This window comes from Eulemur rufifrons, chromosome 17, assembly GCF_041146395.1.
Source record: "Eulemur rufifrons isolate Redbay chromosome 17, OSU_ERuf_1, whole genome shotgun sequence".
Classification (NCBI taxonomy): domain Eukaryota; kingdom Metazoa; phylum Chordata; class Mammalia; order Primates; family Lemuridae; genus Eulemur; species Eulemur rufifrons.
The window spans coordinates 52,851,054-52,923,142 of record NC_090999.1 but is presented as its reverse complement, the minus strand read 5'-3'; the positions used below and the strand labels follow the sequence as shown (position 1 = coordinate 52,923,142).

The 72,089-nt window shown below is 43.4% G+C and overlaps 1 protein-coding gene across 1 annotated transcript; it reads right to left on the bottom strand.

Moving 5' to 3' along the window:
- Positions 1–20,991: 20,991 nt before the first annotated feature.
- Positions 20,992–68,998, bottom strand: THBS4 (thrombospondin 4). The gene is made up of 22 exons (XM_069491922.1): positions 68,717–68,998; positions 64,400–64,603; positions 44,835–45,082; positions 41,843–41,951; positions 41,430–41,512; positions 41,061–41,112; positions 40,651–40,856; positions 39,091–39,228; positions 36,398–36,466; positions 34,835–34,987; positions 32,773–32,877; positions 32,438–32,545; positions 32,011–32,170; positions 30,875–30,993; positions 29,926–29,978; positions 27,002–27,195; positions 25,883–26,061; positions 25,136–25,184; positions 24,851–25,047; positions 24,089–24,261; positions 21,759–21,898; positions 20,992–21,217 (listed from the first exon to the last, which is right to left on the bottom strand). The coding sequence occupies exons 1-22, from the start codon at positions 68,802–68,804 to the stop codon at positions 21,156–21,158; spliced, it is 2,889 nt and encodes a 962-aa protein (XP_069348023.1). The 5' UTR covers positions 68,805–68,998; the 3' UTR covers positions 20,992–21,155.
- Positions 68,999–72,089: the final 3,091 nt, after the last annotated feature.

Here is a 72,089-nt window from a genome sequence, read left to right as displayed (position 1 = left end):
CTGAATGTTATTCTAACACTTTCCATTGTTTGATTTGTTCCATTAAGTTAATAACTATATTGACTTATAATTTCCAATTGTTTTGGTGGACATTGTCTTTTTTTTTTTTTTTTGACTCTTTGAGCTAAGTTTTCTATAAATATCTTTCTACATATGGCTTTTATTTACATCTCAATCACTTTCTTGGAATAAGTTCTGGGAGTGGAATTATCAGGTCAAAAGCTTGTGGGCATTTTCATCACTCTTTCCTGTGTGTTGGCACATTTCTAAAGGCAGTGGATACAGGAATGATGTCAGTAGCAACAAGAGTACGATCCTCCCAGCACTTGATTTTCAAGGCTTTTCTTTATTGTTGGTGGTTTGTTACAAACGTACAAATAGCAGCTCAATCTCCTGATTGTTTAAATTTGTCTTTGATTATTGGTGAGCTTGTACATTCTTTCACATGGAACAGGGAAAATTAAGCCTGGAGAAATATGTGGATGCATATTAGACATAGAAAAGTTCCTAAAAGGAAGGACTTTCAAATGGATGCAAAAGCAAAATTGTTCTGTGTTAGCCCTGGTTCCTAACCTGAAGTCTAGGGGTTGGGTAGGTTGACTCCCTGAAATTACATGCAAAGTTTTGTGTCCATACACACATTAGCACAGAGAGGGTCCTTGGCTTTCATCAAAATCTGAACCTAAAACGGCTAAGTTATGTGATGGGAGATTTCTGCCCAAGTAGTAAAAAAGCAATAGAGGAAGACTCTGGAGGGAGACTTCCTTGCTTTGAAATTCCATTCTGCCAATTACTAGCTCTGTGATCTTGGGCAAATTATTAACGTCTCTGTGCTGTGGTTTCGTTGCCTGTCAAATGGGGGTGATAATAGTAGCAACTATTTCATATGGTTGTCGTGGTGATTCAATGAGTTGACACAGGTTAAGCACTTTTAGTAGTGGCACATAGCAAATGTTTAATAAATGATGTTTACTATTAAGAATTATTAACAATTAGAGCCCCCCAACAGTAGGATAGGCTACCTCATGCAGTAGGGAGTTCCCTGTCACTTGAGGTGTGCATGAAGTAGATGACAACTGTCAGGGAGGCTCTTAAGGGGCTCCCTTGCTGGGAGGGAGGTTGAATTTGGCATTCAAAGTTTCTGTGAATTAAATTTTCCCTCTGAGCAGGTGGCAAATGGTGAGACTAGCAGTCCTCAGCCAGCCAGCAGGCTCCAGCAGGAGCGACAGCTGTGCCTGCTGAATGGAAATGTACTTCTGAACAAGCAGGCTGTTCCTGGCACGGTCCCCTGAGGGTGCAGAAGAATAGCTTGACAAAACCGAGTGCAGTTTCTTTACCACTATGTGCAGAGAGAATAGGAGTGGGGAATCATTCTTGGTGCCCACCCAGATAACGTAGCAGGAGCTGGAGGCAGGCTGCGGGCTTCTGATTGCTTTGCTGGTGAACAGATATTTACTGAGCGCTTGGCCATGGGCTGGGTGTGATATGGATAGTGGGTGGGATTAAAAAGATGCATTAGATTCAGTACCCACGTTCCCCCATTGTTCTAGTTTTCATTGTTCTCACTGGACTTCTGGGCTATTCTTGGAGGGGCAGAAAAACCCAGCTGAGTGGCTGAGGGATGTGGATGTCTTTGGGATAGTTGGTTCAGAGAAGAGTTGGAATTTCTGTAGGTGTGTCTGTCCACACATATACATTTGCATACATATGAGCACAGGGCATCCATTCAAACCTAATATTCCCTGATTTTGGATTAAGTAAAATCTGAGTGCTGAGGGAGGTTTACTTTTGATTGGCTTCCCCAGAAGCAGACTCTGACATAAGCATCTGAATGAATCTTCTTTTTTTGGGCGGGGAAGGAACCCTATTACCACTGAGGGCAGCCGGGGCTCAATCCCGCTACGCTCAATGTAGAGCACTTTGCACAGAGTCGTCCCCTACAGGGGCAGGTGCTGGGGTCTTTACCACCCCCTCCCTCATGCCCTGTTGGAGACTGTTCCTGCACTCCCTCATGCTGCATGGGCAGACAAAGTGGCTTCTGCACCGGAGAAAGCCCAGAAACCAAGAATTACAGGTGCTGGTGGTTTGACATCAGTGAATGACAAAGTAAGAGAGACGGGCAAGCCACCAAAGCATCTCCCAGTGTTTTCCAGTAGGGACAAAAACTCCCTTGACATAAGTAAGGCCTGGTGCGCACTGGGAAGTGAGAGGGAGCCCAGTGAACCCGTTCTCAAGCCAGAGGTTGACCCAGGTCCTCGGTACAAGGTGGTTGGGTCTGCGTACTTCATAAAGGCACTGGCCAAGCGGCACAGGTGGGGTGAATTCCCACCTGGGTTCCACACAATAAGCACCGTCTGGGTGAAAGGCACTGCAGGTAGACTTGGGTCCAAACTCCAAGGCAAGCCTGACACATGAGGGAGGGTGTAGAGGAGGAAAGCTGGGGCCTTTGAAGTCCCTGGGCATGTCTGCCTTCTATTGCTGAGTGTGCCCGTCAAATCAGGAAGTGGGATTCCCGCCGCCACCCCCCCCCCCCCAGCCCCCTGGAATCTCATCACATACATTCTATCAGCACTTTGTCTTTGAGTCCTCCAGAGACTGACCTTTTGGACTTGACCCCTGACCTGGCCTAGCTGAGGCAGTTCTCACTGTAGGCAAAGGAGAACGTTTGTGGGGGTGTCTGCAGCCCCCAAACCTCCTAACTGGCCATGTGATCCTGACAAATCACAGAGGTGACTGGGCCTCAGTTTCTCCAACTATAAAATGAGTTTTAAAAAATGGTCCCTGGTGACTCTTCAGATCTAAAATCTGGTGAATTATGGTTCTGGATATATGGCTTTATAAATACTTGCCCATCCTGAATCTCTTCTGTATTAAGGAGGATTAAATTCACCCGGGAATAACAGAGAAGTTCCAAGTAAACAGAGGGAAATTTCTTTCTCACGTTCAAAAAGTCCGGTGGTAGAAATTTTAAGGCCAGTGTGTTACTCCATGGAGTCAGTTCTATCTTGTTCTCTGCTATGGCACTTCTATTCCCAAGGTTTTCTCATCAACCCAAGATGGCCTCTGGAGCACCAGCCATTACAACCATAGTCCAGCCTAGGAGAAGGAAGAAGAGGATGAATAAGAAATAGTAACCATCTTTAAAAGAAGATTCCCGGAAGCTACCATGAGCTTTTTGCTTACATGCCATTGACCAGAACTTAGTCAGATGACCACAGCTAAGGAACAAGGAAAGAACAAGGAAATATGGGAAATGTAGTATTTTATTCTGGGCATCTAGGTTCCTGCTAAAATTTTGGGCTCTATGACTGTGAAAGAAAAGTAGAGCAGATATTGGGGGTGACTGCCCCACCTTAAATTTCTCTAGGTTTGGGACTGACCAAATAAGCCACTTCATTTAGACTCTGTCCCTCATCACAGGTGTCCCATCTCAGGGAGCTCCACTTTGAGTTCTGTTCTTCTAGCTCTACAGGTGTTTTGTGGTTAATTGGTCTCAACTTTTACCTTTGGGCTCCTGTTTCCCATTATTTTCTCATTACTGATGCCTTCATTTAGTCTGTGGTTTGCAAGCTCTGAGGCCTCTTTCACCTGCTGGAGAGAGTTGGCTGATAATGCAGGGGACCCCAAGACCATTGCATTTTGATGGTTTGCTTGGAAGACTCACAGGACACAGCATATGGTTCTGCTCATGGCCATGATTTATGACAGTGGAAGGATACAGAACAAAATCAGCAAAGGGTAGTTCCAGCTACTTGGGAGGCTGATCCAAGAGGGTCGCTTGAGCCCAGGAATTTGACACTGTAGTGTGCGATGACTGTGCCTGTGAATAGCCATTGCACTTCAGCCTGGGCAACATAATGAGACCCTATTTCAAAATACATAAATAAGCAAACAAATAAAACCCACAAAACTCTAAAAAACAGATGTTTGGGGCCAAGTCCAGAGGAAACAAGGGGCAAGCTTCTAAGAGTCTTCTCCTGGTAGAGTCACATAAGACGTGTTAATTTTCTCAATGGTGTGTTGCGACAAGGCACATAAAATATTATCTACCAGGAAAGCTCATTAGCGATTCAGCACCCAGGGTTTTTATCGGGGGCTGGTCACATAGGCAGCCTTTCTCTACCATATACCAACATTCCAGCTCCCAGAAAGAAAGCAGATGTTCAGTACAAACTACATTATACAGTTGAGGCATAGCGAGCCACTCATTAGTTCTGAGAATGGTGGGAACCCTCTGGAAATCCAAGTTCTCAGACACCAGCCGAGGGCCAACTTTGCAAGCAGGCCTGTCTAAGGATAGCCAGCCATCTCAGGCCCGCTGTGTTAACTCTTCTCTGCACAACTGATGAATGTGTTCTGTAACTATGAGATAATTTCAGATTTTGGAGCCCGAGCCAGTGATACTGTGTTTGAATCTTGCCTCGGCCATTTATAAAGTGGGTGTTCTCCACCCAAAGCCTCCACTCCTATCAGCTGGTGCTCACTGTACCCTTGTCCTCTCCGGGTGATGATGACATCTCCTTTCCTCCTGCCTGTCAAGGTTGGTTGGGAGGGGTGGGAGAATAGTTCTTTCTATTGCATGGTGTGAAGGGGATTGAAGGGGAACATTGAATGGGGACACTGCAGTTCCCTTTTGGTTTCCTAAAACCTGACCTTCATAAATGGTGCTTTTATTCAACTGTCCTCAATTACCCATTTTGACTGTACTGTCTCTTTTTCGTGGAGCCCAGTGGTACAAGGAACTGGATTGGAGTCCAGGCCCTGCCGTCCACTAGCTGTGGGATTAGAAACAAGTTACCTAACAGGTTGGCAGCCAGAGGGGTGAAGTCTTACCCTTCCCCGTATGCCCTGCAGGCCTCACAGGGTGCCTTGGACATCATAAGTGGAGGGTCTCAGACTCAGTCACCTACAGGGGCCATGCAGGAACTTAAAGGAATGAAAAGCGTTGAATGGAGACTGGGGTGCGTGGAGAACACAGGCTTTCTCCAAGTTTCTGTGCAGGAGTGCTAATGGCATGGCCAGAACTTTTGATTTTTTAAAGAGAAGCTGGAAATGCAGATTTTTTTTGTGAAATCCCCCAAATTTTAACTGTTTGCTCATATTAACAAAACATCATCATCATCAACAACAAAACCTAAAAACAACCATAAAACACTATGTAGGCCAAAGAGTGATTGGCTCAGTCAACTTGTGGGTCAAGCAGCCTGTCTTTGGCCAGGAAGCTGCCTGCCCTCTGTTCCCTGGAAACTTGTTCTTCCTGCAGGGATGTTTAAGACAAGATTCTCTTTGGACTCAGCTAAAACCTCTCAGGATTCAATAAGTGTGGTTCTTCCAATAGACGAATACCTTTGAAACAGAGCCAAGACAGCAAGAGAATCCAGAGCTTGGCTTTGAGGTTCATCCAATTCTAAAATACACTATACTTTTGCAATTGTGATCAGTATCAGAATGACGAAGGCTTTTACTCACACAGAGGCCTGGGCTAAAACCACCGGGATCTGTGCACTTTTCTGTACCCCTCACGGTGCCTGGTACTTGCTCGATGGGTGTTTGAAGAATGAGTGACGAATGGACAGACGAATGGCTCTTTGCTTTGTTCACAGGGAAGACCGTGTTCTGTGAATTTAGGCTGAGGGACAAGGGAGAAGTCTTCTCTAGGCAATTCCTGAAAGAAAATGAGGCTTCAGTGTTCATTCAGAGCCTGATTTGCAATAATTCAAATTTGGGTGGTAGTTTCCTATGTGGTGGTGGCTGCTCTTTGCTGAGATGTTTGTTTTGGTAAATAAGAGTTCTTAAGCACTGAACTCTTAGCACTTAGTCTAGTGCTAGGAGCAGAGTAAGTGTTTAATAAATCGTTGCTGTTCTACTTTTTTTTTTTTAGACAGTCTCACTCTGTTGCCCAGGCTAGAGTGCCATGGTGTCAGCCTAGCTTACAGCAACCTCAGACTCCTGGGCTCAAGCAATCCTTCTGTCTCAGCCTCCCGAGTAGCTGAGACTACAGGCATGTGTCACCATGCCCCGCTAATTTTTTGTATATATATTTTTAGTTGTCCAGATAATTTCTTTCTATTTTTAGTAGAGACAGGGTCTCACTCTTGCTCAGGCTGGTCTCCAACTCCTGACCTTGAGCGATCCACCCGCCTCTGCCTCCCAGAGTGCTGGGATTACAGGCGTGAGCCACCGCGCTGGCCCTGTTCTACTTTTGATGAACTTTACTGGTTATCTTTTACTAAAAAAGGTGGCTGGTTTAGAATGGGGTTATTTTTAGAGGATTGCTGCCCCCTAGTGGATACTATGAAAAGAGGCAAGCAGTTGAGGCCTCTTGCCGCTGACCTTGATACCGTTGGCCTCTCCAGTTCCACACACGCTCTGTTGAGGGGTGGAGAGTAGGGTAGTGAGATGACTATGGCCTGGTCCTCAGCCTCCGGGAGCTCACACACAGGGCCGAGGGGACTTTTGAGATGTTAGTTCTTAAACCCCGGTCCTCAGAGTTCTAGTGGGAGAGGCTGGAGTGGGCTGGAATGGTTGTGAGGATAACTCCTTAAAAATACACTCATGGAGACAATTTTCCATTAAAATCTTCCTTCCATGAATTTTTCTTAGACAGTCGATGTCTGCTTCTGTTTACTCTAGGGGGTGCTAGTGAGCAATTAATGAACAACTATTTAGTAAAACACCCCAAACGTGGCAACAGATGTTCACACTTTGTTGGACATCTCTTCTTTTGTGGATACATATGCTCTCCACAGTGAATTCCTATAGTGTTTTGTAGTGTATAAATTTAATGTGACTTAGCAAGTTAAACTTAATGACGGGGAGACCTGTGTGCTGGATCACAGCTTGGGTAATGGATTGAAACAAATCCTTTCTCTGGAGTATTCCGGTCCCAAGCTGTGGTTTTCCAGGGCTCCTCCTCCAGGGCAAGAAGGATCCTGGACTCAAGCCACCCATCTACCTGGAGCACTCAGCTCACAGGCTATTCGTGGAATTTCTAGGGTGAATGATGTGGCCTGGTCTAAAGATAGGCATCTTTTACTTTTAAGAACAAATCGAAACAAGAGCTGAATAATCTGCGTCCGATTTGTAGTGGCTCAAGAAACTAAACTTAGAATGAGTTGGAGTCCAGCCTTGGTGTGAGTTGGAAGGTAAAACCAAGGGCATTTGTTTTATTTCAATTTTAGTTTTTCCCATTTATATTAATATCATTTAATCACCCATACTTCTCTTAGCCAATGTTCTGCTGAACCAATTTAAACTGCTTATTGATTTCTTTAGCCCTTTTCTGACTTTTAAGCTATTCTCGTTCTTCTTGTAGAAGCAACATGTGCAGAGTTGTATTTTAGGGTGGTGTGTGTGCCTCGCAGGCCCCTCATCTCTGCATATGGGCTGGGCTGCCTGTTCTGCCTCTGGTGATTGTGGGTTCAGTGCACAGTGTCACCAGAAACACGTTTTGGAGTTGGGAGCACAGGGCGCTGGTCCTGGCTGTCCTGTGGCCCACTTCCCTCCCCCGAGCACAGGCCCCTGTGGGGCTGCCCTCAGGTCCTCCCTTCCTCGACTTTTCTTCCATCTGCTCCCCTCTCAGGGCTGAGCGGAGCCCAGCTCCCTGCTCTCATTCTGAAGCCCAGTGCTCGCACCCAGTGACCTCTGATGCCAGCTCTCTTTGGGGCTGTTCCTCAACCCCATCTCCCCATTCCGGAATCCCAGGCTTGTAAGGCTTCAGAAGACGAAGCCTTATCTTTGGTGGCTGCTGCTGCTACTAACCTTTGCTCCTTGGTTACTGGATGTTCCGGGGGAATCTGGTCCTCCACCACATGGGGGCGCTTTTCGAGGATGCCTACAGTGATGCTCCTCACGTGGGCCTGCCTGCCCACCACTGCAGACTCAGCTCTCGGGAGCCCTGTCCTCTGCTCTCAGGATGTGGGCGAAGTGGCCAGACCACAGTCACTCACAGGTGCCCCATCAGAGGCTCCTGCCACGTGGGAGAGGGGCAGACATGGCCCCTCCAGACCCTGCCACCCTCTGCTCCCCTAGCCTTGGGGTATCCCTTTCTCCCCTTCCTCTGGCCACCCACCTCTGCCTCTGGAGCAACTCCAGTTTCATTCCTGGATGAGTCTGATTTTTCCAAACAGTATCCTGGGTGGCTGTTTTATTTTTTTCAGGTAGGTTCCAGAAACCCAAACATGAGCCTACACTTTAGACCATGAACATCTGAGGTCGTTCAGAATATGCTGGGGCAGCACCGTGAGAGAGTGACTCATTTCCCTCTCGTATCTCCCTTTGCCCCAGTCCTCCCATCCAGGCAGAGGGAGCCTGTTATCTCAGCGAGGCTGCGGCAGTGTGAGTCAGAGCCAGCCTGCAGACTGTTCTCACTGTCATGTATCCAAAACTAAGCCCACAGGGGAAGTTTGGGGATTGGGAGGGTGTCTTAGTCCATTTTGTGCTGCTATAGCAGAATACCACAGACTGGGTAATTTATAAAGAAAAGAAATTTATTTTGTGCAGTTCTGGAGGCTGGGAAGTCCAAGATCAGGGTGCTGGCGTCTGGTGAGGGCCTCTGTGCTACGTCATCCCCTGGCGGATGGCAAAAGGGCAAGAGGGCACAAGAGAGCAAGAGATGGAACTCACAGCCTCCAGCCCTTTTATGGTTGACGTTAATCCATTCATGAGGGCTGCAGCCTCATGAATTAAACACCTCCCAGAAGACCTCACTTCTCCACAGTGCTGCACTGGGGGTGAAGTTTCCAACACATGAACTTTGGGGGACACATTCAAATCACAGCAGAAGTAAGTAAAGGAATACTGGGAACAGACAGAATTTCTTGACCAAAAGCAGGAGGGAGAATGAGGCTTCCGTGCTCATACCAGAGAAAGATTCTCCTACCCTGAGAGAGAGGGGAGGGAGGGCTGTAGGGGCTTCTTGCAGCCCCACAGGTGAGGGCCAATAAAGAAATGGCTGCACAGGTGTGAACAGATTTGGGGTCCCCACTTGCCCCAGACCATAGAGGGGTGGGTGCTGACTATGGTCATGTCAGGAGGAATCTGGGGATAGATGTCTCCCTCCCCAACACTTTGGTACTGAGAAGACATCCTAGGGTCTTGATTCTGGAGGAAGGCTGGACACTCCAAGAAAGACTAAGGTTATGTTTCTCTTGAGTCTGGCACATCAAGTTCTCAAAAACAAACTGAAGTTTAGGAAATAATGTTTTTCTTAAAAATCCGAGTTCAAGGCCTGTCGCTTGTCCACTACAGAGCTGAGGAGGTAGACCATGTGAGGAAAATATTTTTTATTCTTTTATGATAAGCCAAGGAAATAAGCTGAAGTTACTTTTCCGTCAAGTTGTCCAGCCAAAATAGGAGAGCTTCCGTTCTGTAGGCTTCATGCACCCCCAGCCCTACAGAGGAGTAGATATGTGTAGGTAGCCTTATAATTTTTAACATAGAGGGGAGAGGAGAGAGAGGTGCTACTTGCCACATTCCCAGACCAGGGACCCAAGTCAGGGCTAGTGTGTTCCTCAGGCCATGTGTCCTGGCAAATGAGGGGTTCGAGAGCTGAGAGCAGGATCGCTTGGGTCACTCGGCGATGCTGTGGCCGGCTGCTTGGTGATGCCCTGGAGCCAGGGCGATGCTGCACCAACGTCCTTTACCCTCTGCACAGTGACAGTCACCAATGTGGAAATGGGCTGTGCTCTGGAATAATTGTCAGCCACTTACTTAGAATTGAGAATGCATTTCCCCAGATCTCCCTCACCCCCAAATAAAAAGATCCTGTCAGTATTGACTCTCACGGTGCTGTTTTTGGTTGGTTTTGATTTTTGCTTATGAGGGCAGCTTTTGTACACAGAAGACACAATTTATGGTGACTTTGGTTTTTAAAATTAATATTTAATTAAAGTTACAAACTGTAAAACCTTAAGTTCAAAAGTTCAACTTAAAAATCTTATTATTTTACTATACTCTATAAATATGCAAATCTACTTATTACTCTAGCAAAATTTATAATCACTTTTAAGCTTTTGATTAATGTTTTGTGCCATTTCCAAACTTAATTAAATTTCCTTACATTAAAAATTCCATTTATAAATATGTCAATTTATAACAGTACATAATATAATGCTACACTAATTGATAACACAAACTTAATATGTTTTAATATATTTAAATTTCATTTATAAGTTTAATGTTTTTATTTCTGTCATTTGACAAAACCTTACCTACATGCTTAATATAACTTATAAATATAAAAAAATTATAAATATGGTAGATCATAAATTATCTCAACTACCTCAATGTTATTTACATATTCAACCAAATTTTCCCTACCCTTCAACTTAAAATCATAAGTCTAAAACCAAATATTCAACTACAGACAATCCCCAACTTACATGGCTCAACTTACAATATTTTTACTTTACGATGGGTTTATCAGAACCTAACCCATCATAAATTGAGGAGCATCTGGATGTAAGATGGTTGACATGATTTTTGACATTATGATGAGTTTATCAGGGTACTAAATGCACTTTCAGCTTAGGATATTTCTGACTTAGGATTGGTCTATCAAGAAATAACCCCATCATAAGTTGAGGAGCATCTGCATACATTTTAAATTGGAATCACAAGGTCAGTTTGTTGGATTCTGTAATATACCAAATTCTCTTAGATATTTCAAGTGGTTTACCACATATCAAAGATAATTTCCAAATACCATACAAAAAAATTAAGATGATAGGTCTACTATATTTAAGCATTTCTATGCTTAATTCTATGTCTTCCCAGGAATAAAAGACCTTTACACACTAAGGAAACTATACTGTCTCAAGAAATTTGGGGTCAACTTCTCAGTTGGCTGAAGTTATTTATTGCCAGTTTGGGTGAGGATGGAAGATCCTGTGGACACTGCAAAGGTTTCTTCTCATGACTTTGAAGAAAAGGTTGAACCTTTTTTACAGTCCCGGTGTTACCAGGGACCCCGAGTATGTGCCCTGAGCAGGGGCACCCCATGTCTCTTTCCCCAGATTCATGTTATAAATTATCTAGTTCTCAAGTTGCCTCATTCTGGATAAGATTCTTTTATGTTCTCAGTTATCTTTCTAGTCTGGGCCATAAAAAAATGCCTACAGATACTTAAATAGTAGGTGACTATCTTCTGTGTCTTCCTCATTCTCTTTGACTCTATAGCCCATCTCCAAAACTATGTGCACTCTTTTAGTTATTTTAAAGTATACCCCGGCCGGGCGCGGTGGCTCACGCCTGTAATCCTAGCACTCTGGGAGGCCAAGGTGGGTGGATCGCTCGAGGTCAGGAGTTCGAGACCAGCCTGAGCAAGAGCGAGACCCCGTCTCTACTAAAAATAGAAAGAAATTATCTGGCCAAGTAAAATATATATAGAAAAAAAAAAAATAGCCGGGCATGGTGGTGCATGCCTGTAGTCCCAGCTACTCGGGAGGCTGAGGCAGTAGGATCGCTTAAGCCGAGGAGTCTGAGGTTGCTGTGAGCTAAGCTGACGCCACGGCACTCACTCTAGCCTGGGCAACAAAGTGAGACTCTGTCTCAACAAAAACAAACAAACAAAAAAAAGTATACCCTAACTTATTGTTCATAATAGTCACTTTTTTGTGCTATCAAATATTGTTCATTCTATCTAACTATATTTTTGTACCCATTAACAGCCCCACTTTATTCTCCTCTCCCTACTACCCTTCCCAATCTCTGTTAACTATCATTGTACTCTCTGTCTCCAGGAGATCAATTGTTTTAATATTAGGTCCCACATATGAGTACGAACACGTATGATTTGTCTTTCTGTGCTTGGCTTATTTCACTTAACATAATGTTCTCTAGTTCTATCCATGTTGTTGCAAATGGCAGGATTTCATTCTTTTCTTATGGCTATATAATATTCCATTGTGTATATGTACCACAATTTCATTATCCATTCATCTGTTGATGGACACTTAGGTTGATTCCAAATCTTGACTATTTTGAATAGTGCTTCAATGAACATGGGAGTGCAGATATCCTTTTGATGTACTAATTTAATTTCTTTTGGATATATAAATAGCAGTGGGGTTGCTGGGTCATATGGTAGTTCTGTTTTTAGGTTTTTGAGGAACCTCCATACTGTCTTCCATAGTGGTTGCACTAATTTACATTCCCACCAACAGTGTGTGAGGATTCCCCTTTCTCCACAGCCTTGCCGCATTTTTATTGATAAAAGCCATTTTAACTGGGATGAGATGATATCTCATTGTACTTTTGATTTGTATTTCTCTGATGATTAGTGATGTTGAACATTTTTCACATTCCTACTGGCCATTTGTATGATCCTTTTGAGAAATGTCTATTCAGATCTATTGCCCTTTTTTTTTTTTTCATTTCAGCTCATTATGGGGGTACAAAAGTTCAGGTTATATATATTGCCCGTGCCCCCCCACCCCCCCGAGTCTGAGCTTCAAGCGTGTCCATTCCCTAGACAGTGCACATCACACTCATCGTGTAGGCATACACCCATCCCCCCCACCATCCCCCCCAGTCAGAACTTCAAGCGTGTCCATTCCCCAGGCAGTGCTCATCGCACTCATCTTTTTTTCCTTTTGAGCTGTTAGAGCTTCTTATATATTCTAGGTATTAATCCCTTGTCAGATGGGTAGTTTACAAATATTTTCTCCCATTTTGTGGGTTGTCTCTTCCCTTTATTGATCGTTTCCTTTGCTGTGATGAAGCTTTTTAGCTTGATGTGATCCCATTTGTCCAATTTTGGTTTGGTTGCCTATGCTTTGGGGGTACTATTCAAAAAGTCCTTGCCCAGACCAATGTCTTGAGCATTTCCCAATGTTTTCTTTTAGCAGTTTCAATAGTTTCAGGTCTTAGATTTAAGTCTTTAATCTATTTTGATTTAATTTTGTATATAGTGAGAGATAAGGGTCTAGTTTCATTCTTCTGCATATGGATATCCAGTTTTCCCAGCACCATTTATTGAAGGGACTGTCCTTTCTCCAGTTTATGTTCTTGGGAACTTTATCAAATACAAGTTCATTAGAGATGTGGTTATTTCTGGGTTCTCTATTCTGTTCCATTAGTCTATGTCTCTGTTTTTATGCCAGTACCATGCTGTTTTGGCTACTAAAGCTCTGTAGTATAATTTGAAGTCAGGTAATGATTCCTCCAGTTTTGTTCTTTTTGCTTAGGATGGCTTTGGCTATTCTGGGTCTTTTGTGGTTTCATATAAATTTTGGGATTATTTTTTCTGTGAAGAATGCCATTGGTATTTTGATGGGAATTGCATTGAATCTATAGATTGCTTTGGGTAGTATGGAAATTTTAACAATATTGATTCTTCCAATACATTAGCATGGAATATCTTTCCATTTTTTTTCCACTTCAATTTCTTTCATTAATGTCTTACAGTTTCCATTGTAGAGATCGTTCACTTTTTTGGTTAAGTTTATTTCTAGGTATTTAATTTTATTTATAGCTATAATAAATGGGATTTCTTTCTTGGTTTCTTTTTCAGATTGTTTGCTGTTGGCATATAGAAATGCTACTGATTTTTGTATGTTGAATTTGTATCATTTGTATCCTGCAACTTTACTGAATCTGTTTATCAATTCTAATTGTATATGTGTGTGTTTTTGGAGTATTTAGGTTTCTCTAGATATAACATCAGATCATCTGCAAACAAGGATAATATGACTTCTTCCTTTCCAATTTGGATGCCCTTTATTTCTTTCTCTTGTTTGCTTTAGCCAGAACTTCCAGTACTATGTTAAGTAACAATGGTGAAAGTGGGCATCCTTGTCTTGTTCCAGATCTTAGAGGAAAGACATTCAATTTTCCCCCATTTAGTATGATACTAGCTGTGGGTCTGTCATATATGGCTTTTGTTGTGTTGAGGCATGTTCCTTCTATATCCAGTTTTTTGAGAGTTTTTATCATGAAGGAATGTTGAATTTTGCCAAATGCTTTTTCAGCATCAATTGAAATGATCATATGCTTTTTGTCCTTCATTCTGTTAATATGATGTGTCACATTGATTGATTTGCATATATTGAACCATTCTTGCATCCCTGGGATGAATCCCACTTTATCATGATGAATAATCTTTTTAATGTGTTGTTGAATTTGGTTTGCTAGTATTTTGTTGAGGATTTTTGCATCTATGTTCATCAGAGATATTGGCCTATAGTGTTCTTTTTTTGTTGTATCTTTATCTGGTTTTGGTGTCAGGGTGATACAGGCCTTATAGAATGAGTTTGGGAATATCACCTCCTTGATTTTTTGGAATAATTTAAGTATGATTGGTATTAGCTCTTTGAGTGCTTGGTAGAATTCACAGTGAAGCCATCTGGTCCTGGCCTTTCTTTCATGGGAGACTTTTTATTACTACTTCTATCTCATTACTTGTTATTGGTTTATTTAGGTTTTGGATTTCTTCCTGGTTCAATAGATTTCTTCTTGGTTTTGCAATTTATTGGCATATAGTTACTCATAGTCGTCTTTAATGATCCTATGAATTTCTGCAGTGTCAGTTGTAATGTCTCCTTTTTCATGCCTGATTTTATTTTTTGGGGTCTTCTATTTTTTTTCTTAGTTCTGGCTAAAAGTTTGTCAATTTTGTTTATCTTTTCAAAACCAAGTTTTCATTTCATTGATATTTCTTTTTGTTTCAATTTCATTTATTTCTGCTCTAATCTATTATTTTTTCTACTATCTTTAAGTTTGGTTTGCTTTTGTTTTTCTAGTTCTTTGAGATGCATCATTAGGTTTTTTATTTGAAGCTTTTCTACTTTTTTGGTGTAGGCACTTATTTGCCATCAACTTCCTCTTAGTACTGCTTTTGCTATATCCTATGGGTTTCATATGTTGTGTTTTCATTTTTATTTGTTTTGAGAAATTTTTAGATTTCCTTCTTAACCTCTTCATTGATCCACTGGTCATTCAGGAACATATTGTTTAATTTCCACATGTTTGTGTAGTTTCCAATGTTCCTCATGTTATTAATTTCTAGTTTTATTCCATTCTGGTCAGAGAAAATACTTGATATGACTTCATTTTTTTTTTTTTTTTGAATTTTTTGAGACTTGTTTTTTGGCCTTACATATGGTCTATCCTTGAGAATGATCCATGAGCTAAGGAAAAGAACATGTATTTTGCAGCTGTTGGATGAAACATTCTGCAAATGTCTATTAGGTCCATTTGGTCTATAGTGCAGGTTAAGTCCAATGTTTCATTGTTGATTTTCTGTCTGGATGATCTGTCCAATGCTGAAAGTGGGGTGTTGAGGTCTCCAACTATTATTGTATTGGGGTTTATCTCTCTCTTTAGCTCTGATAATATTTGCTTTATATATCTGGGTGCTCCAGTGTTGGGTGCATATATATTTAGAATTATTATATCTTCTTGCTGAATTGACTGCTTTATCATTATATAATGAGTTTGTCTCTTTTTAAAGTTTTTGTCTTGAAATATATTTTATGTGATTGAAGTATAGTTACTCCTGCTCTGTTTTTGGTTTCCATTTGCATGGAATATCTTTTCCATCCCTTTATGTTCAGTCTACCTGTGTCTTTATAGGTGAAGTATGTTTCTTGCAGACAACATATAGTTGGCTCTTGCTGTTTAAAAATCCATTCAGCCACTTTCTGTCTTTTGATTAAAGAGTTTAGTCCATACACATTCAATGTTACTATTGATAGGTAAGGACTTACTACTGCTGTGTTATTTGATTTCTGGTTGTTTTACAGTCCTTTCTTCCTTCCTTCCTGCCTTTCTTTGTGAAAAGTGATTTTTTTTTTCTGGTAGTGTGTTTTAATTTCTTACTTTTTATATGTTTTGTGTCTATTGTAGGTTTTTTGATTTGAGGTTACCATGAAGCTTCTAAAAAAATATTTTATAACCAATTATTTTAAACATATGACCACTCTGCTTACAAACAAAGAAATAAGCAAAGAGAAATCTAACAGAAATTCTACCTTTTAACTCCATCTACCCCCACTCCCACTTTTTAGTATTTTGCTGTTTCCAGCCATATCTTTTTATACTATCTCTCAAAAAGTTGTTATTTTTGATGTTTGTCTTTTAGTCTTCCTACTCAACATGTAAGTGGTTTATACACTGCAATTACAGAATTAGAGTATTCTGTATTTGTGTCCTTACTGTTTACCAGTGAGTTGTATACCTTCAGAAGATTTCTCCTTGTTCGTTAACACCCTTTTCTTTCAAATTAAAGAACTCATTTTAGAACTTCTTGTAGGGCAGGTCTGTTGTTGATGAAATCCCTAAGCTTTTGTTTGTCTGAGAAAGTCTTTACTTCTCCTTCATGTTTGAAGGATATTTTTGCAGGATATTATATTCTAGGATTAAAGTTTTTTCCCTGCAGCATTCTGAGTATGTCATGCCACTCTCTCCTGGATGGTAAGGTTTCCACTGAGAAGTCTACTGCCAGATGTATCAGAGCTCCCTTATATGTTATTTTTTTCTTTTTTCTTGCTTCCCTTAGGACCTTTTCTTTATCCATGATCTTTGGGAGATTATTAAATGTCTTGAGGTAGTCTTGTTTGGGTTAAATCTGCTTGATGTTCTATGACCTTTTTGTACCCAAATATTGATATCTTTCTCTAGGTTTGGAAAGTTCTCTGTTATTATTTCTTCAAATAAACTTTCTACGCCAATTTCTCTCTCTACCTCCTCTTTATGGCCAATAACTCTTAGATTTTCTCTTTTAAGGCTATTTTCTAGATCTTATAAATCTTCATTCTTATTATTCTTTCTCCTTTTCCCTCTTCTGATTGTGCATTTTCAAATAGCCTGTCTTCAGTCTTACTAATTCTTTCTTCTTCTTGGTCAGTTCTGGTGTTGAGATACTCTGATGCGTTTCCCATTTTGTTAGTTGAATTCTTAAGCTCTGGAATTTCTGCTTGATTTTTTAAAAAATTTCAATCTCTTTGTTAAATTTCTCTGATAGGCTTCTAAATTCCTTCTCTGTGTTGTCTTGAAGTAAATTGAGCTTCTTCAGGACAGCTGTTTTGAATTCTTTGTCTGAAATGTCACCTATTTCCATCACTCCAGGATTGGTCACTGGTAACTTACTTTGTTTGATGAGGTCATGTCTTCCTGGATATTCTTGATGCTGTGGATGTTCATTGTGGATGTTCATGCCATGTCTGGGCATTAAAGAGTTAGGTATTTATTTTAATCTTCATGGTCTGGGCTGATTTGAACCCATTCTTCTTGAGAAAGCTTTCCAGATATTCAAAGGGAATTGAGTATTGTGGTCTAAGTCTTTGGTCACTGCAGCTGTATGAGCACTGGGGGTGTCCCAAGTACAGTGATGCTGTGACTCTTGAAGACTTCTGGTGGTACCACGTTGGTGGACTTGGGTAAAATATGGGAGAATTTCCTGGATTACCAGGCAAAGTCTCTCATTCTCCTCCCTAACTCTCTGTCCTGGGTTGCTGGAGTTGGGGGAGGAGTGATGTGGGCACTCCCTCGTGACCACCAGCACCAGGTCACTCCTGATGCCAGCCAAATCTTACCCAATGCCCATGGTCACTGCTGCTTGGCTACCTCTGATGTTTACTCAACCCAAGGGCTCTTTAGTCAGCAGGTGGTGCATCCTGCCAGGACTGGGTCCTTCCCTTCAGGGTAGAGTGTTTCCTTCTGGCCTAGGGTGAGTCCAGAAATACCTACCAAGAACTAAGGCCTGGAGTCGGGGGCTTCAGGAGTCTGCTTAGTACTTTATTTTACTGTGGCTGAGCTTGTACCCAAGTTGCAAAACAAAGTCCTCTGAACTCTTCCCTTTCTTTTCCCCAAGTGGAGGAAGACTCTTCCCGAGCCACACTGCCTAAAGTTGGGGGAGGGGTGACACAGGCATTAGCTTGGCTGCTGGTGTCTCACTGGGCACGTGCACCCCAAGGCTATTGGCTCTGAGCCAGTAGAGCTGCGATAATTGCGCAAGGACTGCAGCCCTTGAGGCCTGACTGCCTTATAAATTGAGTCCAGGCCCCACGTTGCTTTTTCTCAGCTGGTGGTGGGGCGAGCTAGAACTCAAGTTCCTACCATGCGGTGGAGGATTTCTCTCCTGGCAGGCTGGTCTAAATGCTCCCTCTGTGGGCACCGGCAGAATTCTGCCCTGTGCTGTGTTCCCCTGTGCCAGAGCAGCCTTGGGTTCCAATGCAAAGTCCCACAGTCACTTCACTCTCCCTCGCTGGGGCACACAGGTTCTCTCTCCACTCAGTACGCTGTCATGGCACTGCTGGGTGATGGTGGAGGTGGCAGAGGCAATGCAAGATTTTTTCTGCCCTCTTTAGTGCTTCATTCCTCGACAGAATGTTAAAACCAGGTACTGTGATTGCTCACTTGATTTTTTGTTCTTCTGAAGGTGCTTCCTTGTGTAGATAGTTTTTGACTTTGGCATTTATGCAGAGGGACTATTGCTGGAGATTTCTATCTCCTCAGCACTTTTTTTAAAAAATAAGAGACAAGGTCTTGCCATGGTGCCCAGACTGGACACAAACTCCCGAGCTCATGTGATCATCCTGCCTCAGGCTCCTGAGTAGCTGGCACTAAGGCACGTGCCGCTGTTCCCGGCTTCTCAGCAAGAAGTAGGGGCGAGTAGGCATTGGAAAGAATTCATACTAGCTGGTGAGTGATTGACGGCTGCTCAGACTCCTAAAGGTGTAAGGTTCAAATGAGGCTCTTACTAACCTAGTGGATCTCTAATAGGAATTTGAATCACTGTGCTAAGGTTGAGTATAAAAAGCATTTTATTACTAGAAGCCCACAGAGCTACCTGGGGGAAAGCATACCACACCTGCTAGCCCGTTCCCTTATCTGCAACTGGCCAGCTTCTCTCGGGTGCTTCCTGATTTTCACTGTTTCCACTTCTTACGCAAGTTGTTTTCTGAATGCCTTAAGATTTCTTATAGAGGAGGGACAACTAGGACTAGGACAAGGCAGTGCAGGACTTGTGTGCTGATACATGTTTAACAGCCAGCTCTCCGGAGCCCTGATTTGCAGTGTTTGACAGTTTCTGTGCAAACACTCCCACCATGGCCAATTTTAAACTATCAACAGTTTAACTGGCTCACAAACCTCCTAAAACTTGAGTCATTGGCTCTTATGAGCTGGTATGAGCTGACTTTAGCGCACGGCTGGATCTACCTGCTTCTTTGTTTCCTGATTGTTCCGCTTAAATAACAAGTCTTGTCTTCCCAACAATGTCATAAGCTCCCTAAGGGCTAGAATTATGTTCTAGATCTCCGGTGGGCCCATGGTTTCTAGCATGGTTATAGACACAAAAGTACTGATTTAATGAAGAGAGCCTGCTTTCTGTGGACAGGCTGCTTTCTTGGAGCAACAGCAACTGTGCAGCCAACAGCAGGAGGCTGTACTGGGGGTGCGAGTGGGCTGCCTCCTCCTTCCACCAGCCCAGGGGGCAGTGCGTGGGAGAATATAGTAGCCACAGAGCATTTTGATAAGAGAACCAGGCTCACTGGAAGTCAGACCAGGACACTGTAAGAATTAAGCTCAGACTGACATCCAGATCTGACCCCACAACACGCTTTGTACAGCCTAGATTAGTGTGCTTTGTACACAGGATCTGGTGCGTACTTCAGTATTAGAATGAAAATTCCTCAAAATGAGGATCTGCAGCCTTCCTCACAGACTGCCTAGTGAAGTGCCAAGGACTCTGGCTGAAGGGAATTAAACAGCTATAAAGGTGCAACCTAACTGTACCACAGAGTGGGTGGAAGACTGAGTGGGCTGGAGAGCTCTTAGGAGGACCTCAGGAATAAGCTTTCAGTGAGATATAAAAGGAGAGGAGACTGAGAGATGACAACCTCCAACCCAATGAATTTATTTCTCTCCCTTGGCTTTTGTGGAATTGGGAGAGGTTTGTAGATGTGGATGTTTCAACCATAGCTGCAAAAAGGCTATGGCAGCAACACGGCCCAGAGACGGTTGGGCGGCAGTTCCTGCAGCAGGTTCCCGTGGAGACAGGAGAGTCAGAAGCGGTGACAGTTGGTGGACAGGCCTGAGTTCTCTCCACCCACTGGCAATCATGATGTAGGAGCGCAGATGTCCCGGATGACAAGGCAACACAGCTGCAGGCTGCACACGTGAGGAGGACGTCCAGAAATCCTCCACATTTCACAGTGGCCACACGTGGGTCATTGTATTTTTTAAGTGTTATAAAGTCATGGTAAAACTGGGGTAAGAGTGTTTATCCTTTACAAATGATTGAAGATATTTTCAGAAATTCCTAGGGAATTTATAAAAATTGCCTGCATCTTTGACTTACAACTGACATGTAAGCAAGGCCAGTGCACAAATTAGGCAAGTTTCTGCCCTGTGCATACAGCTACTGCCGTAGTTACAGCATCTGTTGTGAGCAGGTTTTTGAGTTGTAGGAAGGCTTATATGATTCATAGACATTCTATTGTCCTTATTCTCAAGGGGCACTCCTTCTTCATTTATTCATTCAGCAAACACTTACTAGATACCTGCTACATTCCAGGTACCGTGGGGATACTGACTGCAGTAAGACATGCTCCTTTATTTTCAATAAGCTTACAATCCACTAGGGGGAGCCAAATATATAAATAAGCCTAAGAATTACTGTTCAAGGTGCCAGAATAAGTCTCTGCAAGGTGGGGGTGGGTGTCAGAAAGAATTGGACACATCTGCCCCAGGATTGACCAGAAAAATTCTTGCAGGGAAGTGTCCCCTGAGAGTGTGCTTCTGAGACCACTGAGCCAGAGTAAGGAGGCTGCTAAAAGAGCCCCCAACTGCTAGGCTTGTGTATGAAGCTAATGTGGTGACCCTGGATGGGACGTCTGGCCTGGGCCTTCTGATTCATGCACATGCTCCATGACTAACCCTAGTTTGAGAGAAAAAAAAGAATACACTGCAAGTTCCACGTGGAACCCTCAGAGAACAACATGCACCATCAAAGCCTGAACCACATAAGCAATGTCTGAGTAACACGGATTTTAAAAATGATCTCTTCTCCTTTATTGCCACATTCATATAAAAAGTTCTCATATATCTGGGCTGGTAAAAGAAAGCCACGGTGCATATAAAGAAAATTATAGGAAGTTAAAAAATATATGGTTTTAGTGTTTGGAAAAGCAGTTACGGATTGCTTCCTCGGTTTAATTATCAAAGCGATCGAAATTCTGGGTTTGAAACTCTTGGAAGTCCTCGGGGATGGTGTCTGCAACAAGAACAGGCACAGGAAAGGTTAGTGATGCTCCCCCGCCACCCTGGAATCCGGGTCCACCTCGTGCTGTGCAGGCGTCCTTCCTATAGGGGGCGCTGTCTGCCTGCCCAAGAGGCCCCACTAGGTCCCCGCAGCCATTTTCTACTTCGGGCTGCTTTGCAAATTGTTGGCTTAAAGCCCGGGAGTGCTCATTCACAGGCCTAAAGAAAATTAGCAGGCAGAGTGGGTTTTGAGTCTATGATTAGATTTGCACCATATGAAAATAAAGGCTGCCTGTAAATTAAACCTGACTGAATTCTTCACTGAACCCCAAACCCTAAACCATGCAGTTAAATTCTATGGGTCTCAATTTCCACATATATAAAATAGGGAAAATGAGATCTACTTTTTACCTGTTACACAGGGACTATCAGGTTTTAATGAATATGTGGTGTGAGCTTTGGGCTTCTGGAGGGAAATTATGCTATAAAAGTACGGTGGTATTATTTGATTCACTGCAGTAATAATACTGTATAATAATAGGAGTGCATGTTACCGTTGCAGCGATACTTGAGGTTGGACCAGATGATGTTTTCTTGAGAGAAGCAGAAAACGCCAAGTCGGCCTCCACGCATTGTGGTGTCTATGGTGACCCCAGAGTCAGCCACCAACTCGGAGCCTTCATAAAATCGCACCCTGCAGACAACACAACCCAGAGTGAAGCGCCCACTGTGAGACCCCAGGCTCCCACTTCTTAAGACACTTGCATCTTTATTCTATATGCCACTCCTCATGGACCTGGATTGTGCTCTGTTTCCCCTTCCCTAAGGATGGGAAGTCCTCGAGGGCAAAGACTGTGAGTACATGTCTTCCCAACCTCTGTCTCCCAAAAGGCCTAATGCAATGTTGGGCACACAATCAAACTTGATAGGTACTTGCTGATGAGTTCAAAACAAACAGCCTCATGTCACGAATGAGAGGCTTTCTCTCTTTGTTGTCATGTGAGCTACTTTGTCTATTCAAAAGTTCTGCTTTTCCTTTGGTTTGATTTCTATCATTTGGTGGAATCTCAGAGCAGTGATTCTCAGCAGGAGACAGCATTTCCTAAGCAGAATTTTAGAAGTTTGGGGGCACTTTGGGTTGTCACAGTGGCACTCAATGACAGAAGCCAGGGATGCTGGATGGCTTACAATGCCCTGGAGAGAACGATCAAAACTTGTCCTGGGCTGGGCGTGGTGGCTCACGCCTGTAATCCTAGCACTCTGGGAGGCTGAGGCGGGAGGATCGCTCGAGGTCAGGAGTTCGAGACCAGCCTGAGCAAGAGTGAGACCCCGTGTCTACTAAAAAAGAAAGAAATTATCTGGCCAACTAAAAATATATATAGAAAAAATTAGCTGAGCATGGTGGCACATGCCTGTAGTCCCAGCTACTCGGGAGGCTGAGGCAGTAGGATCGCTTAAGCCCAGGAGTTTGAGGTTGCTGTGAGCTAGCCTGATGCCATGGCACTCTAGCCTGGGCAACAGAGCAAGCCTCTGTCACAAAAAAACAAAAAAAACTTGTCCTGCATCTCACACACATTTGGAGGATAGGTGAGGAGCCTGTTTAGAATTATTAGGGCCTAGAACCTAACTCTCTTTTAGTATGAACATCAAGTATATTCTATGCTAATTTTATTGTAAACTGAATTTTCCAGGGTAAATTGAGAAACCACTGAATAGTTTGTTGGAAAATTAACATTCTAACATGTGCACCATTTTAGAAATTCAAATCACCATTGACACAACACCATTGTAACATTAAATCACTGTCACAAAATCTGCATTAGAATGTCATCTTCCTAGTGATTCTAGTATGGGTGCAAGTGTCTATCTCGTCTTCTGGTGTGGTTGTGCCCAAGTAATTGCATTATTTTGTTATAAATTCTTATTTCTTTATTATATTATTAGGGCTTGGACTGTTTTTCTAAAATTACATGTGTAGGTAGATAGGTTATATTTTCTATAATTTCATTTTGGGACAGACAAGGGGGCATTTCAACATATTTGTTATAAACAAGGGGCACTGGGCTTCACAGGGCAGAGGACATGATCGCCCCACTGTGAGGCAGAGTACATTTGACATAGTGTCACACAGAAGAACAAAATATGAATTAGCCTTCACAGCTTCCTTTTTCCCACCAGGCTGCTTTCCTGCCCCGACGAGAATGCACCTAGAACTCCTGCCTAAACAGGTGTTGATCTGCAAGTCTGGGAATGCAGAAGTAAGTACACTGTCTAAATTTCAAAGATGTAGCCCTAAGCCATCCTAACTCCTGAGTATACTTAAAAAAAAAAAAAAGTCCCATAACGAAACACAGCAGATACATTGGCTTCCAGGAGGCTCAGTTCCTGCCGTGCAGCATGTGCCAACATTGTGCACGGCTCTGCGGGGACTAAGACACAACACGACACAGGGGCTGCCCTCGTGGAGTTTGTGATCCAGTAGGGCAGACAGACCATAAGGGACTCAGTGTGTTCAGTGTGTGCTATGCACTAGTAAGAGACTGCACAGGCCCAGGGGAGTGACAGGGCAGGGGTGGATAAGAGGCTCTTACCTCACACTGGTCAGTGTGTCCACTCTCAGCGTCCTCTGCAGAACATGGCAGAAAGCCCCCGCCATTCAAGCACACCAATCCCCCCAAAGTTGGGTCCTCCCCCTGAACATCCTTCTATTCCCCCTTTGGCCCTATAGGCCAGGGGGGTGTTTTCTCTCCCACCTCTTTTCTGGGGCCATCATCCAGTCACGGAGGTCCCGGCTTGTCCTTGAGGACTATCCTAGGTCAGGACTGCTCAGCCGAGTGGGATGCAGAACGGAGTGTGTGCTTTGCTTCTCGTGCAAGCTGCCTACCTGATGTAGCCCACCTGGGGCCTGTGCTGCAGGAACCAGCGGTAGGACACCTTGTCCTTCCAGCCCACGTTCCTGGAGTCCTTCCACAGCAGTCTGACCTGGTCGCTGGTGTCTCCCGTGTGCCACAGGGAGTTCCGGAGATGCTCTCCTGGACCTGTCTTAGACTTCACAGCCTGGACAATGACACGAGCAAGGTTTTAGGACAGGACGCAGAGACCACCCTTCCTGTGTCCTAGATCTGAGCTGATCGGTGGTGCCTGATTCATGGTTACAGACTGGCTGCCTTGGATTCAGACAAAAGCATTAAACACATGTCATTTCTACGAAGGTGACCCCCCCAGCCTTTCTTTTGTTGGCCAAGATTCCACTACCCAGTTCACATTTTTTCCTTCTGTAAGTCCACTGCTCACCACGTTTGCCCAATGAGGGTTCCCAGGAAATGTCTGCGTAGCCTATCAGCCCTCTAGTACAAAGTTGGCCCCAATGACAAAACAGGCTATTAGCCAGTTTCCAACACGGTGTGCCTGAAGGTGCACTCCAAACCTTCCCCACCTCTGTGACCCCACTCAGGCTGAAATTCCCACCATGACAGGTGAGACTGTAGCTGGTACATAGGAATGAAGGCAAGGCCCTTCCCTCACTTGGACCTTAGCAGAAATATATCAGTTTCTTAGATTAACTAAGCACCACAGAACACAGGATTTCAAAGGAGGTTGAAGAGCCCAGAAGAGAAGGAGATGAGTAGCTTCAAGCCACCAATACCTTGAGCTGAATGCCAGGTTCGGCCACTGCACGGAACGGGGTGGCTTGCCAGTATGTCTGCTCCGTCTGCTTCCACATGACCACGTAGAAGCTGGAGCTATCTTGGTAGCCAAAGATAAAGCCTGCATAGTCATCATCTGTCTGGGTATTTACATGGAAGGTCCCTTCGAAGTCAACTCCATTAAAAGCCGTGTACCCTGTAGAGATCAGATAAGATTAGAAAAATAAGCCACAGCAGTAGCTGGAAGAATCCCACACATGTGGTAACCAAGGCCCTGGACATACCCACTGCCAGGCCAGGATCGCTGTTCATGGTCTGCACGATCTCCATGCCCTGCAGAGAGAGTGGAGGGAGTTCAGAACACTCTTGAAGGGGACAAGTAAACTCAGGGAAGCCCACAGCCTCAGGTCCTGTGGGTGAGTGGCCAGTGATATCTGACTCCCATGTAAAGATTTCATTATCTTTGTAGTGGCTCTATCTTGTTATGTGCTCAAAGAAAACACATACTTGTAAAGAAGGTAAAAAAAAAAAAAAAAAAAAAACAACCTCAAAGTTGAATAGAAATGATTTTGCTAAGACTGTCAATTAAGTTGATTCAATAAACCCTTAACTGGGGATCATACAACATATACTTCCAATGAATGTGACTTGCTCTGTGACTCTGGGTAACTAAGAAAGTCAGGCACAGAGAGGCCAGTGGACTTTCCAATGATGGGGACAGGCAGAAGCAGTCTATTGAGGAGATTAGGAGTGTGGGCTCTAGGATCAGACTGCCTGGGTCCCAATTCCGGGCATCTCAGCTGCTTACTGCAGTGCTACCCTGAACAATCTAAAGCTTTATAAGACTCTATGTCCTCATCCATAAAATGGACATAATGAAAGTACTGCATCATAGGGCTACTAAGGGATAAATGTGACGTGAACAGTAGCTGGCCTGTTGTCAGCACCCTCTAAAATGTTACCTACAGCTCTCAGAGGTGGGCCTCTATTGAGAGGCAAAGCTGAGCTGTTGCCAGTGGTGTGACACTCACCTGATTCAGAACCACCCAGTTGGGATCAATCTGGGCGTCCCCTTCAGGATCCAGGACGACGGTCTGGTAGGCCCTGAAGTCGGTCAGGGTGACCTCCGCATTCTCCGGGCAGACGTCGATCCGATCGATGACCTGGTCCTGATCGAAGTCAGTCTCACAGATGTCTCCCACCCCGTCGCCTGAGTGGGGTGAGGAGGGAGAGGAGCTCTGCAGTGCCCGCATCCACCCCACTCCCCGGCACAGCAAGGGGCAGCCGGGGAACAGAAGGGCCCAAGCTCCCACGGCCAGGGCTGTGCTTTTCAACCACTGCTAGGAGCGGAGCCCAGGACAGGTCACGTCTGAGTTGGCCCTGGGCCCCATCCTGGAGTCCTTGTGGTGGGTGACCAGGCCGGCCCACAGAGGACACCCAGAGCATCTTGTAAGATTGATTTGAACAGTTGCCCTCCACTCTGTCCCCAAGAACTTATTACAGATACCTGGATTCACTAACTGGTGGATCTTAAGCCTGACCTTACACACGTATCTATAGTACTTTCTGGACTACGATGTATAGAAAGCAGAGAAATTATCATTGTTACCAGAGTATCTCTAAGGCTGTAACTTTTGGTACCCCTAGGCTGAATGTGGCCCACAGCATGCTCTGTTCAGCTGACATGATGGCGGTGAAACATTTGCCATTGCACTGCTGTGGACGGGCATGCCCTCTCCAAGTCACCACGGTGCCCACTGCTCCCCCTGCCTTCGGGTAGCTGGCTCGGTGCACGTGGTGCCATACCTGCCTGGCCCCTGCAGGCACGTGAGTTTGTGGGCCGGACTGCGCCATCCTCTCTACCCTTGCCCCTTTTCTGGGACTCCCAGTGGAACGAGCAAGCAAAAGGGCAGCGCAGCGCTCCAAGCCCTGGGGACTGAGCTGTGACATGTGGCCCCTTCCTGCCCCACATGAGCCCACCCTGGGGCTGCTGCTCAGCTCTGACGGAGTGGGAGGTTGGTGTCTACCGTCCACACAAGCTCAGCTGCACAGTGAAGCTCGGGGTGCTCTGGGCCGGTGCCGGGGAGACGTGTGTCCCCAGCTGATGGGAACCTGGGGGAGCCACACAGCCCTGGGCTGAACCCACTTACTGTTGCTATCTTCCTGGGCTGGGTTGGGGACCAGCCGGCAGTTGTCTGGTCCGGGAGGCACCAGGTCTGGGATGCCATCGTTGTCATCATCATCGTCACACTCATCACCAATTCCATCCTTATCGGTGTCCAGCTGGGCACTGTTAATGACGGTGGGACAGTTGTCGGTGCTGTCCTGGTGCCCATCTCCGTCACTGCAGGGGAAAGAGGTGGTTTGGATCAGAGCTCAGCAGAGAACAGGAAGCAGCGGTTCTCAGGAAGGGGGGTCTGTGTGAAGTCTCTTCCCAGGCTTGGCTTTTTTTTTTTTGTTCAATCAAACCCACTGGGGTCATTCCTTTAGATAAGGCTGTGGATGGGCCTCAGAGACTATTTTCCCACTTCCTCAACCTCTTGAGAAAAGTGAGTCATTTCCTACTCAAGAAATGGGTCTTGAAGATAAGGGTCTATTTCTGTGATTTATGACCAGAGACTTCTGTCGGTCCCTGGGGACTGCTAGATGATACCTGGCTCAGAGGATGAGTGAGGGTGAGGGGCAGTGGAGCCTCAGTGTAAATCCTGGCTCAGCCCCTGGCCAGCGTGTGATCCCAGGCATGATACACGATCTCCCTATGGCTCAGTGTCCTAATCTGTAAAATGGGGATAATAGCAGCACCTGCCTGATAGGGTTGTTATCAAGACTGCAGGATTAAAATGATCAAGATTTTGCATATTAAAAATGTTTAAAGTATGCAAAAGCACTTCCTAAGTGCTCAACTCTTAGGGTGCCCCACGGTGCTTTCTGTTCTATTGCTCCTCACAGGCCCCGGCCAGTGGACCCAACGAGGACTCAGACCTGACTGCCAGGGGGAGAACGGCAAAGAGAACAGGGCCACCGCTTCCTGCGCTCAGTACAGTCTGAGGACTTCTCTGAACTCTCCTCCTCTGTCCACCTGACTTTTCAGGCTGAAGGGCCACCTGAAGATGAGTCTTCCGTGTGCCCAGAGCCTTCCCTGAGTCTACTGAGACTGCTCGGGGCAGCTCTGGATCAAAGAGAATACTCCTCCTACCCTGTTCCACCTGTGACCTGTCCTGGGGCAGGAACTGCCCCCACACCCTCCAGGAGAGTACAGAGGACGGAAGCTGGGGACCAGCCCATGCCCTCTGGCACCAGAAGGGGCCCAGAGAAAGTGAGGCCAACCAGGACAAGCTCAAACAGCAGAATCCTCCAGCACACAGCAGGGCTGCTTTATAAACAAAAGATTGAGCTAGTTCCATTAGCAGCCATTCTTTACAGCCCTGAACATTTTTATGCAAAAACAAGCAGTTCCTGTCCTCCTCCCCAGGGTTCAAGTTTGTGGGAATTAAAATGTATCCTAATGAGTCATTTATTTTAGGCAAGTATCTCAAGGCTGGTGGGATAGGCTAACTGAGACATTACTGTAGATGGCAATCAGAGTGCGGGATGACCTGCCACAGGGGACGTTCTCGATGTGCGTCACTTAGGGCAGTTGTGAGGGTACCAGTCCCACCTTCGCCTCAGAAAGGGAGAGGGACATTTGATGTCCGACTGTCACTGACATGCCCCTACTTGTGTTGTGACACCAGAAATAACACAGCCACTATTTTCTACATGTCACTTGAGGGCCACACTGGGCTGGGAGTTTTACCTACATTATCTTGAATTTTCATCATAACCTGCAAGATGTGTTTAATTATCTCTGGTTTGCAGATGAGTAAGTTGCAACTCTATGAGAAATACATTCCACTCAGCTGGTACAGTTGGCCCTCTTTATCCACAGTGCCATGGCCACAGATCAAAAATATAGTATTTGGGGAAAAAAACAATAAAAAATACAAGTAAAAAACACAGAATAACAACTATTTACATAGCATTTACATTGCATTAGGTGTTTTAAGTAATCTAGAGATGATTTAAAGTATACAGAAGGATGTGCATAGGTTATATGCAAATACTACACCGTTTTATAAAAGGGACTTGAGCGTCTGTGGATTTTGGTATCCTCAGGGGTCCTGGAATCAATCCCCTGTGGACACCAAAAGACAACTGTATGCACTTTGCAGCAACAACCTAGAGAATAATGAAGGAGACAGGACTTTATAGGCGCCATCTTGAGTAAGGTTTGGGTTGGGAACTGGTTTCTGCAGGGCAACCTCTGATCTGGGCCTTAGAAGAGAAGCTACAACTTTTCCTGCTTTGCTTTTAGAATCCTTTCCCTCTCATCCCTGTCCTGGCTGCCTCTCTAAGAATTCACTATGGAGACAAAAGGGTATAGAGCCTTGGGTTGCAGGTGCCTCTAGGGCCGAGTGGCACGTGTCTATGATTGTGGTGATGTTCCTACACCATCCCTCAGTTTGTGATCTCTCAGCAAACTGACAGCCTTCTATTTTGGGATGATGGTGAAATCTTCCTGAGCTGAAAGAATGTAATAATAAAAGAGCTAATATTGACTGACTGCTACATATATAACAGAAACCATAGTAAGTACTTTTCATGGATTAACTCAATCTTCACGACAGACCCATGAGCTGGATCTACTGTCACCCCCATTTTACAGATGAGAATTTGAGGAGGCACAGACAGAGGATGGAATTTGCCTAAGGTTAGCCAGCTTGTAAGAGAAGGAGCTGAGATTTATAGTAGCTGTCTCACTCCAGAGCCTGTCTGTGAAGCTACATTGACTCTCCTGTAATAGACTTCACTTGCTGGCATGCCTCGTCCCCCATCCTGACACCATCATCCCCCCTACACAGAACAGTCAGGGAGCACTTTCATGGTAACCCTAACCAGAGGCAGGGCTACTGGTCTAGCCCAATCCACCCAGAGAGATCCCAAAGCATGGCAGGTAGCAGCAGAAAGCCCTGAAAATTAAAACTCTCTCCGGATGTTCGCATCTAACTCCCTGCAGCTGGGAGATGTGCCATACCTGTCCTGATTGGTGTCGCAGGAGTCCCCAACCAGATCATTGTCCACATCAGACTGCAAAGAGAACAGAACATGTTGTTATTTATTCCTGGGGCTGCATGTACAGAATGTTCCAGAGAAGGCAGACCTGGCCCATCATCACTGGATTTCAGGAATTATTTCTCTGAAACTGGGGTGGTACAAAACTGCAAAAGGACAACACCATATTGGTGTAGGCACAATGCTGAATTTTCAAAAAAGCCTTCTGAAATATCAAGCTACATGGATGGGCTGCCCACACACCAGATGAGCTGATTGGATAGGGGCGCTGGGGCAGCGTGGTGGCAGGTGGAGACGCGGCACTCTGGCGCAGCTCAGAGGGGAGCCAGCCGCAGGCACGGGGGGGGGGGCGGGGGGGGTTAGGCAAATTAATGTTGCATTGCTTCTGCAATTTGGAATTGAGCAAAAACGGTAATTGAGTCACAGAGGGCAACCATGACTCCCCTCTCTCGGGCCTCTGAAAATAAATGACATATCACACTCGATTATCTAGACTGGGGGGGGGGAGTGAGAAGGGAAATGTGATGCGTCACTGAACTCAATCTGAAGTGTCCATACATGGGTTGTGTAGGGGTTTGGGACTAAAGGGACATGAGTATCCCGATGGTCAATTTCCACCTTCTATTTTCAGCAGAAAAGACTCATTTTGGGCACGATTAAGCTCACGTTACTAACCTCGTAGGCACTCTACAGCCTGGGAGGTTAGTCCCAAAGGCCTCAGATCTCCTGCAGTGTTCGTCCCATCAGCTTCACGCCTGACGTGTTAATGTCTCCACCTCTGCTCTGTTAGGTAAGTGGCAACAGCAAAGAACTGGCCGACAGGCTCTGTGGTGTTTCTAGACACTGGTGTAAGTGAGCCTTTGCGCCAGGGAGCTCAGCCTAGGGTTTGAATTCCCCTGTACCCCACTAACCTGGTTAGGGTTGCTGACGTCAGGACAACTGTCACAGGCATCCCCCACACCATCACCATCCTTGTCCCGCTGGTCACGATTGGGAACTCTGGGGCAGTTGTCCAAAATGTTTTTTATTCCTGTGAGAAAGAAATGCTACCTTGGGTCAGGGGAACGTCACTGACTTCTAGGGGCTGTAGAGCTCAGGCACATGGGGAGGTACTTCTGCTAGGCCGTTGGCACAGAGGCACTACCCTTTCCACCAGCCATTTAGAGGTAACTTCAAAGGAGGGATTCTGGGGGACTTAAAAATGAACAGCTCTTGGAGGCATTGATCCACTGAACTCTACTTTGTTTATGATGTCAAGGGCCAGGACAGTGACCAGAGGAGGGGTCATGGCAGCTAGGTGGGCTGGCCCTGCACAGGGATGCCCTTGTGGATGTCTAAGCTACGACGGACACCCTAGGGCTCCGGGCACGGTGGTGCTGGAGCTGGGCCTAGCGGGCCCCCTCTCTTTTCAATTTTGCACTCAATGATGTCATACTGGTAGTGATGACGACAGTGCCTAGGTATGCTGTGGAAATTGGCGAATGCTGCGAGTCAGTGCTTGCTTTGGTTTGTTTCGTTGAGCTGGTTTACCAGCTCACACTGGATCTGGGGGTCGGTTGGGCTCACTGAAGGTGACGTCATGTCGTAGGGAGGTGTGCACATTCTGGAGTTGGATGTGTACGGTTGGGGCCGGGTGGTATATCTGAAAGGATTTTCCTCCCAGGGCCTGTGATGTATGTGTAGCCTGTGGCCCTGCTCAAAGTCCTCTCGTCCAGTTCTCCACCCCCAGGTCCTTCACCTCTAAGAAGGCTGGTGGGGGAGTGGGGAAGGTGTAGTCTGGGAAGTCAGATGCCCTAAAAACGACACACCCTGACAAGACACTGCTCGAAGGGATCAATGATATAGAGTCCCTGAAGCTTGAACAGGGGAGTGGGCTGTGGAGTCTCCTTCCACAGACACCAGTCCACCTCACACCCTCCAGACGCAGGCCGCAGGGAGCCACCCAGAGTTGGAAGGCCCCGGGTCAGTAATGCTATTCCCACCCTCAGAGAACCAGGGCAAAAGGACAAATCAATCCCAAATAAAAGACAAAGCAAGACAAACCCACCATCTCCATCCATGTCGTCGTCACAGGCGTCTCCTTTTCCATCCCCATCTGTGTCTTTCTGGTCGTTATTTATGACATTCACGCAGTTATCACAGGCATCCCCAAAGATATCCTTATCATTGTTTCTTTGGTCCACATTGTGAGTCAGGACACAGTTATCCTAGAGGAAGAGAAGACGGAACACTCACTCAGACTTTTACTGAATCTACTTCTCCCATTGTTGAGTTGTCAGAACTCTGGTGGCCCAAGTTTGTCAGTTGTATATTTTAAACATCTGTGAATCTTACAGGATGAAAAGTTGCAGTGCTATGGGAACGCAGGCAAGGAAGCTACACTTAAAGTGATTAATAGAGATCGTTAACTTCGCAGGCTCCTCCATCATCCCTGGTCCGCGGCAGCTCCTGGGCGCCCCCAGCAAAGCAGGTACCTGCTCGTTCAGGATCCCGTCTCCGTCGGCGTCCTCATCGCAGGCGTCTCCGATGCCGTCTCCGTCTGCATCTTCTTGGCCAGAATTTGGCACATACCTGCAGTTGTCCTGGGGGTGGGGGAACACAGCTCAGCGTGACAACCCACATTTGTCTTAAGTCAAGAACTATTTCTGACCTCAAGACCGAAGGACGGTGGCTGCTTGGCTTTATTGGTGGTGGCTGTTTTGCTTCATTTGAAATGCATTGAGTTTAAAAATGCAATGTTAAATGAGAACCACAGAACTGCTCCCCGCAGATGGGACTGCGGAAAGCCGCAGAGTGGAGACCCCCTTACCTTCTTGCAGTTCCGGGCAGAGCACGGCAGCTCCTCGTCGGGGTAACTGTCGATGTCCACATCCTTTCCACAGATGTAGCCGTCGCCAGCCCAGCCGACTCCACACTGTGGGGGGAAAGCGCATCTCCTGTGTGTGTGTGGGATGGGGGGACAGCCCGAGCCAGACAGCACTGTTGGGTGCGATTTAACCACCATTTGATTGTATTTGAATAGTCTAATGGTTCAAAGTTCAAAAAGTACAAAGGGGGCTGTAGAGAGAAAACTCTCCTCGCCACTCCTGTTCCCAGGGACGGGCGGAGCAGTGGAAGGAGGAAGGGAGAAGGACCCGGAAAATGATGCAGAACCGCAAATGCAGAGGGAGGAAAAGCCGGCCTGTGACAGGAGGTGAGAGGAGGGAAGAGGGAGAGAGTCTGAGGAGCAGAGTCAGGGCTCAGGGAAAACAAACCTTAGGGGAGCACATGTTAAATTTCCTGGCCTCTCTCATCAAAATAAGGTGCCTTCAGACCAGTGCCGGCCTGAGCCTGTTCTCAGTCAGCTGCGACCCCGCGGCAAGCAGGGATTTAGGCAGCAGGATCGCGGAGAGGCCCCTCCGGAGCCCCCGTGCCTGCTCTGTTGCCTCAGCAGGGCCTTCAGAGGGCCTGGAAGGCTCCGCCGTGGGGTACAGTCCTTGACTCATTCTAATGAGGAAAAAATTTCCTCTAGGAACAAATACATTTTTAATGAACCATTTTCTGGCAGATTAAATTATTTTAGTAGTCACACCAAGTTTATTAATCCTTTACCATCTGTCGTTGTGCCTTACTGCAAATTCAAAAACATATTAAGAGCCCCATCACCCACATCCCAGGGGAGTCGTCCGTTTGTGCACAGAAAATGAGGATTTAAACAGAGACGTACACTTGCTTCTCAATGACTGTGTTTTGGTAATAAACATGCCTAATCAACAAGAATTGGGGAAATTGCTGGGGTTTTTCCCTAAGCCAGCATATTCCTTCACCATGACCTTGTTACAGAATCTCTGTATTGCCAGGAAGGACAGACTTATTTATATTTATTTGTATTTTTAAACTTATTTTTGACTCTTATTTTTCCTCTTTAAAAAGTGATATGCTTATTGTAGAAAATTTTGCACAAAGATAAAGAGTCTAAGTCTGAGATATAAAGAAGAGAGAAAAGGTCTCCCGGAATCCATCCTGCTGCTCAGGGGGACTGCCGGGGACCCGTGAACCCCAGACCCTGAAGGGCTGCCCGTGGAGGGCCTGGTGCCGCGGATGCGAGGAGGTGTGGGCAGCCGGGGTCTGCTGATTATCAGCGCCTAGAATCCCCGAGGACTCTGGATTCCAGGACTTGGGAATGGAGGGCCGGAACGAACGTGAGTTGCGTCAGGCCACGACTGCTCTGGTCTCTCTGCCCAGACTCCCCCACACCGGCACCAGGGCTGGAGAATGCACAGGGAGCGTGACCATTCACTGAGCTGTCACCGATTCAGGGTGGAGGTGGACACAGAGAATGGCACCGTCCACCCCCTTCCACTTTCCTGTGGGAGACGGTAGGTTTCTCTCTGAGGGTTTACGACAGCCTGGCCTCTCCACTGCGACCCACCCCAGCAGGGTCAGGCCAGATGGATGCTGGAAGTCGTAGGGCAAGGACAGTGAGGAATGACAGCAGGTATGCTTGTCAATTATACAAACAGGTAGATGGGGCAGAAGGAAAAAAGGAGAGTGGGGGGTTCCTTCACCTCCCCGTGGGTGGCTTCTTAGGCCTTTCCACAGAAACTGCTTGGGAGCTGGGGCTCCACTGGAGGCTCTAGCACCCGGGTGCCCAAGTGGGTGGTGCCACCCCATGGCCATGCGGGAGAGAAAAGGCAGCTCATGGTTGATGGACTCCAGACTGCTCTGCCACACCCCACAAACTCAGCGGACACTGGTACCGATACATTCTGTGCTCATTTTGATTTCAGTGCTGTCGCTTCAGAATGCCTTTGCCATGAAGCAAGTAGAAACCGGAGAGGCCTGGTGTTTAAAACAGAAGTGGAAAAATGATAAAGCAAGAAACAACTTACCACACACGTCACATCCCCCTGCCTCTCTTCAATGCACTGCGCATTCACACTGCAAGGATTCAGTTCGGGATTTCTGCAGTTTCTTTCGGTTTTGCATCCCCTTGTCTGATCGCCCATGTACCCTGGTTTACAAGGCCCACAGCGATAAGATCCCTGCAAGAACAAAGACAAGACAATGAGCCAGGGGCTCAAAACTGCGAGCCAAGGTTCTGCTGTTGTGCACGTTTTCACACGTACTGGTGAGAGCCATGCCTGCCTCTGCTTATGCGCACATCTTACAAGATCTTGTGAATGCTGGTGAAAACACCATCCGCTTAGACAGTGGGGGGATAAAAGTGAAGGCAGAAGAAGGCTAGATGGTGAAACGACGATGCTGGCTCACCAGCTCTGCTGTGGTGGCCAAGGAGGAAAAGCTGGGAGTTCCAATGACATCCTGGCAGGTGGAGTGAGAAGTTTTCTCTGGGGGCAGGGAGATGATCTGATTAAAAAGCAAGTTGTTATTTTTTTCTGTTCCTTTGGCTCTTTTACAACTGAATGACAAAGGAACGGGCACACAAATAAACGTTTGTGGCTTGCATTGAGAATTCTTTTTTTTTTTTTTTTTTTTTTTTTTGAGACAGAGTCTCACTCTGTTGCCTGGGCTAGAGTGCTGTGGCATCAGCCTAGCTCACAGCAACCTCAAACTCCTGGGCTCAAGCAATCCTACTGCCTCAGCCTCCCGAGTAGCTGGGACTACAGGCATGCGCCACCATGCCCGGCTAATTTTTTCTATATATATTTTTAGTTGGCCAGATAATTTCTTTCTTTTTTTAGTAGAGACGGGGTCTCGCTCTTGCTCAGGCTAGTCTCAAACTTCTGACCTCGAGCGATCCACCTGCCTCGGCCTCCCAGAGTGCTAGGATTACAGGCGTGAGCCACTGCACCCGGCCTGTAAAGTGCTTTTCTTTACAAAGAAACAAGGAAACTAGGGATTAAAAAACTTTCCCAGAGATATATGGTAACTCAGAAATAGTCATATATGGAATCAGTAGTCTTTTCGTTGATAAAAAATTAAGAAAGTTAACTCTGCTACATCTTTCATCTTGGACAGAGTTGACAGGAACTTTTAGAAATAAAACCCATATCTGAATACTTATGTTATAGACAACCCTGAGCGCTAAGTATTTTAATTTAATACAAATGACTTTTGAGAATTTTTATGAAAATAAAGATTACCATTTGGGGATCTTGTAGTCACTGGCAAAATACTGAACTATTAATATAAACTGCCAAGCTCTTCATATTTTTAAAATACAAGGGGTAATATTTTATTCAACAAATAGTTATCTGAGAGCCCAATATTACAACTTTGATATAAGATAAAGAACAAACTTGGCACTTACGAAATTCTTATATAAAAAATACTTATATTAAACACTTTTTTGCACAAAGTTTTACCCTTATTCTGCCAATCAAATATATTATGCCCATATGATCTATGTGTGTTTGGGGGCTATGATCCATAAACATATACTTGTTTTAGTAACTGGTTCTGCTTTGATAACAGCTGTGAGAAATACTTACCAAAGTGTTGACACAGATAGAATTGAGAACGCATGCTCCATTTCGACACTCATCAATATCAGTGCAGATCTAGCACAGAAAAGTTGAAATTTTAGAGTGACACACTGATTAAATAGGAATGCAAATAAATTTCCTTTGTTTTGATATCTTTATGTGAAGACACAGAATTTCAGGTAGAATGGTAATCTGAGGGTTATTTTTGCCACCTCCCTGCATTTGTACCCATTTGTACTTAATCTAATTGAAAATGATAATCATCTTCATGGTACTTGAAGTTGTTTAGCAAAAACAACTTGCACAATTCATCTGTTCCATACCTTTTTAGTTAGGAAAGTTTTTTTTTTTTTTTTTTTTTTTTTTTGAGACAGAGTCTCACTCTGTTGCCCAGGCTAGAGTGAGTGCCGTGGCGTCAGCCTAGCTCACAGCAACCTCAAACTCCTGGGCTCAAGCAATCCTCCTGTCTCAGCCTCCCGAGTAGCTGGGACTACAGGCATGCACCACCATGCCCGGCTAATTTTTTTCTATATATATTTTTAGCTGTCCATATAATTTCTTTCTATTTTTAGTAGAGATGGGGTCTCGCTCTTGCTCAGGCTGGTCTCGAACTCCTGAGCTCAAGTGATCCGCCCACCTCGGCCTCCCAGAGTGCTAGGATTACAGGCGTGAGCCACCGCGCCCGGCCTAGGAAAGTTTTTATTCTGCTTGAGACTCAATGTACTTCTTCTACCTGAGGATTCCTCTCTTTCTTCAATTCTGAAAAATTCTAAGCTTCCCTCTATTCCTTTATATTCTTTCTTTGGCACTACAATTAGATAACATTGAATTTTCTCATTAATATCTCCTTTTGACTCTTAGCCTCTCGTTTATATTTTCTATGTTTTTATCTCTCTGTGCTAGATTCTGGATGATTTCCTTAGATTCACCTTTCAGCCTATGAATTCCTCACTAGCTGTGTCTAATGTGTTCTGCTCATCTGTTGAGTTTTTAAGTTCACTGATTGTATTTTTCATTGATAAAAGTTTTATTTAATTATTTCTCAAACTCATCTGTTTTTTTTTTTTTCACATTGCCCTATTCTGTAATTATAGTATTTGGTCCTTCTTTCATCTCTTTATCGTTTTAAACTTATTTTACGTTTATCATGTTTCCTCATGGTAGTTTCTTCGTATAAACTGCCATTTGTGTTTATGGGCATATCCTTAGTAGCCCTGATTTTTGCCTGTGGGCCCTCCACTGGCCCTGAATTTTGGAGTATCTTTACATAGTGGCGTGCCTTTGACTTTCGTCAGAGCTCTGGGGATTTTACTGCTCTGGGGATGATTGTTTTAATTTTTTGGCTTGTGTTTCTTCATTATATGTGTAATAGGTTTGGAGCTCGTAACTGTATGTGGTTCAAGCTTAAAGCTTTGATTTGTTGTGGGTCGTGTTCATTTTTGTCAACCACATCCCAAAGCTGAAGTCAAGCTTCTTTGTTGTCGGCTCATCGAGTTTTTCCACCTCCTTGTAATGGACAGGGTAGTTCTGGAGGCCCCTGGTTTATGGCAGGTCTTTGTCAAGTTCTGAGACTGCACAGCTGTACCACGTAGGTGACAGAACCCCAGCTCCCCACTCCTAGGCACAGACCCCGCTGCCAGCTCCCAGGAGCTGCTGTGGCATCGGCCCCACTCACAGTTCTGGCTGTGAGTTCCCTTCTTTATTCTGGAAACTGCACCATTTCCTTGTATTTCTTTTGACCTTGGGATGCAATAAAATTTGTTGTTAAATTTTAGCAAGGTGCTCCCTTCTACTTCAGTTGGGTCTACAACATTGCTGGAAGTCCACGGAAAGTGTTTCTTTCTACCTTACAGCAAGCACCTGTTATTTCATTTTGTCCATTTTCCTTGGTTTATTCTTAGAGATTTAGAAAAACTTTGGGTCATCACTCTGATGGCTTCTTGTCATTCCCATGTCTAGCTTGCCTCGTTTTTCTACTCTAAAAAATCATGCCCTCTAGAATCCTTTGATAGGCAGCTAGGAAATAATGAACCCTTGCCCTTCTTCAAAGCTAACATAATAATTTCTCTAAGGTAGTAAAATGTATTTATAGACCTACCATTTGCAAGGGCTGAAAACATCAGAAAGAATTTCATAGTCAGTCAGTTAAATAATGACCAGGATGTAGTAGAACATTTGGAAATAAATGGAGACTGTCATAAAGTACTCAAGTGCTTTATGGCAATTTATAGCTTATATAAGAAAAAGGGGAGGCTGCCTCAGGGGATCATTTCTACTCTTGAAATCCCCTCATCTCTAAAACACTTTCTGATTGGCAACAATGACTTTATGAAAGTGACCTAATTTTTCAAAGCTTTTATTTGTTTCCCTGATTCTCAAGTTATTCTGGAGGACAAAATCTTCAATGGCTACCAACAAAATAAGTCTGAAATTATGCCACATAGCCAGTATTGCCCCATCGACTGGGTTTCTAGTGATACTCTATTATCCCAATGGAACAGCTTCCTCCCTTCTAGACATTATGAATATATACACTCAGGAATGAGTAGGAAAACTTCCTAATTGGCTTGTTGTGCACCATGACGTTCCACATGGCACTGGCTGCTCAAGGAGGTGAAGGGTTACACTGAAGAGGTGGGAACCAACCAAAATTGTTCTGTTAAGATGAAAACCAAAGAGAAACCGTAACTTCAGCCCACCTGCTTGTTTGTCTTGGCAAAATTGATCCCAACACCCTGCACCATGGGCCCTGTGAAGCCCACCGGGCAGGCATCACATCTGAAGCCAGGAGACAAGTTCACGCAGCGCACGCCCGGGTAGCAGGGATGGTATTTGCACTGGAGACCAATAAATAAATAAATAAATAAATTAAATTAAAAAGTTCACAGAGAAAACTCTCTCAAACTTTTCTTCATCTATTTGCACATTTGTTTAGTCATTTAACTGTTTTTCGGTGGAAAAAATGATAAAAGGAAATAAAAGCTTCCAACTTCCTAGTTACCCACTGAATGTCTGCCCCACACAATCTAGGCTGCCTTTCAGCAGGCTTTCCTGCTTTACAGAATAATGGTATATCCAGGTGGAAAGGAGCCCTGATGTTAACCACCCTACATCCTGGTGTAAGCAGCTCCCTGGTGTTCTAACCTGGAATTCACAAATCTCTGTGAAAGGACCATGTCCCTGGACTGCTCAGCAGCTGGCTGTTAGATGACTCCAAAGGCATTAGCAAACCAACTGCTTAAACGGAAGGACCTAGAGTAGGCAAAGCCAGGGCAGGTGCTGCTTCAGTAAGGTTTATCCATCAGGGTCTGTGTCTGCCTTCATGCCTATCAAGTCCATGGTTATTCCAAGGCTTTTAGAGTCTTGGAGATTTGTTCTGGTCCTTTTTTTTTTTTTTTTTTTTTTAACCACTTCGACTAATGTAAAAAACATGACCACGTCCTGCCCTTTCAAATGGAGGAAAATTCTAGTTCACAGATAAAAACCAGATGCAGTTCTGTGAAACGTGTACAGCTGTTTCTCCAATTGAGGGATTACTAGAGACCATCTTAATTGTTTACTACCGGGGAAGGTAGTCAGCCAAGTGCTGCTGTGAGCCTGTGGGAGTCCGTGGGTGTCAGCGTGCACATAAGTTCCCCGTGTGTGCCCCTCCCTCCACTTCTCCTTGCAGCCCTCCTCTGGCTGGGTGAGAGGGAAAAGGCACATATCGGTGGCAACCTTGCCACCTGCTACGGACAGCCCATATTTGCTGGATCCCGCTGGCTCCATCCCTGGGCACTTTTAATTGCTCACAGGTTACAGGGCCACCTCAACAGGTCTTGCTGGCATGAGAGTCCCCTCTGCTCCTCTATCTAGGAAGCCTGAAGAAATCCATTGTTAACCTCTAAAATATACCCTTATAAAAGTCTTCCCCTTCTACATTTGCAAAATCATAGGAAAAGCAAAATTGTAACACAGACTGCTTAGGAGACATAATCAATGCAGATGTTGGCAGAAGTCTCGGCATTGTAGCAACACAGACTGGTAGAAGAGTTGGAAACACAGCAAGAATGACAAATATGGCCACAACCGTGTGTCACGCCTCCTTTGGCTGCTCACAGTATCTCAGGGTCTCCAAGGATTCCTAAGGAAGTAGTTTTTATGGAGCCTGGAGGACAACCCAAGTTGTCCTTTATTCACCAGCTTGGCTTCTTCTGCCATGTGCTGTAGGGTGTGGAGGAGACTCAGGCAGCCCCTACTCTGTGTAAGTGAACTTTTACCTCATCCACGTCAGAACAGGTGATCCCATTTCCCACGTAGCCCTCGGGGCAGGGCCCGCACTGGAAGCCATCTCTGGTGTCAGTGCATTGGACGCCTCGGAAACACGGGTTGGAGTCACACCGGCGTGGTGGGCGTGTTGGGGGTGCCGGGGGTGCCAGGGGCACCAGTGTGGTGCTTGGGGTTGGAGACTGAAACCTGAGAGGACCTAGAGAAAACCAGGAATCCACAGGCTTATTCCCCACCAGGAAGACATACAGGATGCAAAATGAAATTTGGTTTCCCACTGAACTTTCCTTCCCGTCCCTCCAGCTTCATGGTGAACCTTCAGAAACGCAGTCAATGCAGGCAAGACCTTCACCAGTCTGTATCACCTGACTCAGAAAGAGCCAGTCACTAGAAAAGCACTTACCACAAGCTTGGCATTCAGCTATGGTATTTCGCAAAAATGTTGTTTCCTTGACCTTTAAAGATGAGAAAGGGAAAAAAGCATTGAAAAGGAGTGCCTAATATGATCCAGGAATGAAAGCATCCACGTCACACTTCTTAGAGCAGTGCTAACATACTACGACTTAGACTTGCAACTACGGTGTTTGTCACAAGCTCAGCCCCCATTTCCAAAGTGCTTCTAGTAGAGGCTTGGGGTGGGGAGTTGCATGGGCCCCCCAAGGTCTGGCTCAGAGTCCGCCTCCCTGCCTGGGCAGGCCTGCGGCTCCATGAGCTTATCCGAGAACTGCTCTGATAAGACTGGGGCTTTTCTGATATATGTCCTGTTGGTTACCTGCTGTCTCAGAAGGTCCTTCACCTCTCCCAGAAGTTGGTTTAATTGTGTCATTTGACCCAAGAACTGCCGGTTGAAGTCTCCTGTAGGAACCAAAAGGCAAGGAGCATTCAGCCAGTGACAGTCATTTCTAAGTGACTCAAAACCAAATGCTTCCTCGGAGAATCATCATGACAAGATGATTCAAAAAGTTAGGGTATCTGAATTCAATTTCTCTAATTCACCAAAAAATAAAAATAAAATAATGATGCCACTGGCTAGTTAGTCCAAATTCATGTGAGTTAGAAAAATAAAAGTGCAATGAAAATATTCCTTGTCCTGGACTTTGATTCTGCTGGGACCCAGTCCATCCAGGGGACCTGGAGTTTGTCTGTGTTGATGGAGGCGTGCAAACTGTCCGGGGCTCACCACACCTGTGCCTGTGGTGGGCAGCGGCTCGCTCTGCTGCAGGAAGCAGTCTTGCAGGCTGGCCACCTGGAACAGCGAGCCTCTCACCACCAGCTTCAGCTCTTCCAAGAAGTCCTGGAAGAAATCACAGTCACACCATAGATTTCTGACACTGTTCACAAGCCAATGTGCTTGCATATTTATGCAATTTTCATAACAGAGCAGCCCTGTATACTTCGACTCTGACATCTTACATAATTTTGTAGGTTCACATTTTTCCTAAAGCCTGCCAGCCTATTTTTCTGAAGTGAATATGGAAGTAGCCAGTAGCCTAGGAAAATGCTGTATCCAACTCGGCCTGAAAGTTCATCAAGGTGGCCAAGAAGAGGAAAGGCTATTTTCCTACATGGTGAAAGAATTATTTTGTAGCAGAAGCCTCTTAAGAATTGTCTGGAATTTGTTTATGGAGTTTAGACTAAAATAAGATACCAATCACAGTTTTATTTTTTTGAGACAGGGTCTCACTCTGTTGCCCAGGCTGAGTGCAGTGGCGTGATCATAGCTCACCGCAACCTCAAACTCCTGGGTTCAAGTGATCCTCCTGCCTTAGCCTCCCTAGTAGCTAGGACCACAGGCATACACTACCATGCTTGGCTATTTTTTTCAATTTTTCAGAGACAGGGTCTCACTATGTTGCCCATGCTGGTCTTAAACTTCTGGCCTCAAGCCATCCTCCTGCTTTAACCTCCAAGTAGCTGAGATTACAGACGTGAACCACCATGCCCGGCATCTGATCTCAATTTTAAACAGTATTGTTTTTAGGATGTGTTAGCTCCACATTTCAGCAAAGCCTCTGATTTCCATGGGCTATGAGAACAAATAAACAGTATCTCCTATGATCATTAGGCAGTTGATATCATATCTTAATATTACTAGTTGATGTCAATCATTCATTGTTAGTCAAAAAGTCAACTACCTTGCCCTTTTATCTTGTAACTTTTACTTGTGCTCATTTTTATTATATTTGTATATGATAGAAAAAGTTTATGTTAACTGTCAATGTAAAGTCACCATTGTTATTTTAGAACTCAGCATGCTAAGGATTTTCAGAGGAATTCTACTTTTTAATTTTGCTAAGATTTATGCAGCATGTGCTATGTAAGAGATACTGTGTTGGACATCAGGCTATAAGCTCCACAGAGGCCAGGACCACAGCTGGTTTTTCCCACCGCAGTATCCCTAATGCCTAGAGTGTGACTATTGGTTAACTAATTGACTGAAAGAGTAGGTGACCATGAAACCCAGCCACTGTGATCCCTACTGATAGTCTAAGGAGGTAAAACTTCTGAGAAAATTCCAGTGAGTATAGTTTCTGACGACCTTGTCGGGCTGAGTCCCATATTTTAGAGATTGACTTATTTGGTGGTGGATACTAATTTCTGAAATGACCAGTGACACAATTTTTGACTGTTATTCTGATGACTTGGGCTACTTTGGGGATTCAGAAATAAAGGTTAGCATATCTTTCTATTCATTAATTTTTTTTCTATAGGTAAGCCTACATTAAAGATCTCTCTATGTGCCTCTGCAAAACCAAAAAGAAAAAAGAAAATCCAACAAACAAAAAAACTTTGGATTTTAGCTTTCTTGGCATTTCTGCTTTAAAATGCTTCCTGTTGGCCGGGCGCGGTGGCTCACGCCTGTAATCCTAGCACTCTGGGAGGCCGAGGTGGGCGGATCGTTTGAGCTCAGGAGTTCGAGACCAGCCTGAGCAAGAGCGAGACCCCATCTCTACTAAAAATAGAAAGAAATTATACGGACAGCTAAAAATATATATAGAAAAAATTAGCCGGGCATGGTGGTGCATGCCTGTAGTCCCAACTACTCGGGAGGCTGAGACAGGAGGATCTCTTGAGCCCAGGAGTTTGAGGTTGCTGTGAGCTAGGCTGACGCCAGGGCACTCACTCTAGCCTGGGCAACAAAGTGAGACTCTGTCTCAAAAAAAAAAAAAAAAAAAAAAAAATGCTTCCTGTTGTTTAAGCATAAAATTTTGAGGTTAGATTCATAGTTTTTATATTATTATCTAAAACTTCACAGCATTCCTGCTTATAATGGGAATTGTTTCTTACACACCCTGTCTCTTTACACAAAGAGCTCAGAGAAGCTTGTAACTAAAGCATATATAACAATAAAATAGAAATGGAAAATGAAGATTGAGAGCTAGAAGAAAAAATATTATGGGCCATAACAGATGAACATAGTTATTGATTTTGACATTGACTTCTATATCAGACAAAATTCAGGAACTGTAACTAGTTATGTATTATTGGAAAGGACAAAGAATATTAGTTCTTTATAGGAAACAAAGCATTTCTTAGCACAAAATCCTAAAAGACATGCATGTGGCAATTTCTACAGCAAGGGCAATGGTATAACAATAATAAAAAACCACCATTAACATGGTGTAAAACAGAAGACAAAGGTGATGGGATTTTTTTTTTTTAAGACCACATTGAACTAAGCTAGCAAAAAGTTCCTTTTTTGTTAGTGGATGTTCTGACAAGACCTGTGAAAAATGCCATTCCCAGTGCTTGGCAGTTTCCAATCATTCTTTTTAAAAATTTCATTGAAAATAATAAATATTAATAACATTATAGAATATTGAAAATAGCTAATGCTATCATCCTAAGGCAGTTATTTTTATTTTTGCCAATTTTTTCCAACTTTACAATTGTATCTAAAGTCTCTACTAATCACTGAAAGCAGAAACTCTCAATTTTGGCTTCACATTAGAATCAGTAATTTTTAAAAAATGCTGATGCCTAGCACCACTAAACAGATTCTTATTCAGTTTGTCTTGAGGGTGGCCCTCTAGCAGTTGTTTTCCAAGCTCCCCATGTGATTCTAATACACAGACGGCATGAGACCCTGGCATATTTTTCTCAGCACAATCCTCTGCACTCCCTAGGCCTTGGTAGCCCACCTTTGCACTTCAAAGAATGGTCTGTGGGTTCCTACCTGTGGCCTCCTCTGGAAAGTCCTCAGTTCAATGGACTCAGGACTCTGGGAGAGGCCAGAAAAGGCTCTGGGGAGATTGTGAACGGAATCCACTTGGGAGCAGTCCAGGTAGAGCTCTACAGAGCCAGCCCCTCGCTGCAAATTGGTCAGTCTCAGGAGGACCCTGTGCCGCCTCCCATCAGCCAGCTGCAGGTTGTTGAAAACCACCAAATGGATCTTCCCATCATTCTTCAGGTAACGGAGGATGGCTGGAACCAAGCATAGATCAGTGAATGGTGTGACGAGGGGAAGCAGGTGGTCCTGGGCTAAACAGCTTCCTGGCCACAAGACTGGGGTCGCTGGAAAGAATGTGAGCAAGTCATAACCACAACTACCGACAGGTTCACCGCCTTCTGTGTGCCAGGCACTGTCTCAGGCATCGGAATCCACTCTCCTCCTGAGGACATTTTGTACTGATGGAGAAACAGACAATATGTAGTAAATTTGAAAATAAACAACTTCAGATAGTAGTAAGTACAATGAGCAAGCAGAACTCCATCAGAAAACAAACTAAAATCTAAGTAAGCTCCAGAGAGCATGAATTTATTAATTCACCAAACATTTACTGAGCAAACCATGGTACTGGGGACTGTCCTTAGGTACTTTAAATACTTAATTTCTACTCATTGCAACCCAGTGAAATTGGAATAAATGTAAATGAGGAAAGTGAAGCTCAGGTAAGTGAAAGTACTTGCTCAACGATGTAAGAAATGGCAGGACAAGACACTGAACCCGAGTGTGGCGGATTCCATGACTAAAGGAATGCTAGGCATGCACACGTCTTGGTAAACACATGTCAAATCAAGTGTGATCTGTCACATTGTCCCTCAGTAACCCATTTCTAAATTTAACCATGCTCAGTTAGGAAATAAAAGGCTGCAAAAGAAGGACTAGGAAGGAGATCCACTATCTTATTTTCTGTTTGCTTTTTTGTTCCTATGTGGGTAGCTATCTATTCACATATTGCATTCACTAACTACTATGTGAATAGTGAGAATATTCACATTAAGCTCACTAAATGAAAAATCACCCTGATTTGTGGCCTTGTTTTTTCACTCCATTATTGTCCTGAACATAAGGGACCCTGAGCTAAAATCTGTTCCTGGAAGCTGACCCTTTGTGAGCTGAGCCCACTGGCAGACGTTTGCTAGAAAGACCAAAGTGATTTATTTACTTCCAAAGTCCTGGTGAGTCTACCTACCACTCGTCCAGGACCATCCACAGGTACCACTTTCAAACCCAAATTCATCACCAGAAACAACCCCAGGAACAAGGTCGGAGGCTGATTGCAAATGCTGCTGGCTAAGTGAGGCGGTAAACACATCACTGCAGCTCCAAAGCTCTGAGTCAAAGTCTTCATCTGCTTGAGGGTGGGAAAGCCTTAAATTGCTAGAACTCTCTGGGAGGGCAATTTAGTCATGTGTATCAGAACCTTAAAGATGTACAGAATCTTTGGCCTATCAATGCCACTTCTAGGAACTAAAACTGAGGAAATTAAAGAAAAAAGAAGCACCAAGATGTATGGAGAAGAATGCTCATTTCAGAAATATCACAATAAATATTTGACACAACAGATATGTCTAAAGAGAGGGCTGACTAGTTCATGTATAATCATAAAATGGAACACTATGGAATAGCTGCATATTAAAAACACAAAAAGACATTCCCAGTATTTTGTTAAGTGAAAAAAAAAAAGGTCATAAGTCCATATGTTGATAGTTTCATTCAGGAAAAAAGTGTGTATATAAACTACGTATACATATATACATACATATATAGAAAATTAGAAGAAACTATGTCACCATTAACATGCTAGATGCTTGGATGATGTGTATTTTTTTTTTCTGGATCATCTTCACTGTCTAATTTTTCTATAAGACACACCATTACTTATATACAAAAAAATGGAAAACAGAAATGTATTACACACATGCACCCAGACTGTGTTCCTGTCAATCTGTACGATTTGTGGCAAGTAACTTGGACCATTTTTCCTTAGTTACCTTTTCTGTAGAGTGTAAATGCCAAGTTGGTACTGCCCATGGATTAGCCAGCCATGAATACCTGTTTATGTTGCAGTATTGCCAAAGGAAACATTACTACCGGGAAACTTTAAGGATATATTTTAAGCCGTTCTCCACATTAGACTTTCTAGGTTCATTTTCCCACCCCTTCTGAACTCTGACTAGATTTGATTTTCCATTTGATTATGGTCTGGAAGAGCCAGTTGGCATCAGGTCTGTGATGCAGAGAGACAGCGGGAGGAGTCAGACAGGAGATCTCTTACGTCTGTGTGGTCACACCACTGGCTTCCTGAGAGAAGAGAACTGGTAAAGACTTGGCAAGACAGACCAGCTAGAAGGACTCTCTACAATTCCAGTACAATACTAAGTTTCCTGAAGTACTGAATAAATATAAATAAATGGTAAGACTTAAATAAATGTGGTATGAAGAGGAAGAAAATAATAGAATGGAAGAAAATAGACATGAGTAGAAATTCTAAGGTATTTCTAATCTGAGACACAATGGAATTTTTATCCTTTTATTTAATGTTAATTTTGAGAATTCACATGTACCCTATAAATATGTAAAACATTATGTAACAATAAAATAGAAAAATGAAAAATGAAAACAAATTTGAATGAAAAAAATTTTAAAAATTGTTGAGAATTTACAATAAGCAACTGCATGGCTAGAAACTGGTGACATATATAGCAACCAAAAGAGGGAGAAATTGAACCCAAACATATGAACTTAATTTTTAAAAAACTTCTATTACTTTACTATTTAGAACAGTTTCGCAAATACCTGGAGTTTTTACAGGCCAAGAAAAATACCACTTGGACCACCAAACTTGAATTAGGTCACACATACATTTACTCAATATCTTCTTACTTTAGTTATGGCCACCATTTCTGTTCCCTGTATTAACTATTTAAGAGGCTACACATAGTGACATAAAACAAGTACTTGTGATTTTTCCTCCCTAAATTAATATTTCTGTGAAATCCAAAGGAAACATATTTTCATGGGCATATTGCCTGCTTCTAATGGGCCTCTGCATGGCAGGTGGGTCATGGTTTATTTTCATAACTGAATAGCTGAGTTCAATTTTATAAATAGTACCTAGTTGAGTACTTTATATACAGCAGGGATGCATTAAGTGTTGTGACTCTGAACTTCCAATAAATAATTAAATGATTGCATTTAAAGCTTTTCCCATAGAAAATACAAAAGTTTAGAGAGTTGTAATTCAACATCTAATTCCAGGTAGCAAAACCTACAACTGTGTTCATACTTTCATTTAAGGGGATTCTGCACTTTTGCCTTGCTTTATGTCGCAGTGCAACACCCAAATGACAATCCCTCAGGCTCCTAGATCTTGTGACAATAGCAAGAGGAAAAAAGGCAAAGAAGAATCATGGAAACTTTCATCTTCACGGTGTCTGTTAGCAGAAAAATTATCAAGTGCCTTGACATCTACCATTCTTCATACTCGATCCAATAATTCTCATTTTTCTTGTGGCTTCCAGTTTTCATTTGTCTTTTTTATTGCAAATGCTTTACCTCAGTGCCTCTACACTTATTTTATCTTCAGAGCAGTAAGACTACCCCAGAGGGCAGACACACCCCGTTCAGGAAACTCAGCATTCTCCCATCAGTCGTACTGAGTCCGGAAACAGTGAAAAGCTCCAGCCCCAGGAGCCTGCAGCCTGCTGGGGGAGCTTTCCTGACCTTCTCCAGAGGTGGCACCATGGGAGAAGGGAGAGAACAGACATGTTTCTCTTCCTCTCTCCAGCTTCCCTTTCCCAGTGCTCACTTCACCCTCTCTTTGCCCGACCCACACACATAGCAGAGCCAGCCAAATAGAGGGGAAAATACTATGGTGGCAGCAGGACAGTCATTCTGCCCCTCCTGGAAGGGGTGAGAAGCCCGTCCCCCGAAGCTGGAACCACCACACCTCCCAGTTCCACCACACCTCTGCCCGGTCACCACCCTCGGGAGCCCCACACTCAGGAAAACAGTCCCTGGGTACAACCCTGTTTCTTCAGCTGCGGCACATTCAGTTCCCACGCTCGGCGTTCACTCACCCCCAGCTGCACAAGTTTGCTTGGGGATTGCAGCCTGTTGTCTTGCAGGGCTAGTGCGAGAACACAGCACACACCAAACACAACTGAGGCTGACGGTCAGCAGGTGGTCATCTGTCACAGGGCAGTTCAGCTCTGCTCTGCATCTCTGGGCTTCTCTGTTACATTCCTGACTCACCTTCCTACTTTAGGTCTCTTTCTACACAGGTTTTTTGAACTGACAGATTGAGCATCTTGTGACTGTTCTGATCAACTTATTGCCTTCTCAAAGCAAGCAAGCAAATAAAATCCTTCAGTAACTCCCTTGTGGATTCTAAATACTATCTAAGCTTCTTATCCCAGGACTTGCCCCAATCTTCCCACTACCTTCATCACCCCCATGCCGCCGAGTCTATTTCTTACTAATTTTCCCATATACCATAGCATCTGGAGGCACCAATACATCTATTTATGGAATGAAAAAATAGATAAAATAGAGTATTTGTGTCCACTCTGATTTTCATTACCCACCATTATATCTTTTTTAAACCGTGGAGACACTTTCAGTTGGTTTACTTATATAAATCTCTTCCCTCTAACTTAGCATCTTTGTGTACTTGACAATTTTGGGTCTGATTTTACGGCACTGTCCAAAAGCCACACTTCCATGCCTGGGTACCAGCCCGACACAGGAGCCACATAGTCCAGCCTGATTAAATATGATCTCAGTGACCGGCAGGGGGTAGAAAAGCAGACTCAAGCAACGAAGATTTGAAATATTGCTAACTTGGGAAAGAATTTTCAAAAGGCGCTTTTTGAAAAGTGAACCTGGTAGTCAAAAATATTATGATATGCTGAATGTCAAAATAATGAAGCAGGGGGCCAGCTTTAAAGAACTGGAAATGGTAATATCTCATCTGCTTGGGCAAAGGAGTCCAGAGTGGCCTGGCCTGCAGGCAGCAAACTAACAAAGGTAGCCCGGGGCTCTCTGCTTTGCTTGGCAAATGGCTTTGCTCTTTGGCACTTTTAAATATATGATGAAAGTCATCAATGTCAACCTTTCCTCTTCTTTTTAAATAATTGTACATTTAAAAATTGTCTTCTTGCCATTAATGGCTTTTGTGATGGATATTCTTGTTTGCCTTTGCTTACTTATCTTTATGCCCTATACACTAAGTCTTTGTAACTTAGTGCTTTGGAAATACACATAAAACGTAAATCATCAAATTGCTTTTCCTGAAAGTACTCTAGGTGACTTGCAGCGATGATAAATGCAGTCTCTTTGTTTCAAAATTTTCTTATGGCTGTTTGAACAACTGTAAAGAGTACATACACACATACACAGAACAAAGAAACTATCTATTGAAAGAAAACATGGAAATTATATTAAACATCTGTAGAGGACTTTTATGTTTTGAGAAAACGAGATTCATCATAGTATGCAACTATCTAGTTGATGACAAAGCTGTGAGTGTGCACAGAATCCCAAGGTCATGTTATAGGAGAGAGCTGCAAAGCAGTTTCTTAAGTGCCCATGGAACCTCTCTAGCCTTAGTGGAATCACTGAATATTAGCATTATAAGTCATCCAGCTTAATATCTCACTTCACAAATCCCTTCAATAAAAGTGCAGCCTCTACCAGCACATTTCCAGTAACAAGGAACTCATTACTTTGCAGAGAAACGCATTTCACTTTTGGATCGCTCTCCAAGATTTTCCAAATACAGAGCCCAGTATCTGTTTCCTCTGACTTCCACCAATGGGTCCCAATTTTACTCTTCAGAGCTAGACGAGTTTTAGTCTGCTCCTCATTACAAACGACATTCTTCAAACATATTAAGGCAACTTTCATATAGTTCATGTCTTCGTCTGGCTCCTTTATATCTCCAGTTCCTTTAACTTTTTGGCTTAGATGTAGTAAAAAAAAAAAAAAAAAAAAAAAAAGGGTGCTGTTTTGGTGACTCTTCTTAAGGTAATCTCTGACTTGACAGTGTCTCTGTGAAACGTGTCCAGGACTAGACACAGTATCATAGATGTGGCCTGGACAATTAGGAGTACACCAAGATTATTAATTTCCTTAAGCAGGCCACATGTATGCATTAATGAAACCTAAAATTTAAGGAGCTTTTAAAAAACAGTTGTATCACAGTATCTGTTCATTCATTCATTCAGCAGACCATTTTGAGCATCCACTGTGTGTCAGGCACTATGCTCAACAATGATTGGTTCTTAATGTTGTTGACTATAACTCTTAGCATACATCTCCCACATCCTGTACTTATGCAATTGGCTTTTCACTCCTCAATGATGAACTTACATTTATTCTTGTTAAATTTCATCTGATTGCTTGGGGACCATTGTGTCATCTGGTGAGACCTTGTAAATGCTGATGACGGCATCCAACAAGTTCAACTCTTTTCCAGCTTTGTGTCAGTTGAAAATACGATAAAATACTCTGTCTTCACTGAAGTCACTGATATGTTGAACAGTTCAATGTCCAAGACAAAGCCTTGTCAAAAACCACTAGATACCCTGCTATAAGGCAGCTTACCAATCCCTAGCAGTACTATTACCTAGCTCATTCTTTTTTTACACTATTCGGAAAGGTGTAATGAGTGACATCAGAGGGTTTCCGGAAGATGGCTGACTAGAGATGTTGGTCACCAGATCATCTCAGAAAGAAGGAAAAGTTTTAGATGAAAAAAACATCTCAGGTGTAATTCTGAGCAAAAAGTTCCAGAACCTACCAGAGTTCCATGGGAAGAAGTTGCAGAGCAGAACAAGGAGCAAGATATCAGCATATATCAACCCCCAAGAAACTTAGAGTCCCATGGGAAGGGTAGGTGGGGGTTTTATTTCTCCTTCCCTCACGCCTGTGGTAGTCAGCAGGCTCTCGAGGTGCTGGAGAGCTTTTCTACCCTCACAAGCCCAAAAGCTGCTGCCACCAGTGAACTGGGAGCTGCTTGAAAACAAAGCACCAGGCCCCTCAGGGTCACTTCCTGTCACCACAGACATGAGCTGAGACAGCGTGTGCCATACTGCTTCTCCACCCATTGTGTGCCTTTGTCCTCCCCGGGGAGCTTCAAGCTCTTCAGTTTTCATGTCACTTGGTCCCACACAAACATTTCCTAACTCCAGCCCAGACTGTGGTGGCCACAGGGGCTCGAGGGTCCCAGGGGATCTGTGTGATCCTAGAGGTTGGACATTCCAGGAGGGCTGCCTTCCGGGGAGAGGAACAAAGATGACCAGAGTGCCAGCTCTCATGCATTAAGACTCTTTTCATCCCCCTCCCCTTCCCTGCCCACTGCTGCCAAGTGGCATGGATGCCCCAAGGCATGATTTAGCCGGTATTCTCAGGAGTAGCTGCTTCCCCTCTGTTGGCACATTCACTACATCAAGGCTCTCAGAGAAGGGGCTCACACCTTTCCTCTTCAAGATCTGCAGTGGACTAAGGGGTGCTCAGACTGTGAGCTCCCTGCCCGCTGGCCCTCCCTAGCACTGCTTGCCTGGCTGCTCCAGCAAAGCTGGGCATACCCCAAAGCAGAGGGACATTAAACCTGCTTGAGCACTCCATGAGCAATTCAGGATCAGCACGCTTCTCCCTGACAAGGTCAGGGATTGATCTTGGGGGACCAAGGGACAAACCCACAGGCCAGATCCCATACTCCCAGGACTCAATCATATTGAGGCACCGAGCGGAGATTTGTGAACTAATTTTGGGAGGCAAGAGAGCCCACATGGACAGAACTGAGAGGAGCATGAAGTGTGGGTATGAGCTGCAGTGCGCTCTTGGGGCACCCCTCTCCCTGTAGGAAAGCCACACTTTCAGTCCAGGGCTGGATCCTGGACTGGGAAGGTCCCAGCTGGTGAGCCCAGCTAGTTTGAGCTTCAGCTTGCCGCGAGACGCTGGAAGATGATCTTGGGGCAGGGGAGGAGGGGGAAACAGTGAAACTCACTCCTGACAGCCAAACTGTGAATCCCAGATGGGTCCACCTCTACAAGCAGACTTTCTGCCTTGGTGGGGACACTTTAGTCCCTCCCTGGGGGCTTTTCCAAGTAGGCTGGGAGCAGACCCTCAACCACTGCTGAAATAGTACTTGTGCCCACCTTCGTGGAGCTGGAGAGCAGGTTGGTCCAACCCAGCCCTACCCAGCCTCACTCTTCCACCACTTCTGCTATGGTGGAAAATAAGGAGTCCCCTGGGAGCTCCAGGGCCCCACCTACTGCCCGGGGCATCTGGGTGCTTCTCCTGATGGACTAAAGCTGGACACAGGTCCCAGGTCCCAAAAACCAACACTGCAGCTGGCTCTTTCCTGCAGGTGCCACCTATTGGCAGGAAGGACAACTTGTACAGCCCATTACAACCTGTACTGAGTCAATCATATAGGGTGTGGCTGATTCTTACTCACAAGCACCACCTACTGTCTCAGAGATTAAACTGAGTGTCCCAATATAATTCATGCAGTTAAGAAGACCACAGGGCTGGGGAAAGAGAAAGGATTTCAAAGAGAAATCCCTCATCAACAAGAGACAGGGAATCTGCCCACACACATAGTATACCACCACTACAGCGTATAACTAGCAACCGAGAAAACTACCACACTAAGCATATCTATAACCAAGGTATCCATTCAGAACCTAGATCCCCATCAAGGTACCCACAAGCAAAGCTAAAGGTCCTTACCCAACATATGCTACAAACACACCCTTAATAATAAGGGGGAAAAAACCCTATATAAACAAAAGAAAATACAAAAACAAGAAACAGCTGCTCTGAATGACAAAGAATCACAGCAAGAATTCCAGAAGTGTGAAAATCAGAGCAAAAGGACACCTCCAAATGAGCACACCAGCTCTTTAGCAATGGATCCCAACCAGAATGAAAATATTGAAATACCAGATAAAGAACTTAAAATACGGATTGTAAGGAAGCTCACTGAAATCCAAGAGAATATGGAAAACCAATTCAAAGAAACTAGAAAAACAATTCAGGAAATCAATGAAAAATTTACTAAAGTGATAGAAATATTTTTAAAAAACAAAATAGAATGTCTGGAAATGAAAAATTTATTTAAGGAAATGCAAAACACAGTGGGAAGCTTTAAGAATAGACTAGGCCTAAGCAGAAGAAAGAATTTCAGAGCTTGAAGACAACTCTTTTAAATTAACCCAGTTAGTCAAAAATAAAGAACAAGGAATCCACAGGAATGGACAAAGTCTACAAGAAATATGAGATTATGTAAAGTGGCCAAATATAAGAATGGTAGGTATCCCTGAGGGTGAAAAAGAAAAAGCACAAGGGCTGGAAAACCTATTTGAGGGAATAATTGAGGAAAACTTCCCTGGTCTTACTAGAAATTTAGACATCCAGATACAAGAAGCTCAATGAACACCTGGGAGATTCGTTGAAGAGAGGGAATCACCAAGGCATACCGCCATCAGACTGGCCAAAGTTAACATGAAGGAGAAACACCTGTGAGCTGGGAGCTGGAAAACATCAAGTAACTTACAAAGGAAAACCCATCAGGCTAATTGCAGGCTGCTCAACAGAGACAAGCCAGAAGGGATTGGGGCCCCATCTTCAGTTTTGTCAAACAGAACAACTGCCAGACTAGAATTTTATATCCTGCAAAAACTAAGTTTTATAAATGAAGGAGAAATAAAGACTTTTCCAGACAAGCAAATATTGAGGGAATTTGTCATGATCAGACCTGCCCTGTAAGAAATATCAGAATGGCATTATACACAGATCAGCACAATAGATACCCACCAGTGTAAAATCACCCAAAAGCTAAAGCTCACAGCTCATATAAAACAAAATCACAAGAGGGAAAACAAAGCAATAAGCTACTACCCAACATGATGAACAGAAGAGCATCCCACATATCAATCTATCACTCAATGTTAATGGTCTGAATGCCCGCTTAAAAGACACAGGCTGGCTGAATGGGTGAAAACACACAAAGTATCTTCTGTCTCCAGGAAACACATCTAACCCACAAGGACACACACAGACTCAAGGTGAAGGGATGGAAAAACATATTCCACGTAAATGGAAATTAAAAGAGAGCAGGTGTAGCCATTCTCATATCTGACAAAATTGACTTTAAATCAACAATGGTAAAGAAAGACAGAGATGATCATTATATAATGGCATGGGTAGCAATTCGACAAGAAGACATAACAATCCTAAATATATACGCACCTAACACAGGAACTCCTGATTCATAAGGCAAATTCTACCAGATCTAAGTAAAGAGATAAATAGCATTGTAATTACTAGGGACTTCAACATCCCACTGACAGAGCTAGACAGATCATCTAAGCAGAAAATAAACAGAGAAAAACTGGACTTAATTAGGACTCTAGAACAAATGGAACTAATAGACATTTACAGAACATTCTACCCCCAAACTACTGAATATACATTCTTCTCAACAGTGCATGGGACATTCTCAAAGACTGATCCTATCTTAGGCCATAAAATATATCTTGACAAACTCAAAAAATCAAAACCATACCATGTATCTTCTCAGACCACAGTGGAATAAAACTGGAAATCAATTCCAAGAGAAATGCTCAAATATACAATAAGTCATGAAAATTAAACAACCTGTTGCTGTATGATTATTGGGTCAATAATGAAGCTACGATGGAAATCAAAAGATTCCTTGAACTAAAGACAGAGCGGACACAAGCTTTCAAAATCTATGGAATTAAGCAAAAGTGGTCCTAAGGAGAAAATTCATAGCCTTAAATGCCTACATCAAAAAGACAAAAAGATCACAAATGAACAGCCTAATATCACATCTCAAGGAACTGGAAAAGGAAGAGCAAATCAAACCCAAAGCCAGCGGAAGAAAAGAAATAACAAATGTCAGAGTAGAACTAAACAAAATGGAAAACAAAAAAATACAAAGGATCAATGAAATAAAAAGTTGATTCTTTGGAAAGATAAACAAAATAGATAGACCTCTTGCTAGGTTAACCAGGGATAGAAGAGAAAGGACCCAATTAAGCTCAATCAGAAATGAAAAAGGAGATATTACAACTGATACCACAGAAATACAAAATATCATCTATGAATACTACAAAAAATCTCCACACACATAAACTAAAAAATGTAGAGGAAATGGAAAAATTCCTGGAAACACACAACCTCCCAAATTCAATCAGGAAGAAACAGAACTCCTGAACGGACCAACAATGAGCAGCAAGATGGACACAGCAATAAAAATCTCCCAACAACAACACAAAAAGCCCCAGACCAAATGGATTCACAGTCAAATTCTACTAGACCTACAAAAAAGAGCTGGTAATTATTCCATAACATTGAGGATGGAATCCTCCCTAACTCATTCTATAAAGCCAGTATCACCTTGATACTAAAGCCAGGAAAGGACACAACAACAACAAGAAAAAAACAAAAAACAAACAAAAAAACAAAAAACAAAACTACAGAGCAATATCCCTTATGAATAGAGATGCAAAAATCCTCAACAAAACACTAGCAACCAAATTCAACAGCACATCAAAAAAATAATCCACCATGACAAAATGGGTTTCATCCCAGGGATGCAGGCACGGTTCAAGATACGTAAATCAATAAATGTGATTCACCACATAAAGAAAAGCAAAACAAAGATGATATAATCATCTCAATAGTTGCAGAAAAGCATTTGACAACATCCAGCACCCTTTCATGATAAAAACCCTCAACAAACTAGGCATAGAAGGAATATATCTCAAAATTAATAAAGTCATATATCACAAACTCACAGCTAACATCATACTGAATGGGGAAAAGTTGAAAGCATTCCCACTAAGAACTGGAACAAGACAAGGGTGTCCACTGTCACTACTTCTATTCAACATAGTGCTAGAAGTCCTAGCTGGAGCAATCAGGCAAGAGAAAGAAATAAAGGGTATCCAAATCTGGAAAGAGGAAGTCTAACTATTGCTTTTTGCTGATATGCTCTTGTATCTAGAAAATCCCAAAGACTCCACCAAAAGACTCCTGGAATTGAAAAATAAATTCAGTGAAGTCTCAGGTTACAAAATCAATGTACACAAATCAGTAGTATTTCTATATACCAATAATAGTCAAGCTGAAAGTGAACTCAAAGACTCAATACCATTCACAATAGCTACAAAGAAAATAAAGTACTTAGGAATATACTTAATCAAGAAGGTGAAAGATCTCTACAAGGAGAACTACCAAACACTGATGAAAGAAATCACAGATGACACAAGCAAACAGAAAAACGTATCACACTCATGGATCGGTAGAATCAACATTGTTAAAATGTCCACACTGCCCAAAGTGACTTACAGATTCAACACAATCCCCATCATATCAATGTCATATTTTAGAGATCTAGAAAAAATAATTCTATGCTTCATTTGGAACCGAAAGAGAGCCTGGATAGCCAAAGTAATCTTAAGCAGAAAGAACAAATTGGAAGGCGTCACATTACCAGACTTCAAACTATACTATTTAAGGCTATAGTAATCAAAACAGCATGGTATTGGTATAAAAACAGAGATGTAGATCAATGGAACAGAGCAGAGAACCCAAATACAAAACGTACAACCAACTGATCTTTGACAAAGCAGAACAACAATATACACCAGGGAAAAGAAGCCTTATTCAATACATGGCGCTGGGAAAATTTGATAGCCACATGCAAAAGAATGAAACAGGACCCCTACCTCTCACCACTTACAAAAATTAATTCAAGATGGATGAAAGACTTGACTGTAAGGCATGAGACCATAAAAATTCTAGAAGAAAATGTAGGAAAAACTCTTCTAGATATTGGCCTAGGCAAAGAATTTATGACTAAGACCCCAAAGGCAATTATAGCAATAATGAAAATAAATAAATGATACTTAATTACAGTAAAAAAGCTTCTGCACAGCAAAGAAAATAATCAACAGAGTAAATAGACAACGTACAGAAGGGGAGAAAATATTTGCATACTATACATCTGATAAAGAGCTAATATCCAGAATCTACAAAGAACTCAAACAAATCAGCCAGAAAAAAAACAAACAATCCCATTAAAAGGTGGGCAAAAGACATGAACAGAAGCTTTTCAAAAGAAGATAGACAAACGGCCAACAAACATATGAAAAAGTGCTCAACATCAATAATCATCAGAGAAATGCAAATTAAAACTACAATAAGATATCACCTTACCCCTGTCAGAATGGCTGTTATTAAAAAGTCAAGAAACAATAGATGCTGGCATGGATGCAGAGAGAAAGGAATCCTTATACACTGTTGGTGAGACTGCAAATTAGTACAACTTCTATGGAAAACAGCAGGAGATTCCTCAAAGAATTAAAAGGACACCTACCATTCGATCCAGCAATTCCACTACTGAGTATCTACCCAAAGGAAAAGAAGTAATTTTATAAAAAAGACACCTGCCCTCAAATGTTTACTGCAGCACAATTCACAATCACAAAGACGTGGAATCAACCCAAGTGCCCATCAATTCATGAATGGATTAACAAAATGTGGTGTATATATGTACCATAGGGTTCTACTCAGCCATAAAAATAAATGAATTAATGTCTTTTGCAGCAATTTGAATGGACCTACGGACCATAATTCTAAGTGAAATATCTCAAGAATGGAAAAAATAAATACCACATGTACTCTCCAATAATTTGGAACTAATCGATGGGTATGCATGGGCACAGAGAGAAGTAAAAGTCACTGGAAATCAAGAAGGGGGAGGGGGAGGAGGAGAGGGGTAAAAACCTATCTAACTGGCATAATAAACACTAGGGTGATGGACACATTTATAACCCTGACTTAAGCATTATAAAAGCTATCCATGTAACAAAAAAAAATCATTTGTGCCCCCTTAATATTTTACAATTAAAAAAAAACGTGTGACTTCATAAAATTCGTTTCTGAAGGTCAAGATATGTTATGCTCACAGCATAAAGTACACTAGCTTAGAAACTTTACTAGAAAAAAAGTTTGGCATGATTTATTCTTAGTAAACCCTTTTTGTCTTCAAAAAAATCCCAGATTTCTTTTCCAGGCAATCCCAAAATACACAAATAATCACATAACCCTCTAGAGGTCTGTCCTAAATTTCACTAGCCTGTGGTTTTCACAGTCCACCTATCCCTTCTTTATAAAAATGGAAACATTTGCCTGTCCCCAGTCCTTTAGGGCCTTTCTGTTCTCTGTGATTTTTAAATGTTAACAACAGAGGCTCCACCAACACTTTTTTCACTGAATACCCCAATATATAATTCACCTGGAGGTGGATAATTAAACTCACTAAAGAGATTGGGTCTTAGTTCCAAAGCGACTCAGCTATCTCCTCATCTAGCTTGGGTTTTGTTTTCTTTTAACCATTCTTGACAATTTGAAGAATATTTCCCTTGATGAGTAAAATAGAAACAAAAGAGCTGACTATTTATGACTGATCTCAGTCATCTGTTAATCTTGCATTACCTATCCTAGGCAGGGGGTTTATTCCTTGCTTATTCTGAACATAGCCAAAAACATTCTTTTTATTATCTTTTGTGTAAATTACTAATTTTGACTCAATTAGGTTTCAGCGTTTCCATCCTAATTATTACAGTTTTGTGTCAAATTTTAAAATTCTTTTCATCTTCTGCATATGACCACTTTAAAATTAAGCTCATTCAAGGGCATCTCATAGGAATATTGCAAAAGTTAAAAGGGAAGATGAGCACTGACCTTTTAACACAGTCTTCAGACATTGTAAAGGCTCCATAAATATGATTATTGTTTGAGGCCCTTCATTTTTCCCCACTCATTATTGCATCCACAATTTTAATTTTTAAGCTCTTGTATCTCTCAAGCTATATTTCTGTTTAGCTTGCAAGCTTCAGAACCACCACTTTGAACTATTTGATGTCTTCCATCCTTAGGCCAAAAGGAGTTTGACTGACTCTCTCTGGTCATTACAGCAGATTCTTTGGGTTCATTTCTACAGCACCAAGTTATTCTTCTGTAACAATCAAATTAATACTAAAAGTAGTAGTTATTCTTGTTTTTTTTTTCTGGAAGTTAAAACTGTCATCAAGGTGAGCCAAGCGTTCACCAAACCACCATCTTTGGAAGACAGTTGCCTAAACAGTAGACATCTTTTTATCTATCTTATGCTATTTAAGAACCTGATATTTTTACTGAGCCTCATAGTATAAAGAAAATTATTATACCTTATATAATTCAGTTACTGCACTCAACCTGTGAGGTAGCTTTTATCATCCCCACCATATAGACAAAAAACTGGGTCTAAGGGAGATTCAGAGATGTATTCATGGTGACACCACTGGTAAGATTTTTGGCTGTGACTCAAACTCAGGACACTAACTGGAAAGTTGTCTCTATGCCAGATTCTAAAAGAGAATCAATCACATCTTCTATCCATCCAAGTGGTTTCTGTAGACTGCTTATTTCTATCAAAATTATACCACCTATATTACTAATTATCTGACAGATCATTTCTACCAGAAATACCACCAGTTTTCTCTTATATCCTCATCCAAAAGGTCTTCAACAATTCATTCTTTTAGAAATAACCTTTTTTTGAGCACCTGTGTCATATATTGTGGAAGTCCAGAATTTTCACAATGGTATATGTTTTCTTTAATGAAAAAGTCTACTTTTCTCAGCCTCCATTTATTTTGTTTCAATCTGTTCATGAGCTACTTCTATGTATAAGGCACAGTGCTAGGAGGTGCCGCAGTAAACACAAAGGACTTTTCAGTCTCTGCACTCAGAAAGCTCACAACCAACTGGGAAGAAAACCTAGAAGTAATTCAAGTTACAAGGTGAACTAAGATTAGTGCCTTCTTAAGAGGTACAGAGCCATATAAGGAAAAATATCAGGGGTTACAGATGGGTCTTGAATGTGTAGGATTTTGGTGTCTTCAGACGTGCAGGACATGTACCAGGGGGAGGAGAGGGCAGGAGCAAAAGGATGGAGGAGGAGAGGCAGCATGAATGCACCCAGGGAATGGCACCAGCCCACCTAGCTGAAGTACAGTGTGCATGAAGGCTTGAATGAGGGATAAACTGGAAAGGCTGGTTGGGGTCATACAGTGGGAGCCCTGAATGCCCAGCTGAGGCAGGTGGTGGGCCTTAGTTAGCTTGGAATGGGAGCCGCTAGAGGTCTCTGAGGTTAAGTGTAACTTTATCCAAACTGTGTGTTGTAAACAGTAATGAGGTGGCTTTGGGTAGGATGACTTGGAGAGGGTAACAGTAGAAGCAGAGAGCTCAGTGGCAAACTCATTCTTTGCAGTCTCCATCTGCTACATTTTAGTTTGTTCCAGGAGCTCCTCTGGAGCTCAGACAACCAATCCTGCTCTTTGATACTCTCATGTAGTCACCCTCCTTCCTCCCCCAAATCATGGACTTTAATGGAGAGAAGGATGCGTTTTATTTCCTACTAAGGCATTTTAAGTGAGGAAAGATACATTTGGATTTCTTCTGTTTCACTGTTTCCTAGCAATTTAACAGAACAGATCAGCTGACTCTTGGTCAGTTGAATGATGCTTGCAGCTTACCATCCAGGAAGATAATTCTCCCCACCTCCACAAATTATGTCAGGCCAGCATGGCCACTACTGAATACCTCAATGGGGAGTCCACCACATGCCATGTCTTTTTCTTGGATCTGATGGACCCAATGACTTTTTTTTTTTTTTTTTTTTTTGAGACATAGTTTCACTCTGTTGCCCAGGCTAGAGTGCAGTGGTGTCATTATGGCTCACTGCAACCTCAAACTCCTAGGCTCAAGCGACTCTCCTGCCTCAGCCTCCCAAGTAGTTGGAACTACAGGTACGCACCACCACACCTGGCTAATTTTTCTATGTTTTATAGAGACGGGGTATCGCTCTTGCTCAGGCTGGTCCCCAACTCCTGGCCTCAAGTGATTCTCCTGCTTCAGCCTCCCTAGTTGCTGGGATTATAGGCATGAGCCACTGTGCCTGGTGATTCCTTCCCACACCCCCCAATATTTTCTAAGAACTATGTATCTTCCTTAACAGGATGATGGAGGGTGGAGAGGTTCACCTTTGAACCCTTCATCTCAACTCTTTCATCTTCTCCCCTAAAAATTTCAATCAGCTGGTATTTACAGCTGACTCACATTACTGGTGATTCTTCAGAGGAAATACACTAACAACCCCCTTACCCTCCACTTACCTGCCCATATATCCAGTGTTACTTCTGCCCATATAGAATGAACTGAAAGAATCAGTTCAGAGGAAGTTGCTTCCTTGTGTTTCCCAGCAACACAGACTCTTCACAATGGGGTCACACATACTGGCCCATTTAGAAATAGAGCGTGAGATGCAGTGAGGGGGAAAGCTAGGAGCAGAGTTTTTCACTCTGTAGAGGACCTACTAGCATTAAGCTGGATGAGCTGAAAGAAAAATCTTTCCAGTGCCTCTAAAATAGTTTAGTGAGAAGCTGCTGCTCTACAGATGAACAGTGATTTTTACAGATCACAAACAGAATTGCTGGTTGTTAGAAGATTAGCAGTTCCTTCAACAGGTATTAGGCAAAACGGGGCTGTTTGATTCAAGGCAGAGAGGGGACAAAATCATCTCTCATCAGGGCTGAAGATGGGGCACAGGGGGCAGGAAGGGTTAAACCATCTGCTGCCCATGTCCCCAGACTCGCTGCATTATCTGAAACCTCCCCACAGCCCCTGAGAGGCTGAGAGGCACAGAGAAAGCAGACTCGGGAGGGGGTGGGAGGAGGGAAGGAGGATGTTGGAATTTGACATAAAAGAAGGGTTAAAGTTCCATTCCTTTTTCCTCTTAACTCTATAGTCCTATGAAAGCTAAGAATTAGGCACTTCTTTCAGCGCGTAATGACTGCAGATTTAAGTGTTCAATCACAAGTAGAATTTAAGAGAGAGTCTGAAACACTAGGAAGTGTCTACTTTATAAAGCAAACCGAAATAAATATAAAACCTAGCCAGAAGGACCAGTCCTCCTATTTTATTAAATGCATGAGGCAGCACGAACACGCATCTGTCACATTCCTCAGTAAACAGGAACAGGTGTTGTCCCCACGGCACGGGCGGAGGGGAAGGCAATGAAAAATAGTGACCATTTTCTTTGGGAGTCATTACTCAGTGCTAGTAACTCACTATGACAGCAAAACAGATGACCACAGAGGGATCAAACCGGTCTGTGTAAATTGGCACACACGGGTAGAAAAGAGAGCTGTTCATTCTGTTCTACCGGTTGAGGTATATTCTCTTGGGTGATCAAGGCCAGTAAGGTGCTTGCAGAGCTAGGAGTTGGGTCTGCTAAGCCATGGGCTTCCAAGGGAACAAAAGAATGGTGGGGGAAACTGTCATGGGCTAAATGTTTGTGTCCCCCCACCACCCATGCCTACACTGAAGTCCGAATCTCCAAAGTGATGACATTTGGAGGTGGGGCCTTTGGGAGATAATTAAGTTTAGATTAGGTCCCGAGGGCGGGACCCTCATTATGGGAATAGTGCCTTTATAAGAAGAGACACAAGCAAGCTTGCTCCCTCTCTCCACCATGGGAGGACACAATGAAAAGATCGTCAACTGCAAGCCAGGAAGTGGGCCCTCACCAGGAACTGAATTTGCTGGTGCTACGGTCTGGTTATGGTTTATTTGTCCCCACCAAAACTGACACTGAAATTTGGTTGAAAGGTGGGGTCCAGTGGGAGGGTCACGCAGGTCAATCTCTTACGAATGGCTGGGTGCTGTTCTCTCAGTCGTGAGTGAGCTCTTACTCTCAGAAGACTAGACTAGCTCTCGAGGGAATAGATTAGTTCCTGAGTGGGCTGTTGGAAAGCCAGGATGCCCCTCAGGTTTTCCCTGCTTCCCACCTGTCCGTGTCCCCTTTGACCTTCTCTGTCATGTTGTGACACAGCATGAACATCCTCACCAGAAGCCAGGGTCATGTCCTTGAACTCTGCCTATAGAACCATGAGCTAAATAAACCTCCTTTCTTTATAAATGATCCAGTCTCAGGTATTCTTTTATAGAAATACAGAATGGACTAAGACATCCGGCACCTTATTCTTAGAGTTACCAGCCTCCAGAACTGTGAGAAATAAATGTCTATTTTGTTATAGCAGCCTGAGCTAAGACAATGGCCTGATTGTCCTGGCTTCTGTCCCTTCCAGAACTGGCCTCAGAATAATTTGAGAATGGGACTATGTCAAAAGGCATCTTGGCCACAAGCAATTCTTTCTTTTTTCTCCCAACATTGCCTCTTCCCCTCCCCCCCAGCCCCACCTCCCCATTTAGGTAAAGTAAGAAGAATTTGATATTGAAAACTGAAATGAACACTGGGTGAGAATAAAATTATACAAAGAAATGAGCCATCTTGAGGAAAATAGACCCCAAATCCTGGAATAGGAAAACAGGATTTTTAAGAAAATGATTTCTACAGATTTTCTTACCTTTGTTTAAGCGTCCCATCACAGTAAATTCAAAATATTTGCTGTTGTCAGTTGAAGAGTAAAGGCCAAAGATGGTGGCTGAGCTTTTCGTCTGCAGCTTGAAGGTGGAGATCACAAAGAGATCATTCAGGGTGGGGTCTGTTAGGAACGGCTGCAGAACACCTGGGTTCAGCCTCTGACCGGAGGACTGGAGAAGGTCAAACACTGGGGAGAAGTGGGAAAGGGGGAGTCAGTGAAAGATTCAACTTTGGGGAAAACATGTTTGTTTGGGGGTGGGACAATGTGACAGCAAGCTATGCAATAATAACTAATCTTGTAATCCCTTTTCCACATTGCCAAACTCACCAGTTCTTCCCTGTCACTGTTACAGCGACTGGACATTTGAACCAGAAGAAATATAGCACAGTATTCATCAGTGAGGATAGCCCTCGAGAGAAGACTCAATTTGTAAACACAAAATTGGATTTGGCTGAACAAGTGGCTCTGAAAATGCCCACCAGGAAAAACGCTAAAGGCTTAAAGTACAAGGGGGACTGGTGAAGCATCCAAGCCGTTGTTTTTCTCACATCCCCAAGAAGTGAATTTCTGTCACCGGGTCCCTTACGTACCTCCAGGACCAGAGCCAATTGTATTTTCCTGGTCAGTGACAAATGACAGGAATGCAGCAGAAATCACGGATGGGGTAGCAGATGTGCTGTCGGCAAAATGATTTGCTACCTTTGTGAGACCTAAGCGTTCCCTTTGTGCCTTTATAATTCTCCAATATTTCTGTTAAAAAAAATCCCAATGTGGAAACAAAACAAAACAAAATGATATAGTTTCTATTTCTTGACTGTATCTTAACCAATAGAGTTGATCTATAAAAATTAGAATTTATATTTGTATAAGTTGCTTTTGATCAAGCAAACAGCATTTTCTCTCAGAAACTAATATTTAGAAAAGCTATGAGAGAGTATGTGCAGAGGCATTTAAAAGGCAAAGGCCAAATTTGGGTATTACTCCCTAGAAGTTATTTAGTATTTCTATTAGTTTATGCAAATATTATTTGAACAATTCCATATCCCTAGGAATTTCAGCACCTAGAGCTGTCTTTTGGATACAATAATCTGGTTACCAAAAGGGTAATATTAACAATTTATAAAGAGCTCTTATAAATCAATAAAATAACCATTCTAATAGAAAAATGGGCAACAAACATGAAAAAACAATTTACAGAAAAAGAATTACAAATGACCATTAAGTATATAAATAAACGTTCAGGTTTTTACCTAACAATGAAGGTATTGCTAACTTAAACAAGATATTATTTTCACCATCAAATTGGAAAACTAATGAAAACAGTAATACCCAACTGCTTGTGAGAGTTCAGGAAAATGGCACTCTTATATACCACTAGGTAAGATTTAAACTAGTATAAACATTTTGAAGACAGTTTAAATAACAGCATCAAAGGCCCTAAAACATGCATCCCCTTTGATCTAGCAATTCTATTTATAGGAATTTATCCTAAGGAAATTATGGATAATCTAAATGATTTAGGTACAAGGATATTCGCCACTGGTGGTAATTCTAGAATTTCTATTTAGGAAAGAATTAGCTGAAAATCCAATTGGAAGAGGGGTAAACCTAAAGTTCTATTGGCATAGCACTTTGATATGACAACATAATCTGTCCTTAGCAAAGAAAGAAGGACTCTGCAGAGACTAAGAGGTTGGCTGAAGCCAACCCAAGCCATCCTGCGGCACTGTACTTGTACAATACATTATCATTTATAGTATCAAACACTGGAAACAGGGGTTCTATAGCATAGCCTTGGCTAAATACATGTGATCCTTCCAAAGAGCAGAATATTATCTATTTTAAAAATGTAGCTGAATATTTACAAATGTGGAAATATGTTTATGCTATATCAAGCAAAAAGATTATAAAACTATATGTATAACATAATCCCATTTGAAATATATATTTGCATAGAAAAATATTTGAAATGAAAGACAACACAACATGTTAACATTAACAGAAGCTATGTCTGGGTTGTATAAGTTTTTAATTTCCTCTTTCATTTGTACTTTATTTTTGCTTATCCAATTTCTATTTTCTCTATACTGAACAGGGACTGCTTCTGTAATAAGAAATGAATTGCTAAAACAAACAGGCAAAAACCTAGTTATTCAAGAATGTCTACTCTTTTTCAAAGACAGTTTGTCTTCAAACTAGATCTATAATTTTTTTCCACATGTACCAGAGGACCTTACACAATAATGAGTTTAATAGTAGAAGTGTTAGAAGGCAGAACACCTATTCTGTTCCCTCTAGCACCTACATCCCCAAACGATGAAGACTGTTGCCCACTGCAGTTCAGACGGGAAATTGGATTTCTTAACTTCCAGAGAATTGGAAACTTTTCATTTCCAGCAATGAGGGCAAATGGAAATATGGCAATAAGTTTAAAAGTTCCTTTCAGGACATCTTCAGAAAAGAGATGTGTGTTTAAGGTATGGGAACTGCTTTCAAAACTAAACTCTTAGCACTCTTGATTCTTGCTTTGACTATGAACAGGACCATAATTTAACTCAAACTAAACTTGCTATATTTCAATCTATGGTTCTTCTGATCCATTTGCTTTTTTCCCTAAGAGGCAGAGCTTGGATTAGTTAGTAATGAATACAGAGAGTGTTTTGAAAAGGAAATGAGACATTACCATTTTCTATTAATGTTGTTATGTTTTCGTAAAAGCGCCAGGATCTAAGCACAACTCTTTAGTTTTAGAGGTGAAATTACTGCTACCAATGAGCCCAGCTACCATGGTATGTAAATTGAATATATACTTATTTAAGACTAGCAATGCAGCTCAGAGGAAGAAGAGATAGCAAATTATCCTTTGAGCTGGTAATTGCAGACTAGACAACTCAATAAAAGGATCTATCAGAAACTTGACTTAATCAGATCAGATCGTCTCCAGAAACTAAGTTAACCAGATAATTTAGGTTGTATAGCTTGAGTTCAAGTCTCCATAAAATGGCCAGTTCTAAGAGGAAGCAGAATCCATACCTCAGGCACACCATGAAGTTTTGTGTTCAAATGTCAAGAGTTTATATAGTATAACATAGTACAATCCATGAATTCAAGCTGGCCAAATAACATCTGCAACAAGAAAACTTTCGAATTGTGTTTAAAAAGCTTCCTTTTTTGCCTTCCAAGAAGCACAGGGCTCAATACATATTACAGATTACGGCATTTCAAATATTTCAAACTAAAAATTAGCAGTACAGCGCCTCTGAAACCACAATTCTGGCTGCCTGGTCCAGAATCAAAGTGAGTTATGTGGTGAAATGCAGCTTAATGGGTGATTTGATTACTGCGGTGGGAGGAGGGGATTTGAGAACACCCTCACAGGCATTCTTTGATCTGGCATCGTGAGGAATAACAACTTTTACTTCAAATGTGTCTTTTCCAGTTTTATTTCCTTAGTCAGTAATAAATCAACCAAGCCACCGAGTTCAAACCGATGAAGGTCACCACTGACCAGTCAGGGCCAGTTAGAGCCCTAAGGTTTTTTTTCTCGCTTAAATCATTTCTTCCTTTTGGTCTTTACAAAAAAAAAAAAAAAAAAAATTCTGTTTAACCTTAAATGCTTTCTGCCCAATGGCTATTTTCACCCCATCTCACACTGGGGATTGAGGTTTATCCAGGTATCTTTCCACATTATTTATTGAATTTTTATGGAAAAAGACCGATTTTTCAGCCCTTCCTATTTACCTCAGGAGTCCAGAGATCAAGCCAACTCCTGAAAAAGGTTTTGCTTTTGGGGGATCCAAGTAAAGTCAGAGCAGAAAATGGGGGGGGGGGTGGCAGGGCAAGTAAGGCAATGCTGCGCCTTTCTCGGGGTGTCGGTCTCGGTCTGGGTGAGTCGCCCCTGCCTGTGGGAAGACGCAGGGGGCAAGGCTGAGTGGAGGCCCCGGGCCGCAGGGGTCAGAGCCGGTCTTCGAACAGAACCTGGTCTCACTCTGCACCAGACACTACATGCTAGAGGTCTAGGGTCGTGTGGCAAGTTCTGAAGTAACCCCTACGTCTTTGCATAGACCGAAAACAAATTTGTACCCCCCAAACTACTGTTTAGAAAAGTGGTCTCTTCACTGGATAAGCGAATTTCAGAAAATTCTAGACTCTAATCACCGTTTCCAATCACAACATGCTTTGATTCGGCCCCAGAGGAACAGAGTGGGGCCAAGCAAGGTCCCAGGAGCACAGGGCTGAGCAGCACGAGCCAAGCGGGACCCAGCGCCCCTTCCCCGCGCCCGGCCCGAGCCCACTTACCCTGCGGGGTGGCCTGGGCGCCGGCCCCCAGCCACGGCTGCAGGGCCAGGTGCAGCAGGAGGAAGGCGGCTCCGCGCCGGGCCAGCATGTTGGCTCTCCCTACTCCCTGCGGGGCTCGCGGGCGACGGCGGCGTCGGCCCTGCCTCGGTGTCCCCGGGCGGTGCGCTGTGCCTCGTTCGGGGCTCTCCGCGGCGGCGCAGGTGGCGGGTGCGCGGCGCCCGGGCAGCCGTCGGGGGGGCGCTGGCGTCCCGGCTGCGCGCAGAGCAGGGGCAGCTGGCGGCTGGGCTGGGCGGCCGCGGCCCGGCGCTTTATGGTCCGCCCGGCCGGGGGCGGGGGTTGCGGGGGAGGACGGAGGCCGGGCGGCCCCCTTGGCGGGGATCCCCTGTCACCGGGAAGAGCGGGGCCGCCGAGAGAAAGGCGCGGGTGTGGGGACGGGAAGGAGCCTGGACGGACTAGGGCCTGCGGTGGGCGTAGACACGGCCCGATGCGCGCGAGGGTTTAGGAGGGTGGGAAGAGCGAGGCTGGGCAGTAGAGGCTGGAGGGAAAGGAGGGCTGGGCAGAGGCACGCAGGGGGACAGGGAGAGATGGGGAGCAGGGCGCGAGACGGAGGGAGAAAGCGACGCTGACCCGTTAGCTTTGGGAACCTTCAGCCCCCCACCCCTCATACTCTACTTTCTAAAACGAAGAACATCATTTGGCTTTTAACGCCCAGCTTGGGTTCCCTTCCGAAAGAATCCTGAAAGCTCTCCAGGAACGTTCTGCCTCCTAAAGTGGTCCAGGGAGCAATTAGTTTCTTTTATTTCTTCAAGCTTTTCTTGAATACTTGAAACGTTGAATATTTTTTTTCCTATCGAGTTTTGATACATGAACAGTGAACGCTGGAAAGTTTTTGTGTTTTTAATGGAAATAAAACACATCTCAAGGAATCCACCCAAACAGAGCCATTTGTAGGTTGGTGGATCTGTGCTTTATGGGGAATTTATTTGCAGTTCTGTTTCCAAACACCCTGCTGGCCCACCTCTATTCCGCTCCCGCAGAAGATTCCGTGTGGTAGTTTAAAGGCATATATGGGATAGGACCTGTAAGTAATGGCAGGAACGGAAGTAAGTAGTCTTCCTCCTAGGCAACCCCCCTGAGAATGATATGGACTAACTAGAGGAAAAAATATTTGATAAATAACAGTGGCAAAACTTCCCCTCTGTAACAATCTCAACTCATGGAGAAATCCGGCAACGTATTGCTGTCACTATCTCTTATGCCCTAAAGAAGTCCATTGCAAAGTTTAAGAAGCTCGCTGCCACAAACCGGGAGATTAATGCACCATCTTGTTCCCAAACTGTCCTTAGAATAACCTGTCAGCAATTATGATTCCATTTAGAGCTAATGACCTACAGATTGTGAGCTATCTTCAGAGCTCTCTTCTATTAATAGTTGAGGTCTAACACAGCTTCCTTTAATTACACTAAAGTCACTGTATGGAATGGGGCACCGTGTGTCTACATATGAGAGAGCACTGAAGAAACACAAAGGGTGTATGCACGTTTCGAACAATGTGACTGTAAACTAATGCGATGGACTAGACTTGGGAATCTTCGAGTCCCCAAACTGTGTTCCCAGGAGTGGCGGGGTTGGAGTGGGATCCAGGCTCCCAACCTGTGCTTCAAGCAGAACAGCCTTGCTTTTATATGTTTTGTACAATGGACTTTAGAGTGTAAGATTTTATGTGAAGAGAGAATTTGGAAAGTCACTATTCAGTGGCTCTCAGCTGATTGGGTACATCAGAATCTCCTGGGGTGCTTAAAAAAAAACACAAATTAGGTGCCTACAAGGAACAAATGAAACCAATGATCAAAAGGAGCAATTAGCATACTATATTGCACCGTAGCCTATTCTGCCACGTGAAATAGGACTACTCCCTAAATGAGTCACTGAGCAAGCCTAGTAGATGCCTGTGAGAGGCATCGCCTGCTTCCTCTCACATCTAGTGTTAACCCTTCCTCTGCATCCTTGTTTGGGTAAAATGGGAGACTAGAGAGTGATAAGAAGGTAGAAGGTAGAAACTAGAGTATTTCCCTCCCTCTGACCTGAATGGATGCATCTTCTTTGTGACTCTCGCAGGTCAGGTCCACCATGGCTCTAGCTTTTGCCCTGTCACCATTTGTTCCTGCAGCCATGGAATTAGAGGTTGCTAAAATGTGGATGGCCTCACTGTGCCCTCTTTGGCATCTCAGTTCTTCTATCACTTATGTAACCATTTCCCTGTACTAAATTTCTTCTATTTAAAATACCTAGAGTGGTTTATGTTTTCCTGATATGTATAAACAGGACTAAACTGTAAGTTATTTGAAGGCAGATACTACGCCACTCATCTTTGTTTAGTTATCTTTGCTAGAAATCTCTAATTCCTAGCAAATTCCCAGCAAAACAGCTTGCATATATAGGCACCCAATAAATTTTGGTTGAACTGGATGACTACTAAGTATAATCGAGAAACAAAAGAATCAAATGACTTTCTGTTAGCTTAACAAAACTTACAACCTAGTTTTGCTTCCAGAGAACCTATATTTTTATGAAACCATTCATTGGGGAGTCTCAGTAAACTTTCTCTTCACGTACTCAGAATCAAGAGGAAATTTGATTACGATTAAATAAGCAATGAAATCTATGGTAAAGGAGATGAAAGAGTTAGTTTCATTTCTGTGCCCCCTCTTGTTAAAAGATTTGTTGTACTTATACTGGATTTTATTTTAATAATGTATTAATTTGTTTAATTTTTTTCCTGCTATCCAACTGTGAACTCCTTAGGACTATCTCATTTATTTTTTTAGCACCAATTCCAAGTACAGTGCCTAGAACTTAATAGTGAATAGATTGTTGAATTGACTTTCCTTCACTTAATACTGTAAACTAGGCTAAGAGTTCTGATATGTTAGTAATCCATTTGTAGGTGCAGTAGGTTGCAAAAATGGCCCCAATTCTTTATTCTTCTGTATATACATCTTCTGCCTTACCATGGCTTGGCATGTAACTTGCTTGGCCAATAGGATTTTAGCAAAAGAGCCACAAGCAGAGGCTTAAAAAGTGCTTGTGTGATTGTGCTTGCTTGCTCCTGCCCCTCTGCCTTTGCCATTACAGCATGCCTGTGCTAGCCTATGGAAGGATGGGAGGCATGCGGCAGAGCACAGTCACCTAGGCAAAGCCAGCCAAGATGAGCTGACTGCTGACTCAGGTGAATGAGTTCAGCCAAGATCAGCAGAGCTGTCTAGGTGACTCCAGACAAGTGAGCAATAAACATTTATTTTTGTATACCATTGAGGTTTGGGGACTGTTTCTTATGTAACACTATATTATAGCAATAGATAACTGATATGCT

Bases quoted from the DNA above. Each gene is read 5' to 3' on its own strand.
- THBS4 (XM_069491922.1), bottom strand. From the start codon at position 68,804: ATGCTGGCCCGGCGCGGAGCCGCCTTCCTCCTGCTGCACCTGGCCCTG. The intron at 36,467-39,090 runs GTGGGCTGAAGT...TTTCTGTGCTAG, and splicing joins TTGCCAAGACAAACAAGCAG to ATCTGCACTGATATTGATGA. The intron at 29,979-30,874 runs GTTAGTGGGGTA...TTCTCTTTGCAG, and splicing joins ACGTCAGCAACCCTAACCAG to TCTGATGTGGACAATGATCT.